This window comes from Xenopus laevis, chromosome 4S, assembly GCF_017654675.1.
Source record: "Xenopus laevis strain J_2021 chromosome 4S, Xenopus_laevis_v10.1, whole genome shotgun sequence".
Taxonomy (NCBI): domain Eukaryota; kingdom Metazoa; phylum Chordata; class Amphibia; order Anura; family Pipidae; genus Xenopus; species Xenopus laevis.
This window is the reverse complement of record NC_054378.1, coordinates 7,353,406-7,425,494: the sequence shown is the minus strand read 5'-3', so window position 1 is coordinate 7,425,494 and position 72,089 is coordinate 7,353,406. Positions and strand designations below refer to the sequence as shown.

General features: G+C 41.4%; 2 protein-coding genes across 4 annotated transcripts; both read right to left on the bottom strand.

Moving 5' to 3' along the window:
• Nucleotides 1-11,807: 11,807 nt before the first annotated feature.
• Nucleotides 11,808-16,259, bottom strand: ins.S (insulin S homeolog). Of its 2 annotated transcripts, XM_041591139.1 has the most exons (3): nucleotides 16,155-16,259; nucleotides 15,388-15,589; nucleotides 11,808-12,393 (listed from the first exon to the last, which is right to left on the bottom strand). In XM_041591139.1, the coding sequence occupies exons 2-3, from the start codon at nucleotides 15,569-15,571 to the stop codon at nucleotides 12,257-12,259; spliced, it is 321 nt and encodes a 106-aa protein (XP_041447073.1). In that variant the 5' UTR covers nucleotides 15,572-15,589; nucleotides 16,155-16,259; the 3' UTR covers nucleotides 11,808-12,256.
• Nucleotides 16,260-29,963: 13,704 nt separating this feature from the next.
• On the bottom strand, nucleotides 29,964-61,904 carry th.S (tyrosine hydroxylase S homeolog). Of its 2 annotated transcripts, NM_001097923.1 has the most exon segments (13): nucleotides 31,377-31,542; nucleotides 32,270-32,403; nucleotides 36,907-37,002; nucleotides 38,251-38,307; nucleotides 38,929-38,998; nucleotides 40,659-40,794; nucleotides 43,502-43,647; nucleotides 43,931-43,981; nucleotides 45,405-45,472; nucleotides 46,313-46,401; nucleotides 46,624-46,798; nucleotides 53,770-53,967; nucleotides 61,515-61,609. In NM_001097923.1, coding segments are annotated over 13 exon segments (1,470 nt in total). In that variant the 5' UTR covers nucleotides 61,605-61,609; the 3' UTR covers nucleotides 31,377-31,382.
• Between the last annotated feature and the right edge of the window lie 10,185 nt (nucleotides 61,905-72,089).

Here is a 72,089-nt window from a genome sequence, read left to right as displayed (position 1 = left end):
ACTCCATTGGTCTGTGGAAGAGTCTGATTTACTAAAGCTAATGGTGGATCACTGAGGAATAAATTTCCAGTTTTCATTGTCCTATAAAATAACATCTCATGTCCTAAATCAAGGGTCCCCAATCTTGTTTGCCCATGAGCAACATTCATAGGTAAAAAAGTTGAGGAGCAACAACACAAGCATGAAAAATGTTCCTGGGTGGAGCAAGATAAGTGCTGTGATTGGCCATTTGGTAGCCCTTATGCGGGATGGCAGGCTCTGTTTTTATACAACCAAAACTTGACTCCAAGCCCGGAAATTAAAAAATAAGCACCTGCTTTGGGACCACTGGAAGCAACATCCAAGGTGTTGGAGAGCAGCATGTTTCTCACGAGCCACTGGTTGGGGATCACTGGCCTAAATACTCATCCTTTCCTACATCAAGGAACAAATGACCTAATAGATCCCAACTGAATAAACTGCAAGGAAACCCCTACCCAGTTACAGTGTTTAAAACTAATACCAGCACTGCACTTGTCCATAAAAAAAGGAGGAAAATAAAGCTGACAGGAACTTCTTGGCAAATGGCCGCTGCCCAATTTCCAAGGACCAGAACCATTCCTGTGGGGGCCCACCATAAAATGCTCAAAATTCACCTCCCCTAAAACCACCTCCACACCACCGCCAAGAGTTACAGTATTTCTAAAGCTGGAGATACACAGGCTAATAAAGCGCCTGACCTGGCCTCTGCAGATTCATTTGCCAGTTTATTGGCCAAACATCAGGGCAAAGATTAGATCTGCTGATTGCCCCAGCACATAGATGACCATATTAGGCAACAATCCAATCTTTTGGCAACTTTGGCAAAATAGAGAAAAGTGTATGACCTTGTTAACCTCCCATGGTCCTTTTCCCTGAGATAAACCAGTTGTCCAAAGGCCATGTGCTGAGGACTACTTCTCAGTAGAGAGGGTATTCTATGGATCCTAATACTTCTTCAACAAGATAGTAACTCCAACCTATTGTCCTCCATCTACTGTTCAACAGGTCCCAGAATTCTTTCATAGACTTCTCTGGGATTTGTAGTTTACCAACATCTGGAGGACAGCAGATTTGACATTCCTAGTGTACAGATCACACAAATAGAGTATTCAAGTTCCTTGCCGGGAACATGAACAAAGGTGGTTTATATAGCCTTGCTCTCTGATGAAACAACACAAAAGACAGTACAGTTGCGATGCTCTGCAGGGGGTTCTGGTCTGGGTTCCCCTGGGTTCTACTCTTCCCGCTCGCTGACTCAGCTGCATTAACATTGTCGGAAGTAACAAAGCCTCAGCCGTGCCAAGCCTCAGTCTAGTGGACACACGGTTAAATGACTGAGCTGTAAATATGGGTAATTGTAAGCTGAAATGGAACCTCGTATTCTCTTACAAAGCTGTTTTTTTAGAGGCAACCATGATTCCTTGGCTTTGGAGGAATTGTTTAACCACTTCATGTCCAGGCAGTCTCTAGGCCATGGTGCAGATGGGCTGCGACGGCAAAGCAAGTAATCTCCCTATACCCAGAGCCTAGTTCCTGGCATGGCTTTACAGCCCACTTGTGGATGAATAAGATAACTGTGGGATATGAATGCACACAGGGGATCCAGCAGCTTTAGATGTGAGCGAGGAGGAGGGATTCGATAAAACAACTCCTTTCGCTTTTGGAAAACCTTTGTCAAGGAGAGAGGAGACTAGACTGTGAGAGTTCACTAATCAAGAGCATTAAGGTGGCCATACACGTAGAGATCTGCTCGTTTGGGGATGTCACCAAACAAGCAGATCTCTCCCACTATATGTCCACATTGAAGAGGGCGATATCGGGCTGATCCGATCATGAGCCCTCAGGCCCAACAATCGGCTCATAATGCATCCGATACGGGGGGTCGCGGGACGGAATTTTTTAACCTGCCCGATCGAGATCTAACCGTCATTCGGCCAGATATCAATCGGGAAAGACCGTCGGATGGCCCCACACACGGGCCAATAATCTGCCGACAGATCTGTCGGCAGCTTTTATTGGCCCATGTATGGGGGCCTTTAGAAGCAATGCCATGCCTGGGGAGTGGAGTCATGTAGAGAAATGCTTGAATCTGAGAAAATAAAGCTTACAGGGTGACTTTTATTCCATAGGAAACATAGCTATGTGAGGTCGGCTCTTAGGCAACAGGCACTTACTGTAAGAAGAAATGGTATAGCCATTGATGAGTTGGTTGCCATAACAAGGGTAAAGGCTGGTGCTTATCTGCCCAATGACTAAGGTTTAAAGAATTTTAAAGGAGAACTAAAACTTAACTAAAGCAGTAGGGCAAAATGTTGTGTATTATGATCTGGGCTTCTGTATCAGCCCAAGGCAACCACTGCCCTTTAGCAGAAAAGATCTGTGTCTCCAACGATGCCCCAGTAGATCCCCATCTTCTTTTCTGCTGATTCACTGCACATGCTCTGTGCTGCTGTCACTTACTGAGGTTAGGGATCGATGCACAAGATACTGATCAATATAATATAAAAGTCACGGTATAAGCCTGAAGCTGGTTAGTAAATATTTGTTGGTACATGGCAGAACAGAATCCAGCACAATTAGCATCAGAATTTAATAATCAGCCCTGTAGCATCAGCTTATATTACAGGCCAACCTCATTTTCTGCTTGATGTTTTGCAACGACCCCTAAGCTTAGCTTCTCCACAGCTGCTCAGAGACAACTGAGCGTGTGCGTGTCGCAGACACTCCTAACAAAATTCAGGATGGGAAACTCCAGTGACAATTTGATTACCTGGATCATTACTATAGATAGCAACTCTGAACCTTGAGGCTGGTTCAATCAGTTTATTATATAAAAGAAATCATTTCTAGCCATATTCAATTTCAGGGTTTAGTTCTCCTTTAATAATAACCTGGAGGCCAGCGGGCAAAGTGGTGTTTGAGGGCTACAATATCGTTGTAATAAGTTGGGGATATGCACATTTCTACTTGAGGTTGGAGAGAGGGGTTTCCAAATCCTTCACATTGTGATGATTCTTGGGGAAACCACTAGCCAGTATGTGAATGGAAATCATGTGCAACTGAATGCTTCACGAGGTGCCAAAAAACAACCAGAACACAGAGCTCACATGCCTCTTATTTCAGTAAATGCTTTTCCCCTGCCAAGCCATTTGTCATTATATGCTAATAAGAGGCATAGGGGGGGCAACTTGGGAAGAAATGTAACAGTTCCAAGCCAAAAGTAGCCCTGCAAGCCTTCTTGGGTACACACAAAGAACTAGGACTGGAACTAGGGGTAGGCAGAAGAGACTCAAGCCTCTGGAGCAAAGTTAAGGGGTGCTAGGCAAGTACCTCTTTCTTCGCCTACCCCTAGTCCTGACCTTATAGAATATTCTCATGCAAGATCTCATCAGGCCAGTGACAGAGCAATGTGGCTGCCATGTTTTTGATATCAGAGTTAGTAACAGGTCAGTATGTTTATCCATTATATTTGCCAACCAGTGACAGAGGAATATCGCTTGTATATAAGACATCAGAACTCCAACGACAGCATACCTCCCAACATTTCGGAAATAAAAAGAGGGACAGAATAAGGTTTTTTTTGACCACACCCATTTTTGTGGCCAAACCCCCAATTACATGTTCATTTTACAAAATTTGGCAGGTTTCTGTGTTTTTTTTTTCCAGTTATTACAGTTGTGAATTACCCTTTAAGCCAGGAATCCCCAACCTTTTGAACCAGTGAGCAACGTTCAGAAGATAAAGGAGTTGGGGAGCAACGGAAGCTTGAAAAATGTTCTTGGGGTGGCAAATAAGTGCTGTGATTGATTTTTCTGGATGTTCAGTGCAGAGAAAATCGGGACTTTCCAGTACAAACGAGGGACTGAGGTCGAGCTGTCAAAAGAGGGACTGACCCTTCGGAAAACGGGACAGTTGGGAGGTATGGAGACCTAGCAATATGGCTGTCATCTATCATGTTCAAAATAAACATGAAAGGTGAAGGCAAGGCCAGTATAGAAAGAAGGATATGGGCACATGAGTTTCTTGTAATACAACGGCTGACTGGGAATTTACCCCTATCAGGCTAGATTGCAAGCTCTTTTACCTCCTTTACCTCTTGTATTCGTTATTGGTGTTTTTTGGTTGTGCTTTTCTGTATGCTTAATGTATACACCCATTTCATAATGGCATTTTATAAATATCACTATTATTATTGTTGTTGTTGTTGTATAACAACAACAATAATAATAATAAGCTAGATGATAACCATGGTAATGCAGCACCAAGAAATTGTTTACCAGGAAATTAATGAGATGATGGCTTTTACCTAGCTTACTTTAAAAGAAAAAAAAGTATGGTTTCGAAAAACTTGGCTCTCGGACTGGCAAATGAAGTATTGTTATGATGAAACATATTAGGGCATTTAGTAAAAGAGCAGTTAGTACTAGTGCCCCACCTGCTGGCAGACTCAAAGCACAGACGGTTCTTCACATTTTCTTGAACATTCTTGCTCATTGATAAAAAATTGAATTATTTTTGGCTAAAGAAAAAGATCAGCAGTAATAGACTGGATTGAGAAAGTAAAAAGACCAGACAGGCTTTGTAGCCAAGGACCTTCATAAAAGAGAGTATGTGTTAAAGGAAGGTGCTTGAGTCTTGGATGGATCCTTCCCGTGTCCCCAGTGAAAGGGCAGGTCTGGTAACCCTAAACTACAGGAAACAGGGGAGCAAAAGTAACATGAGGTATGAGTTAACAAAAATGTGAAAGTCAATTATGGATGACATCAACTTCTATTTTGCTTAAATTAAGGTGACTCCCCCCCCCTACTAAGAGAAGGAATGGCAGGAAAATGATCCCACACATTCAGACTACTTATTGCAAGATAAATACAAATTCAACAGGGCGTGTATGAAACAGATGTCCCTGCACAGTGCATTAGTTTTAACACCCTCCATTAGGGCTCTGCTCTGCTTGACCAAAGGTTTGAAGTTCCCTTCAAACACCATCGAAGGGACAATGAAACGAACAAATGTCCAAGACAAAGATGGTTGCACAAGAGCAGCTTTTCAGTTTGTACCAGGTTTGATGTTCTATCGGAAGCAACAACAGAGACGATAGAACCAGTGGAAATCATACCAGAGGTTCCAGACCTATCAAGGTCCCCTGGATCTTCCTGACTGCTGAATTTAAAAATACATTTTACCCAAAATGAGGGGTCCTAATGATTTATATACCTGGCTGTGGTGGAGCTGAGATGTGGTCGGGGTAGGCTCATGGTGAGCCATTACTGCTAAGTGGCCAAAACATCCTTGAAAACACCTCCAGAAGGTTGAGAATGAGATATGGAATGTTATTCTCCATTGACTTTAACAGAATAAGTTAGAATATCTTTGTCAGCTTTCAAGAGTCTGAGTGACTAAATAATATGGCGCATTGTGATGAACATGCTAACTTCATATGTCTCATTTAGCAGAGCCTGAAGATCTTACACGATAGATTGCAGAATCAGAGAATTAAGAACATCAAGATCCAGAGGGCAACTCTCTGCTTTAATAGGTGATCCATCTCCATAAGTCAGTACTGCTCTCCCCCTATTACTGGCCTAGACTCCCATCCATCTTCATTGTCCAGAGAACAGCAGCCATCTTTGTAGCACTCAACGACCTATAATCTCATCTTTCAATAAGGCAACGGTGTGATGTGGGGCCTCTTCCTCTGCATCACCATTTCGTAATATTACTGATCATCAGATCCTTCCTGTTGGAAAAATAAAAGGGGGTTGTGGGACAATTATTAATATATAATGCTTGTAGAGGGACCAGCACTAGTGATGGACAATATCACCTGTTTCGCAATTTTGACGCCGGTTTTAAAATCAATGGTCATCCGAATAGTGTTGACGCGCATCCAAAAATTTTGGAGTTTCGCTAATTTATTCACCGACGGTGAAACGTGGAAATTCGAGCCAGGTGAATTTATTCGCCCATCACTAGCCAGCACACCAAAATCTTGTGTCTCAAAATTTTATTAAGCCATCACTTGTGCGTCCAACGTTTTAGCCCTCCTTGGATCCTTTATGAAGGATGATAAAGTCCCCAACGATGGCTGAAACGTTGGACGCGCAAGTGATGGCTTAATAAAATTTTGAGCCACAAGATTTTGGTGAGCTGGTCCCTTTTCAAGCATTATATATACTATATATATTTATAAGTCTATGCACAGACCTAGACCATAAAGTCTAGGACAATATATTATAAAAGTATAAGTTGAGGATTGTGTAACGGACCCCAAATATGTGCGCGGATCTCCATCTCACCAGTCGTTTTTTTTGCATAAAAAGCTGATATCTTCTGGAATAAAAATTAAATTTGTACAAAATGTAGTATTGTCCCTTACTCCAGTCTGCTGTCAGGAGATTATTATTGTTTCCAAAAAAAAAACCCATAGGTTTCCATGTTATAATGGAAAGAACATCAAACCCTACATGAATACAAAGACGGTGCTCTTGTGAGCTCGCAATCTAGAGGACGTCTAGGGGTCTAGCAGTAGTGCTAAGGGTGGGGTTATTTTTCTTGTGTACTGCAGAAACGTGAATGACTTGAAAGGACGCCAGTGTTTCTGACAGATAAGTTTACTTTTAGATTAAAGAGGCCTACCAACCCCCCCACCTTCCTCCCAACATGTGTTGTTTTGGTCTCACTGAACCTAACAGATGGGATGTGTCATGGTGGGGAGGGGTTGGAGAGTAACTTAAGTTTTTAGCTTTTTCAGTGAATCTCAGGATCCCCTTCCACGTGCCCGCTTTCAGTAACACTGCTAAAGAAAAAATAAAAGTGATTGGCCATCTTTTGCTTTTTTTAGCATGACCCAACCATGAGGAATGGGGTTGGAGGTCCATGCAGGGAGACTGAAGTCTCCAAACAAAGGGTATTCAAGAGATATCCAACCTACTGCCCTCCAGCTGTTGCACTATCCCCCACAGGTCATCTGCAGCCCAAACCTGCTCTACCTATATGGGTATTTTCTGGAGAAGGGCTCCCTGTCCCATCTCCCTGCCATAAAACCCTGGCTTTAGGTTAAAGGAATGTTTACAATATGTATATTTCTTAGAATTCTGGACATTCTTAGTATTATGGATACTTTGCTGTGCATGCCTGGGAGTTTCAACCCCATGTTCTGGGGGATCCTGAGTTAATGCCGCCATCTTGCCCTAATGTTGCAATGTAATGTTGCAACCTCCTTCCTTGTAGCTGCTGCCGCCGTAGGGGCCTCACAAGTGCAAAGTCAAAGGCAGTTTCCCTTTTATGAACCATTTCAGGACATAAATCCTTCCACTCTAGTGTTGCACCTTTTGAGGCCAGTTCAGAGCCACCATAGGGCCCAGTAAGAACATTTTCTGTGGTGCTCTGGGTGCTTTGCCGGAAGGTCATTGGGTGCTACCCAAGGCGACGCCATTCAGAGGTTTTGCATCCTGGTCACTTCTTCAGCAAGGGGTCTTTGGTGTCTGTCCGGTGGGGGAAATAGCATGAAACAATAAGAACAGTAGCTCTTCCTGCACTAACAAACCTGATCCGGGTTTAGCTATGTTAGGAATGAGGAATATTAATCTTGCTTCCCATGTATTTGACAGGAAGGGCTAATCATGTAGGTTTCTGGCAAGGTGATGATTAATGGAGCAATGTGCTACTGGTCTCTTATTATTATTAAAGGATTACTGCTTGCTTACATCTTTGGACTAATACAGCAATGCCCAACAGTTCTGCGTCAAAGCTTTGATCACATGTGATTTGAGCAAGAGGGTGAGGGGAGAGGGCCTGGGTCATGTATTATTCTCCTGGGTGCAAGTGTTACAGCACTAAGGGAAACAAGAGTTTGTCTCTTAATGTTAACTTATCAAGCATTTGCACCCAGAATGAAGAATGTTTTCTGCACTGAGTACTGGTTCCAAAATTTAGCATTCAATGCTGGAGGTAGGCTTGTCACCTATCTGGATTTGACCCGGACAGCCCGGTTTTCAGAGGGGCTGCCCGGGTCCAGAAAGTCTGCCCAGTTTTCCAAAAAAGGAAAACCCAGACAGACACTGAACAGAAGTAACAGCAGTGGTAAATTTTAATACTACAAGTCTCAGGGAACAAAAAAAAAGGAGCAAAAGTTTGGGGTGACTGTTTCTGGAAAGGGTTCATTAACATTTTAATATACTATTGGCCTGAAGAGTTGAGATGAAAGGGTAGCTAATACGCCAATATTTTGAGACGTAACATGTCATTAGCATATTCTCGGCAACCTATAACAACCAATCTTCAGTGAGATTTTGCATGACTAGTGTCTTGCACAGTTAGATTGTTAAACGGCATCTGAAATAGCGATGACACTAATTTGCAGGGAATTTCCAAGTTTCGCTGCAAGCGAATCCATTCGGGAAGCTGCAGCGACAATATTTTGACGCCCATTGACTTCAATGTGGTTTGCGAATTTTTCACCATTTCACGAATTTAACGGCAAAGATTCGCCCATCACTAATCGGAAATCTTCATTAGTAATATTAAAGAAATGTGGCTATTGGAGTGGGCACGTGCAAAGCATGAGGTTCGTTAAATAAAGCCGAAGGTTCAGGAGAGGCAACAGATGCACTTAATTGACCCATAACATCTGGTAAAAAAAAAACCAATACTATGATGGACTAGGATACGTATAGGGTTAATGTTCAGATGTGCATAAATAAAAAAGAACTGGCCGAGGAACAGGGTCCCATGTAGAGTAAGGGATAGTATCATGTAGCAATTCAGGGTCACTCTGTTTTTGGGCAGGAAAGACGTCTCTGGCAGGAGTCGGGGTTCTGCTCTACAATGTACTGCAGGTCTGTCTGTGGTCTCTCTGTGCCTGGGAGGGAAACAGATCTCATCTGTAAGTCAGAAGGAAAGGTCAAAATAAATATAAGGAGGCAAATTCCAGATACATTCTCGCCCCCTCTCCCATGGCTCTCCCCCTAAACTCAACGCTCCATCCCTCCCTCCTTACAACTAGCACAGGCACTTGACAAAAGTGAAGAAACTGAGACGAGAGTAACGTTTTCACAGAATCATATAACATGGAACTATTAATTAAGATTGATAAAATATTGAGGTTTGATAAAGGGTCCTGCAAGGCCTGAGGTTGATGTCTACATGCAACCATTAAATCACTTAAACTTTTGGACTCTATAGACAATAATAGGCCCCATGGTCTGACCAAGGAAATCAGTCAAATGTTTTCCTCTTTTTCTCTATTAAGGAAATCTATAGAATAATGTACCCCCCATTGTAAATTATTTATACATAATATTATGGGCCTCTTTTGCTTACCACAAGGGTGCAAGTGCAAGAGTGTTAAGGGGCCTTGATCGAGCACCGGTGGCCTATAACCTGCGCATCTGAATAATGGGCAAGTTAGAGGGCTGATAGAAGGAGGGTGAAGGGAACATTAAAAGGATATCATTTATATAATATTCATGACCCTTGTATATTATATAGTGAATAAAGTACCCCCTCTTGTAAAATATAAGGATATTATTAGTTACCGAGGAGTTTCATGACCATATAAAAACACGAGGCCTAAGGCCGAGTGTTTTTATATAGGTCATGGAACTCCGAGGTAACTTCTAATATCCTAATATTTTACAACTGGGGGTACTTTATTTATTATAATACACAAATTTTAGTGAGTCATGTGACAGAAATGACATCACTACTCACCGTTTATAACTGATGACATCACTACTCACCGTTTATAAGGATATAATTTACAGGATATTCATGGCTTTTGTGTATTATATAAAGAATAATGTAGCCACTATTGTGAAACAGAAGGATATTATAAGCCACAGAAGAGTCCCATGACCATTTAAAGGGACAAAGGCAAAGCCTTAGGTTTTTTTGGGGTTTTTTTGCAGGGCATTGAACTCTAATAATGCCTTCATTATAATATCTGTATATTTTATAACCGGAGGCAAATCATTCAATCTAAATCACAACTTTCAATGAGCCATGTGACACAAAATGACATCATTATAACTGTTGACATCACTAAGCACTGAACACTGTTACATAATACCATTTATAGAATATTCTTTGTGTATTATAGACAAGGAAACATTACTTCGAATTATACATTGTTTTTAAGGATCCTTACTAGTTGTCAGATTATCACGGACAAGGGTAGACTACTCATCAAACAATCTCTTTTGAAGTCTTTCTGAACATTCTGAACTCTTGTTTGGGCTAGCATAAACTCATAGAACGTTTCAGAATTCATCATTGACTAAATGAGCCTTTGTTGCATTTCTATATTCTAGACAACTATAGAAGATCCAAATGTATTGTTCACATTGTAAGTGGAACTGATCTTCCTATGATATATCAATAGAAGTTAGCAACCTTTAAGATGACCCCACCACTGTTTTCCACTAACTCTCTCTCTCTTCCTCTGCTTACAGTCTATCTTTACATTTGGAGGACAGATACCATCCATCTTTCTATCTATCCAAAGGCTGTGCATTACTATAACTTACTAAGCACTTAGAACATAGTGTCAACAACTTGGTTACCTAAATGAAGATTTAGGAAATGAAATGAAGATACCCAAACCCTACAAGAGACTACCCTTTAAAGTCGATCACCTAATGGAAATGAGGACATCTCTATTTTGCTGTGTCCCTATCAAGAACTGATGGTGAGTATTTCTATAAGCCAAGCTTGTTCTACATTCTTGAGCAACACTCTCTTCAATAACACCCCTTCTCCCTTCACCAAAGATGGCGGGACATTGGGTCCATTAATCTCCGCTTCCAAAGAAGTTGCAGAGGAGAGCTGACTAAACCAGTTTCTTCCCAAAGACCTGTTGAACACACACATCACTAATCTGCCAGAATCCTTAAGTACATCATGTTATTATCCATTCCCCTATGAGAAGCCATACATTCATTGTATTACCACGTTTTTTACTGTAAATCTGAAGAGCAATTCTCATGTATTTGATTCGCAGCAGAGCATTGCACCATAACCCCCTCCCACAGGGCTTTAGAGTGTTGCTCCCCTAACCTTTTCATCCCTCTCCCCCTCCTTCAGCACCAAAGACAAAGCACAGAGCTCCCAGCTGCCTCTAAGCAGGAAGCCCCCCGTCTCGCGGAGAGGGGGGCTGTCAGACTGGGGCGTTCAGTCTCAGGGCTTTCCGAGGGGGCTTGAGGATTTTTTATTTCTGGAAGGTAGCCAGTCAGGGGGTCAACCGAGGATAAGAGCATGCGGGGGGTGGAGGAGATGGATGGGGGCTTTGGGGGGCAGGGGTAGGCAATAGTGAGTGGCTTCCAGCCAATAATCAAGACACCCCCTCCCAACTATAACTTTTTCTTTAATAGAAAGCAGCTCTGCTTCGCTTACAATGGGATATAAGGTCTTTTGACTTTGTCTCCCCCTTGTCCCCTCATGCACCCATTCTAAAACCTCACAAGCCGCATGACCTCCATGACTGCAAACTTAACCTCTCATCTGCTGTGGAGGCCTGCCTTGCAAATGAGGTGTTTAGGCTCGAACATGTTTCACATAATTTCCTTTTCCCAGTTTCACAGCTCTGAAAAGCAAATGGCTTTATGCGATGAAGAAAATATTTTTCCCTCTCTTGCTTCCTGTTGGTTGGATGTTAAAAAGAGGCAGCTAATCGCAGCAGCCGAGAGCCTGTACACGGACCCACAATGAATACATCTCGAGTAACGGATATATAAATCACATGGATTATATGCCCAGTAGCGCAGTTAAAAACACCAGAAGACGTGCAATAGCATTTTAGCTTATATTTATTTGCATTGAGACAGAGAGGCAGTAGATACAGTAGGCCCAGGCACTTAAAAGCAAGATGGGACTAACAATTGGGGTGGCTCTTTTTCTTCCAGATTTTTTTTTTTTACATCTGAACTTAATAAATGTAACCTGCCCTGTCACCTAAAACCAGGTCTTTCCTGTAGCATTACAATAGCGAGTGGTGCTTTCAGAGCAAATGAAAATGGAAAAATAACAGATGTTTCTTCTCCTCTCACCTACAATTATTCCATATAACTCGTTCGAAGAAAAACAGAATATTTAGGATACAGATGTAATTTATAAGGAATAAATATACATGTGAAGAAAGAGATTTTATCCACAGTTAGACCATGCTCTCTGTCCTGGTGTTTTTGCATGATGGAATTGCCTTGAAGGTGCCTTGCTTGGAGATCATTAGCCTGGTCCCCTAGTTGCAGTAACTCTCCAGCTGGAAGAGAGAACATGTGCTGTGGCAACATTGCTCCACAATCCCCCTCTTCATTTTCTGATACTCCTGAGGCTGGAGCTGCATTCCATCCAACTCATTATCCTGGGGTCCACTGACTGCAAGAACAAGATAAGAAACAGGAGATAAGAAATTGGTCAAATCATATTTGATTGTATTGTCCAGAAATTCGTCAACTTGCTCACCTTGCTAACAGACCTGTAAACAGTCCCTGAAAATACAGTTTTCTAAGGAAGCTTCTAAGGCTGGGTTTCATTGGTTTTTCCACCCATGATGACCCATCTCTAGCTGACAAGTCTTTGAACTACCCATTGACTACATTCAATTGTCTTTCTCCCTATGTGAGACCTTTCATTTAGCATAGGTGCTGATACACCTTATAACCACAGCTTTTCTCTCCTCTGTCATTCTCGAAGTTGGCTTGGATGTCAACAGAACCGTATTTGAGTCAGCTTTAATGCCATGACTTCTTGTGGCCTGTCTCGTTTGCATTTGCTTCAATTAAGTTGACAAAACCATTGGAGGCTTATCTATACCTCCTGCTCTTTTCATTGTGGAATGCAACTTGAGCCCAGAATTGGGATATATCTATAAATAAAAGAAAGATATATAGTAGATAGATAGATAGATAGATAGATGATAGATAGATAGATAGATAGATAGATAGATAGATAGAAAACATTGGAAAAATAAAACCCCCCGAGGAAGATGGAGAAGAAATAAGAAAAAAGACATTAGAAAATATTTTTGTGAGTAGGGTCTAAGGTTTCCAGAGAGCGCCAAGAGCTCCAACCCAACACTGCTTCTCCATACACCCAAACACATTGAGTGTCTGGTCACAAAAACATTCAAGTCCTCGTCTACACCTCTATTGGTTTCATATGGCTGGAGTACCCTGCTGATTATATACTTGTTTCTATTGTATTTAATCTCAACCCCCAAGATTCCAAGATCAAAAACTCTACCACATGGGCTGCAATTATAATTCTAGCTATGTTTGGCTTCTCTTCACAGCTGCACAATATTGTGGATTTTTACAGATAAAATATAGCAATAATATTAATAGGAAATTCTGGCAAATATCATAAGATTGTAGTCTCCGCAAAAATGCAGTTTGCAGGGAAACATCCTATTTCAGTTAAAACTTATTATTGCTTAGCATGCATCCTTTGATTTTTTCCACATGGAGAATGTTACATAATGTATAAAATAAGCCTTTGCATACAATACCATCAGTACCTACTATATCCATTTCTTCTGCAGGTCATTTGTTACCTATTTAAATCCTTGCCACAATTCCTGTAAGCAGCCATCTTTGTTTTCAAGGCCAACCCACCCACAACCCAAGTCATTAAAATTATATAGCTCAAGTTTGTCGTGGTGCTTAAAATTAGGAATTCTAAGCAAATTATACACCCTACTCTCCATTGTTCCAAGCACCTATTACAGCATTTGAAATTATACTGCCAATTGTGTGTTGTGGTTCTACACTCTTGCACCAATAAATACATTAGCACAAAAATGTCACCTCTCAGCTTCCATGCACAGTTGCTTCATGCAGTGAAATTATAGCCACCATCTCCCCATTGTCCCCAACTGCAGTGGTGTTTGGACACCTTCAATCTCTTTGGATTGAGCCTGACATCTACTCAATGCAGTGTCATGCAATCTATATCTATATCCCAATGTACAAATGCAGGTGGTAGCTACAGCACCCAAGTATAGAGAAGACTCCAGAGAGGAGTAACTTTTGTAGCTTAGGACATCCATACATGGGAAGGAGTATAGAATCCCAATACACCAAGACAGGTATAAGGGCTAAAGTTATATGGAGCTTCAGGTCTTTACCATACACAATTGTGTTGCTCAAGTACAGACTCTTAGCAAACATCTTTATTTCTTCTTTAATGAACCCCTTGCATCTACACCTGTAGTACATTATCAAGGGATGTTGTAAAACCATCATGTGGGTGGTAGAACTACAGATGGAGCAGGCTTTACTTGTTCATTACAGTGAAACAAAGAGAAGCATATTTTGCAGGAACATTATCTGCTCCAGAAGTGTTAAATTGGACTACGTAAAATCAGATTAGCAGATCAGCAGATTAAGATGGCTCCATCTGCAATTAATAATATCCATTATGGTCTACAATGCCTACTAAGAGAAAAGGAAGCTATTCAGTATACCCCGCCATCACTACAATCATTAGTTCTTAGACAAAGCCAGCAAGTGGAATAGCCTGTTTTCTATTTTGGAATAAAAAGGGTCTAGAAATGGGTTAAATCAAGACTCATTGGTATCTAGTACAGTCTCTAGCTATACAATGTCTGTCAACGTGAATTCTATAATGTTAACATACAAGTACTGGCATTCACCCAATGTCCATCAAGAGTTATTTTGCAACATTTATAATTAGGGTAGGAACAGTCTAATGATGCATCCTTTGCAGGTTTGTTTTTGTCTTTGAGATAAATGAACTTCATTTTGCCAAGGATGAATAGCTTTGGTTAGAGGCCCAACAACGGCGCATGGTTTAGGGAATGTAGGTGGATCAAACTGCGGCTTAATAATTCTGACAGATGGCTGCATGCCAAAGAAAGCTTCTGCTATGCTTTAACAAGGATATCACTCTTCTAGGGCAGCACCGGACAATTAGATATTGCAACAAATAACACACAACTGCACTTCCTTTGACACCAAACTTTGATGAGAATGTTCTAGGTTCCCATAGCAATCCCATTTTATTAATGTGACAGCTATCAAATAAGGATCTAATTAAAGACATGGAGATAGTTATGCTAATCACGGCATTGGTGACTAGAGGTAAGAACTCCAAGCTTAAACATAGTTTCTTGGAAACATACAATTAGGAAGACTTCCAGAAGCAGCAAAATGGTTTCCTTAGAAGTTCTCCAACTTAACTGGTTGACATGGCATCTCTTTTTGAAATGACCCAGAAGCTCTGATTCAACATCATTTCAAAATTTACTAAACCTTTTCACTTGGCCCAAGTTTTAATTGTGGGTCATTTTCCAATGGATAAAAACTTATTTTTTAAATATCTAGCATAGTAGTAATATAATGTTCTCACCAAGTGCTTGTTCCATGTCCCGTTTGACCTTAGGGTAGTAGAAGAAGCCTCGATCCCCACATACTAAGTACAGGGCTTCTACCAGGTGAGACCCACACAAGTGCTGGTTAACTAGAGCTTCGGTGTTGGGTGTAGAGAAAAAGAGGACAAGAACCAGGGGCAGACACTGCATCCATAGAGCCATGGTGAAAGATAGTAGGAGCTGAGGAGGATACAAAAAAGTAGAAACTGAGAATGGAAAATAATACAGTAAATAATTAGTAAGCTATTAGAACAACAATGGAGGATAGTTCCAATAAAAGCAGGGGGATACTTTGTAGATCTGAAGTGTATCACCTGTAGGTTGAACCAACTTTACCTCTTGACTGTGCAGGTAGAGCCAGAAGAATACCAGACTGAGGACCAGTTTAGTTGCTCTGGGTTAGTAGACTTGCAGCACAGTCTATATTAAAGATACTCTACATCTAAACGGTGGCCCTTTGGCTAGTATTGAACTATAGCTTACACTATGCGCCATAAACTGAAGATAGTAGCAAAATTTACGCTGCAATAACATATTGTCCCTCCACATAGGGTGGTTTGCTTCCACAAATAGACTGGGCCTAGGGTAGTCTTCAAAACTGCCCAGTCCTCAACGCTTCTACCCAACAAAAAAAGAATATCTATTGTTCTATTTCTCCAATGATGTCCATTAAGTCGGACACCTGCCAATAGTAGTACAGCAGCTATTTACACACACGGGTCCACTACTGTGATGTTCATCTTACCTGGATAAGTGCTGGAAAGGTCAGAAGGAGGAAAGTGGCTCACAGAAGTTGTTGAAGGATACAGAGTGATCTCTCTGTGCCGTGCACCTGTTTTATACTCCTGTTCCATCAATTAAGCACCTTAGCTAAGCACCTTGTCCAAATCTGCTCCATTAGCTGCTCCTCCCGCTACTGTAAATGTTTAACACTTAACCATTTAGATGTCAGTTGACCAAGCAATTTTAACTATTCAGCAAACTCTGCAAATGTAAATTTTACCTTCCATTTGCCAGGTTCCTTTTTTTTTTTTTTAAAGGAAAACATTTGCTCTTCACGGGATAGATGATGGAAAGTCGGTTCTGCGGGACATGCCTGTAAAAGTGATTTTATATATTTATATATATACAGAGTAAAATAAATTGTATAACACTTACAAACGATGTAACATGGGTAAATTGTTTCTGTTGAAAGCTCAGTATTGATTAGACATATCATTATATCATGCATCAAATTAGCATTAGGGATGCACCGAATCTAGGATTCGGTTCAGGATTCGGCCAGGATTCGGCCTTTTTCAGCAGGATTCGGATTCGGTCGAATCCTTGGGCCCGGCCGAACCGAATCCGAATTTGCATATGTAAATTAGGGGTGGGGAGGGAAATCGAGTGACTTTTTGTCACAAAACAACGAAGTAAATTTTTTTTCCCCTCCCACCCCTAATTTGCATATGCAAATTAGGGTTCACATTCGGTTCGGTATTCGGCCGAATCTTTCACCACCGAATCCAAAATAGTGGATTCGGTGCATCCCTAATTAGCATATAAAAATTAAAACCCCTTAAAATGCAATTTTTGCTATGGAACATACAGCTGGTCACATACACAGATTTTCCACTTATTATATATATAATGGAACAATCCTCTGACCTTGGGTGGCTGCTGGTTGATCTGTGATATCAAAAATTAATGGTACAATTTGGCATGTGTTTCTGTTTATTTTAGTATCTTATTACAGGTATGGGATCCATTATCCAGGGACCTGATATCAAGAAAGCTCCAAATTACAGAAAGCTTGTCTCCCATAGACTCCATTTTAAGGATAAGTAAACCTTTAAAATAAGTGAATGTAAAATTGATGAGAGTGAACTTTTTCAATGTACATTCATTATTTCTTTTTTTCCAAGATATTAAGGGATACATGTGCTGTTAATATGAATGAATTTTGTTACAACAGCGCCACCTGCTGGTCAGTTTCCCACCAGTCTGACCACCAAGTAGTCAAGGAAGTTGTCAGGAGAAAGAAAGAGGCTGCTCTGATGTTCTTCTACTTAGAAATAAAATTAGAAACCTTTCTCAAACCTTTCCTAGTTTTTCTTGAAAATGTTTCATCTGAGCGGCTTCTTTAGTTCAGTTTCCAGTTGCCTTTGACTCAATTTTACTAGATACTGTATATTATAACCTGGATAAATGAGAATCTTCATAGATGATGTGACTTTTATTGCATTACATTAAATGAGGTTTTATATTTATTTGGTTAATTAATATATGGAATCTCAACAAAGGCAAAGTTATTTAACTTAATGGATATTATGGCTACACTACTGGACTCCATATTAAGTATGATTATACATATGTCTATATATTCTTTCTTTCTTTCTTTCTTTCTTTCTTTCTTTCTTTCTTTCTTTCTTTCTTTCTTTCTTTCTTTCATCCTTTCTTTCCGCTTTGCCCATTTTCTGGTGGCAATTCATCCGTGAGAGCATACAACTTATATCTCATCTGTCTTGTTTAACTAACATCTCCAGATTGGAGACAACCCCAGTTCATTCAATGAAGAGCTTTTCTGGGGGAGAAAACAGGTCTATTTGAACAATTAACTAGCTTGTTTTGCTTGTTTTTTGGCCTTTTCTGACAGCTGGAGAGATAGGGAACAAACAGATGCTTTGCTTGCCGATTTTCCACTTCTGATCATCTTGCTGACCTTGGTACACTTTGTATTTGGGGGAAGGTGAATCAGGATTATTAGGATGATGTTCCATGAAATATCATGACTCAGGACTGAAACTTTTCCAGAAGGGTGAGCACCACATTCAGTATGGATGACTTGGAACCAAATGTACACTAAAACAAAGTGAAGATTTATTGTGTCCTACGCCTTACACATTTCGTGTCTTCAACACTTAATCATAGGCTATGATTAAAGGTGGCCATAGACGTAACAATTACGATCTTTCTTGGAAAAGATCTTTCCAAGAAAGATCTTTTTTTTCAATACACACGTGTAGAGCTGAATCGTCAGATATACAGGTAGATATACAGGTAGAAACAATAGAATTCTACCTGTACCTGCCGATTCAGCACTAACAATGGGTGATGTTTGGGTCCCTTCAAAGGCACCCGATATTTTCCATCCAGCCCGATCGACGAGCCGACCGATATCCTAGTCTTCTGCCGATATCGGTCAGCTCTTTTTCCACCGTACACGCAATGAATATCGGACGAAAATTCGTTCCGTGCGATATTATCTGTGCGTCTACGGCCACCTTAAGTGTTTAAGACACGAAACGTGTAAGGGCGTAGGACACAATAAAGCTTCACTTTGTTTTGACTAATTGGTGGAAGACTGCCTTCATTTATGTGCCTGCTCCAGATTTATCCTTTTGGAACAAAATGTAGTCTATGACGTTCTTAATACTTTGTATAAGAAATATATTATATTGATTAAAATATTTGTACCCATAGGGCAAACACTTTATTCATCTGCCACTGTTCCAGAGCTCTCCATGTAGTTTCTGGAGCTACAATCACTGATAAGAAAAGTGTAACCCAAGTTGACCAGTAATATAGTGCTCTTTCCATAGTGGTTCACCTTCTCTCAGATGACTGACATCTGGAGGCCTGGTGCACACATAGGTGCTAAACCCACTGAGATCCTTGGAGGTTCCAGTTGGGTTGCTCCCAGTTCTCCCTCCTAAGGTGAACTATTAGAACAGCTGACTATTTAGCCTAGCCTCAACATTGAGATGAGATAGAGGAACTCAGCCCCTACTCCAACCTACAAGTTTGATTTTGGTGATCTCTGAATATTGGAAGGAATATGTTGCTCAAAACTGTACAGTATTCATAAGGGTGAGGACAATGTTGAAGGCTGAGAAAACAATACCATTGCAAACAGGATGAAACACATTTTATGAGTAGTAGAGGGTGGACGCCATTGTTGCACGTTGCAGAGAGACTGTATAACCTGATTGCCAGTCGATCCCTCTACCTCCACTCTGGCCGCGGAAACACTGCTTCAAACCAAACTTAATAGTAGGGATGCCATCAATGGATCAGAAACCAGGCTTGGATAAAATAGGTAAATCTTTATTGATCCATGTTTAAAATACAATAGTATGAGCGGGCAGGGGAACCAGCTTTACACGTTTCGTGACTGAGCGTCACTTCATCAGAAGCCTTCTGTCTGTGGAGAAAAAGAAAAGGCAACTGTATTTTTTAATGTGACCCCAGTGTTTTCAATGAGATGTGTGTTTAGTTGGATCCAGGGTAAAAAAAGACCATTGCTTGTATACAGTGGGACTACCCAACCTTTGGTTCCTCACTTTTTATCTCTCTGTCCATTCACGTCTTCTGTAAGAAATCTTAAAATAAATTGCACTAGCCCTACTTTCCTCCATTTATTACATAACATTCCTTATCCTTACATTAATACATTAGCATTAAGTTATTTCCCCCTGAGGCCCAACCTCACCAACTCTCTTCTGTGTCTTCTGCTCTTCTTCTAATATTCTTTTTTTCCCCACTTTGCTTAATTACTTTTAGCCTCATACATTACTTCTTGTTGTTGTCTTAAAGGAGAAGGAAATTCTTCATGCACTTGGGGTGCCAAATGTTAGGCACCCCCAAGTGATTGTATTGACTTACCTGAAACCCCAGGCCGGTGCTCCTATACCAGTGAGCACCACGGATCGATCTTCTTCCGTCTTCCTCTTTCTTTGCGCGGCTGCACATGGGCAGTAGAATGAAAATCCAAACTTTAACTAAAAAGAAGAGGCCGGAAGAGGATCGCTCCTTGGTGCTCGCTGGAATTACCCCAGACCGGCGGTGCAGTTTTCTGCTGATAGGAGCACCAGCCCCGGGTAAGTAAATACATTTGGCACCCCCAAGCGCAAGATGATTTTCCTTCTCCTTTAACTAAGGCAACATCCAATCATCCATCATCAGACCCTGCCAATCTTTCCTTATAGTCTTCCCCTCTATTCCCCTCTCTCCCTTTTCTTTATCCTTCTGGATATCCATCATCTCTATCATTTTCCTCATTCCATCTTTAGCTTTTTACTCACCCATTCTAACTTTTCCACTATTCCTGTTATATTAAAGTGGGAGTCTCCATTGTCCTGGCAGGTTTCCCAGAGATTTCGACATGTTATTATACGGTTTATGCAGAGTCATGATGCTGCAGCTTCACCCAAGTTCAGTAATCCGTAGAACCAGACATTATATATTTGACATCAACCTCAACAAGCTGAAATGGATGTGATCACAGAAGAATGCCCTAATTTAACCACTTCACCTTAGAGGAAGCTTGCCCTTAAAGGGTTCCTGTAATGAGAAAAAAACTTTTCAAAATGAATCAGTTAATAGTGCTGCTCCAGCAGAATTCTGCACTGAAATCCATTTCTCAAAAGAGCAAACAGATTTTTTTATATTCAATTTTGAAATCTGACATGGGGCTAGACATGTTGTCAATTTCCCAGCTGCCCCAAGTCACGTGACTTGTGCTCTGAAAAACTTCAGTCACTCTTTACTACTGTACTGCAAGTTGGAGTGATATCACCCCCTCCCTTCCCCCCCAGCAGCCAAACAAAAGAACAATGGGAAGGTAACCAGATAACAGCTCCCTAACACAAGATAACAGCTGCCTGTTAGATCTAAGAACAACACTCAATAGTAAAAACCCATGTCCCACTGAGACACATTCAGTTACATTGAGAAGGAAAAACAGCAGCCTGCCAGAAAGCATTTCTCTCCTAAAGTGCAGGCACAAGTCACATGACCAGGGGAATCTGGGAAACTGACAAAATGTCTAGCTCCATGTCAGATTTCAAAATTGAATATAAAAAAATCTGTTTGCTCTTTTGAGAAATGGATTTCAGTGCAGAATTCTGCTGGAGCAGCGCTATTAACTGATTCATTTTGAAAACATTTTTTTTTTCCCATGACAGTATCCTTTTAAACACACGGTCTATGAGAGGGGTAAGCGCACAATATAAATAAGTGTGGGCAGTTGGAGCACAAAGGCAGGTGTTGTTTTCATACTTTGTTCATTTTAATGATGATTTGGGCAACCTGTCCTGCTAACTAAGCATATATAAGCTGCACATTTTATAAAGATAAGTGTCTGTCTCCAAGAGTACACAGATTAATGTCATTTCACCAGCAGCACAGAGCAGAGCAAGCAAATCCTTTTCCATCACTCCCATCTAAAAGTCCCAGGTCACCGTCACATCCAGGCCTGATTAGGGCCCAGGGAAGGGTTGCTCTTATCTACTTTACGTGTTCATGTAGTTAATATCAAAATGCCCTGCCATGTTCGGAGATTGTCCAGAAAAGAATCACGTGCAAAATCTGAAGTGGGTGCCAATGTACACAAGGCACAAGCCTTAAAAATATTGTTGGTTTCCTAGGGATATTTATTAAACCATAACTGGTTGCTGAGTACCTGCTGGCAGAATTAGTGCACCTTTACTGTAAATACCTCTGGGCCACACTTCCCATCGCTAGAGGCATAATACGTTTCCACCTGTGATTTATTTGTGCCTAGTAAATATAGTGCCAGTTATTGTATTGGATGATCAGTGGTATTAAGGATAATGAAACAGACATTTAACAGCTTTTCTGTATTATGAAGGCTGGCACAACTGGTTGCTTGACAGCCAATAATAATTCATGGCAAAAAAAATGCTTTCAGGAACCCATGCCCTGATAGTAAACTTATAGGTGCTACAAATATTTTTTACTGCTAAAGAAGAACTCAGCCACCACTAGCCGCGGCTTTACTTCGTTATATCTTCTTTATAATGCTGTTTCTTATCATATTGTTCAATTTAGGTAGGGAGAAACCTGCATATCAGCAAGTATTGTAGACAGTGGTATATTTTTACAATATTGTTGGGATCGCAAAGCAAGTTTCTTTGCAGGTAACTGTTCAACTAGTTTCCCAAATGGATTAGCAAGCCTGGGTGAAGACATTAAGGAGGTAATCCCAGAGTTTACATGTATAGAGCAAGCTACTTCTCCTGCTACCCAGTGTGGTCTTCTGCCCTTGTTCTATAAGGAAGGCAAAAAAGGTTGCAGTGGTGCCACCATCTGCAGGTTAGACGGACGGGGCAACAGTTGCTTAGCAAGCTTGGGTAAAGACATTAGACAAGATTTTAGTGGTACCATCATCTGAAGTCCACACCTTTTACATTGGCTCTACTGCAGGAAGGCAGAAGGATTGTGGTAGAAGTGCCTATCCTCTCTCCATCTCAAGATGAAACTGTAATATTTAATTGTTGCTGGGGTTGCTAAAGGATCACAACCATTAAATTCATCTGTCCCTGAAAATGAGTGATGCTGGCAAGGCAGAAGTACTGATTCTGTAAAAGTAATTGCATGGAAAAGGGTTTCCTTTTAGTCATTTGACAATGTCTAATAATAAGAAGTATTTGTTGGCAGCAATGTGTTTTTATGGTGATCAGAGGCCAACCAACCTACAATCACCAGGTGCAATGCCTAGAATCATAAAGAGTATTGTATTGAGTCACCACCGTTGGTCCTCTGGAATGATAATGTCCTTTCACCATCTGGCAGTTGGATGTCAGGAGAAGACTGCCTACTTGAATGCATACTGCCAATAGTAAAGTTTGGTGGAGGAGGAGTAATGGTCTAGGACAGTGATGGGCAAAGTGCAGCTCTCCAGCTTGCAAAGACTGCCTACAGCTCTCAGGGCATGGTGGGAGTTGTAGAGTTGTGGGAGTTGTAGTCTTGTAACAGCTGGAGAGCCACACTTTGCCCATCACTGGTCTAGGACAATCCCCAACTAGTGGCTCACAAGCAATATGTTGCTCTCTGACCCCTTGGATGTTGCTCCCAGTGGCCTTAAAGCAGGGGCTTCTTTTTGAACTCCTGGCTTAAAGGCAAGATTTAGTTGCATAAAAACCAGGTGTACTGTCAAACAGAGCCTCCTGTTGGCTGCAAGTCCACATAGGAGCTATCAATGGTCAATCTCAGCCCATGTTTGGCACCCCCAGGAACTTTTTGCTTATGTTGCTCTCCAACTCTTTTTACAATTGAATGTGTCTCACAGGTAAAAAAAAAAAAAAAAGGCTGGGGATTCCTGGTCTAGGGCATGTCCTTAAGTCCTGTCCTTAAGAAGGATATAAATAAGTGCAGAGACTAAGTGCAACTAAACTGGTTAGAGGGAGGGAAGAGTTAAATTATGAGGGTAGACTGTGAAGGTTGGGGTTGTTTTCTCTGGAAATCAAGACGCTTGAAAGGGGACATGATTAGACTTTACAAGTACATTAGAGGACATTATAGACAAATAGCAGGGGACCTTCTTACCCACAAAGTGGATCACCGTACCAGAGGCCTCCCCTTTAGACTAGAAGAAAAGAACTTTCATTTGAAGCAACGTAGGGGGTTCTTTACGGTGAGGACAGTGAGGTTGTGGAATGCACTGCCGGGTGATGTTGTGATGCTGATTCAGTTAATGACTTTAAGAGGGACTTGGATGATTTCTTGGACAAGCACAATATATATGGGTATATAGTTTATTATAGTTTATGTGAATGTACGGAGGGGTCAGTGGGAGTGTTTGTACGTATGAATGCTGGGTTTCATTTGGAGGGGTTGAACTTGATGGACTTTGGTCTTTCAATTTAACTATGTAACTATGTGTCCCTATGAGCAGAAAAAAACTTGAATGGCCTGGACTGAGCCTTGACCTCCACCCAACTGAACTGTGAGATGGGTAAGAAGTCTGACTTGGAGCCATTCTGATCCCCAACATTAGTTCCCAACCTCACTAATGCTCTTGTGAATGGAAGCAAATCCCATCAACAATGTTTCAATGTAAGTGTAAAGCGTTCTCAGATGAGTAAAGGTTGATAAAGTAGCAAGGGTAGAAGCTACTTCATAGTATTTCTATTGGGGTAATTTTTTGGCAAGTCAGCAATCCAGATACTTTTGACCATATAATAATACAATAATAATATAATATACCTTAAATCGAACAATCAAATCCACAACACTTTATAAATATATAAAAAAGATCTTTCTGGTATTTCAACCTTCAGAAGAATCTAGTTTGTGTGTAAACAAGCTCCAAAAGTTCTACCAAGGACTTCTACCTAAATGGAGCTAATACACTTACTTTGGATTAACCCAAAATTAAATACAGTTGTATATTTTCTCTTTAAGCCAATGATTATTTGACACTCAATAAGGCAATTTATTAAAAGGGTCTACAATACTCCACTGTCTTCTAAACAAATGTTTGATGATAGAATGTCATTGATCCTGTCCTAAACAATGATAAATCTGCCATACGCATTCGAGAGAATGTGCGGGTCACTCCAAGGTGCTGTACAGATTAGAAGTGATTTAATGTTCAGACAAGACAAGCTTTCAAAGTTATTTTTTTTAAATAGTTGGAATTAGAGAGGGTCATTTGCTGGAAATGATCACCAGCATCTTATAATGGCAACAGCTTTTAGCAATCTCTTTACATTCAGATCAATATCAGGATTCTCACATATCAAAATAAAGTGTACAGTGGTTTATCTACTTTACTGGAATCACAACAAATATATCATTGGATTCTTTAACTTATTTAAATTGCGAGCCGGGACCCCCCATGAGTGAGGAGGCTTTTTGTTCTGAAAACCCCAAGCATCTGCTATGTCTGTTGCAACAAAGTTATCAATGCGAAGTACTGTAAGTCCAAGCAGCGGTTAGTACTCTCAGGCCAGATCTGGTAAGGCCTGGTATAGTAGGGAGAGATGGTGCCTATAGTAACAGTGGATAATAGTCTCTGGGAAGGGAGTGTGACTGTGGGATAGCAGGTATAGTAGGGAGAGATGGTGCCTATAGTAACAGTGGATAATAGTCTCTGGGAAGGGAGTGTGGCTGTGGGATAGCAGGTATAGTAGGGAGAGATGGTGTCTATAGTAACAGTGGATAATAGTCTCTGGGAAGGGAGTGTGACTGTGGGATAGCAGGTATAGTAGGGAGAGATGGTGACTATAGTAAAAGTGGGATAATAGTCTCTGGGAAGGGAGTGTGACTGTGGGGTAGCAGGTATAGTAGGGAGAGATGGTGCCTATAGTAACAGTGGATAATAGTCTCTGGGAAGGGAGTGTGACTGTGGGATAGCAGGTATAGTAGGGAGAGATGGTGTCTATAGTAACAGTGGATAATAGTCTCTGGGAAGGGAGTGTGACTGTGGGATAGCAGGTATAGTAGGGAGAGATGGTGCTATAGTAACAGTGGATAATAGTCTCTGGGAAGGGAGTGTGACTGTGGGATAGCAGGTATAGTAGGGAGAGATGGTGTCTATAGTAACAGTGGATAATAGTCTCTGGGAAGGGAGTGTGACTGTGGGATAGCAGGTATAGTAGGGAGAGATGGTGCCTATAGTAACAGTGGGATAATAGTCTCTGGGAAGGGAGTGTGACTGTGGGATAGCAGGTATAGTAGGGAGAGATGTGTCTATAGTAACAGTGGGATAATAGTCTCTGGGAAGGGAGTGTGACTGTGGGATAGCAGGTATAGTAGGGAGAGATGGTGCCTATAGTAACAGTGGGATAATAGTCTCTGGGAAGGGAGTGTGACTGTGGGATAGCAGGTATAGTAGGGAGAGATGGTGCCTATAGTAACAGTGGATAATAGTCTCTGGGAAGGGAGTGTGACTGTGGGATAGCAGGTATAGTAGGGAGAGATGGTGCCTATAGTAACAGTGGATAATAGTCTCTGGGAAGGGAGTGTTACTGTGGGATAGCAGGTATAGTAGGGAGAGATGGTGCCTATAGTAACAGTGGGATAATAGTCTCTGGGAAGGGAGTGTGACTGTGGGATAGCAGGTATAGTAGGGAGAGATGGTGCCTATAGTAACAGTGGATAATAGTCTCTGGGAAGGGAGTGTGACTGTGGGATAGCAGGTATAGTAGGGAGAGATGGTGCCTATAGTAACAGTGGATAATAGTCTCTGGGAAGGGAGTGTGTGGCTGTGGGATAGTAGGTACCTGCACCTGTAAGGAATATAAGAAGTTTGCATTTTGGTGCCTCTTACTATTTTGAGACTTGTAAATGAGCCTTCAAGCATTACTATTGTATTAATTATCTTATTAATCCCTATTCTGCCAACTGTATGTATGTGCTAGGTTGGTAGTTTTTTGGTAACTGGACTGTAACCTTAATGAGGAACACAGGCATTTAGAGGCTTTGCACACAGTTAAGAACACCCCTTGTATCAACCACTACATTTACTCAGTACAGTTTCCCTTTAACAGTAATTGCTAAAAGCTTTGAATCTGCTCGAAGTCCTGTCCCTCCAGCTGCGCTCCAGCAACAGCTACACGGCTGAAAGTCAGACATTCCTGCTGTAAATCACGATAACCACTTTAGCAACAAGTACAGAAATGACGACACAATAGGTGATAGTTCAGCAATGCTTAATTCAGTGCTGCCTATAAATCTGTAGATAAGGGCATTGCAGGATTATACTTTGTCATTAAACAAACCTTGTAGCAGTTCATAATAGTCATGTTTAAACAACACAAGAAATTAAGTAACTGCTATAAAAGGCACTGATATGTTAGCCTTGGCAAGTCCGCCATCATGTGGTCATTTCCTATGTATTTAAAAACCTTAAAATGTGATAGACCTGTGATTCAGGGCCCACAATAGAGCCCATATGATGTTATGGTGAATCTCTTAAAATCCCTTGAGCAAACTGTGGGCCATTAAATCCCTTGGAGGTCCATATCTGGCCCATGGGCACCCAGTTGGACAACTCTATTCTTATCGTTAGTCAGTGGCAAAATTATAGAGGAAGATGCAGATTTGAAGACAGGCACATGAGCACACAATCTAGCGTGCGGGGAGACTTCAAAGCAGAGGGACTGTAGGTTTCAACCAACCCACAAAGTTTCTGTAAGTAGAATCACTATAGAGAAAGTTGACCCCACGATCCAGGCCCCCTCCCGTGACTTCAGGGTTTGATTCCTCTATATTTACTGATTACATGTAACAAGCAATTCATTTTTATGGGTCTAGTGAAAGTTAAAGGATAAGTAAACCTTTAAAACAAGTGAATGTAAAATTGATGAGGGCGCTATTCTGAGAACGTTTGCAATGTACATTCATTATTTATTATTTTTTAATTCCAAGATATTAAGGGATACATGTACTGTTAATATGAATGAATTGTGTTACAACAGCTCCACCTGCTGGTCAGTTTCCCACCAGTCTGACCACCAAGTAGTCAAGGAAGTTGTCAGGAGAAAGAAAGAGGCTGCTCTGATGTTCTTCTGCTTAGGAAAAGTTTGAGAAAGGTTTCTAATTTTATTCCTAAGCAGAACATTAGAGCAGCCTCTTTCTTTCTCCTGACAACTTCCTTGACTACTTGCTGGTCAGACTGGTGGGAAACTGACCAGCAGGTGGCACTGTTGTAACAAAATCCATTCATCTGGATCAGTCGGGACAAAATCAAACCTGTCCGATCGATCTCCGCCCGACGAAAAATGTCGGGACTCTCCACACACGGTCCGAAAATCGTACAAATCCTCGATTCGTACAATAGGATCTTTGCGTCTATGACCACCTTTACTTTAAGGTTAGGTAGATTAGTAGTTTGGTTGTATGATTGGTGTAACTCATATGTATTAATCTCTTGAACAATCAAGATGGCTCCATCTACTGTTTTATAACTCAATGAGCTTCACTGTTCAGCCTTCATCTTTTGTCAAAGTTTGTGCTTGTTTGTAGTAGTGAGTTGCATATAAAAACCGCTTTTATTAAACTTTATTACAGTGCTGTTGCGCCTTTTGATCCACGTTGCTGTGTGAGCCCTGAAGCCTCTTCCACCACCTGCTGGAAGGGCTGCCCAGTTGATAAGTGCCTGTTCGGATTTCCAAATTAGGAAATTCGGACCGGACATTGAAGTGAATGACATGGCAATCAGCCAATCGCCATGTCATCAGTCCTGCCTCAGTCATCCAGTCCGCCCCCAATGTTAATGCCCCGCCCCCAACATCATCCGCCCCAAAGTCGCCAGGCTCACTGGTGTAATTCAGCACCATTTTAGCATCATCTAAGTTACAGTATATAATGCTAAATTAGCCCTAAAAAGCCAATGCCGTATGTTTCATATGCCACCTCACCTCTAAAATGTACCTCTGTCATAACTAGTGATGGGCGAATAAATTCACCAGGCGCAAATTTGCGGCGGATTTCCGAGTTTCCCCCGCCGGCGAATAAATTTGCAAAACTCCCGTGAAAGTTCGCATCCGGAAAGACGTTTGTGTCAAAACCGTTGTGTATCAACACTATTCGGACGCCCGTTGACTTTAATGCCGGTGTCAAAATTGATCAATTTTCGAGTTTCATGGGAAATTCGCAAATTTTCAGACGAAGGGAAACAGGAGAAATTCGCCGATCACTAGTCATAACAATGAGCTGAGAACGCTTGTAGTGAGGCAGGAGCCTGTGTTCTGTTTCCAAAAGGGATCCCAATGCAGATGTGAAAATGTTAAGGATGTTTCGGGTGGAGGGTAACTTGCCCCACAAATGTTTCAGTCTTGCCCTACTAACAAAAATCTGATGAGATCACATGACATTTATTTAGCGCAATGGCCATAAACAATGTATTTGAAATAATGACCATCAAACAGGGAAATTAATGAGAACATTGCGTATTTTGTACATGGAATATTTTCATTAAACCATAGCGGGAGCTGCCATTTTACTTGAGCCTGTTCAGATACTCTGCCTAGACAATAGCATTTATACATGAGCACTAGAGGTTCTGTTTTATGGCATTCTACAGAGAAGTCTTTATAAGAGTCCTGCAATGGGACTCCCATCCCGACATGATGTAAATATTCAGAAAATTGGTATTTGCTTTCTGGGAGACTGGAGCAATTAAATGCTAATAGTTGTAAAGGAGGGGCCTACTGTCCTTTGTTTGTTTGTGTCGGGATCTAGCCAGTAAAGATGGGTTGGTTAGCCTGCAAGACCTTTGTGATTACTCGTGGTGGAGGTGAAAATATAAGATACCCCTCCAGGGTTGTCCCCATGTAAACCCCATCTTCTTTGAAGGGGGTCAAGCCAGGTTCAGGAGGACCTCAGAGAAGAGTTGGGCAATGGTTACAAGGAGCAGTTTCCAGTGGAGTTTGAGCCTGAAATTTTGCAACCCATCCACCCCTAATAGGTGGCACTTTTCGCAATGGGTACAACGTACTGAGAGGCTCAGTTTGATGGGTTCCTCCATGTATTCTCTATGGGCGTGTACTTGACATCAAGATCCACTAACTAGAGCAGGGGTCTCCAACCTTTTTTTTACCAGTGGTCCACATTCAAATGTAAAAAGGTTAGAGAGCAACATAAGCATGCAAAAATGTTGGATGGCAAATATGGGCTGTAATTGGCTGTTGGTAGGTCCTATGTGGACTGGCAACCAAAACTTGCCTCCAAGTCAGGAATTAAGAAAATAAGCACCTACTTTGAGGACAACAGGAGCAACATCCGCGGAGTTAGAGAACATGTTGCTCATGAGCTACTGGTTGGAGGTCACTGAACTAGAGTGTGTCCTGATACCAGTGGTGATAGGTCACTAATAATTATATTCTATGTCTTTCTTCTGCCACAAACTGCTTTAAAAGTACAGTGGGAAGTCCTTAACCAAAGCATGTTTGCTTCCCCAAATGTTTAGGTTCTTGTTAACAACTAAGGTGACGGTGTAAATATACAGTTAACCCGAGACCATGAAGGCCATACCCACATCATTTACTCCATCAATATGGTTGTGGTGAGAGGTTATATTGCCGATTCCATCTTCATAAAGGAATTAACCCTGACACTTTTTTGGGGCAGAAAATCACATAGATGAATTAATTTTATTCTCATAGGGCAACATTTTTTTTTGTGGTTGCAGAGCAGCAGCTTATGTCTATTACACATGATACATACAGGCCAAGTATGTGCAGCTTGTAGATAAATGTTTGACGAAAACAGCATGTTTTTAATATTGTAATTAACATTTCTGCATTAAATAGATGCTAGAGACAAATTACACAAGTGAATAACTCCTTTTTCAACCTCGGCAACCATGTTACATTATGAGTTCCAATGAGTGTGATCATCTTAGTTCTGCCCATGAAATCATAGACTTTGACCGAATGACTCACCAATGATCATTTAGGCTTTTCAATATGAATCCATACCAAGAAAATTTGTTTTTTTGACCACAAAATGAATTTTGTCTGCACCAATTCAATTCTGTGAACACAAAAATAATTTTGTGGTCACAAATAAATGTTTTAGCACATTTCTGCATTAACTATATGATAGAGACAAATAACACAAGTGAATAACTCCCTTTTCAACCTCAGCAACCATGTTACATTGTGAGTTCCAAGGAGTGTGATGATCTTAGTTCTGCCCTTGAAATCATACAGGCAGGGGAGGTGGATGAATCTAAGCTTGCCTTGACCAGTCTTCAGCAGGTTTTTAATAACTGCCCTACTTCCAATCAGAATCCTGCAAGGCCAAGACTTTGACCCAATGACTCACCAATGATCAATTAGGCATTTCAAAATGAATCTATACCAAGAAAGTTTGTTTTCTGACCACAAAATTAATTTTGTCAACACAATTCACTTCTGTGAACACAAAAATAATTTTGTAGCACACATGTACTGCACTGCTCTAGGATTCATCCCTTATGCGGACTCTTTCTCTTTAATGCATCGGTTACAAAATACAAACACAGTTGTTCGGTAGGTTACGCTGTATCAGACCATTCAATATGAAAGGACACTGAATAAGTTGGAGATAAGAGGAGATGGGTTGCAAGAGGCGGATGATTTTGTTTTACATCACGCTATTAAGTAGCACAAAATAGGGGGTGCGCTGGGCAGAAGATGGAGTTTTGGGGTAGAATTTGGTGTTTCTGTTGGTGACAGAATAAGACGAGGGTTGTGTGTTATGACAATGTACTGAGAGCACTTGAAAGGGTCTGTAGCTCATCTCTTAGCTCCTCCAGAGTCGTTTGAATCCGGCCCGGTGAGTTCAGAACGTCAATGCTCACAGTGTATGGATCAAAACGGACTGCAAATGGGCGCTTTATATGGGAAGCGTAACTCCTTTCAGGAGGGAAAAATATGCATTAGTCTAGACAAAAAAGGCATGAACATAATACAGAGGTTACTAAGGTCAATGCAGTGAGTTATGGACAAAGATGGGTAGTGATGATGTCACTGTGATGTCATGCAATGACACATTAATCCTATGAAGTAAAAGCAGACATTTACTATGGCCCTTTACTCTCCTTTTGTACAGTGAACATACCATTATATGATAGCACACTGACAACATCTCAACCCTCTGGGGATTATAATGACTAAGCCTGAGAGTGTCCATTGGAGTTCATTGCATCTGTGCTACATTTTCTCTCAAGGACCACTAAGACTTATAGTGTTTGCTTATCCCCCATAGCCGTTCCCATGATAAAGGAATACAGTGGCAGATTTATTTTAACTTAAAGTTGTCAAACACCATTCTGTTCTAATGAGTGTAATGAGTGTAAGAGTGCAGCAGCAGAGCTCAGCTCTAACACCCATTTAAATCAATAAACCCATAAGGGGTGGGATTAAGGGTTCAAACAGCACTTTTCTGTGCTGCAATTCATGGTTCTAGTTCATGAAAAAGATTGTTAAATCTTGAAGTTATGGAATATTTTTCCAAAGGGTAACCATAATTACCAATTAGTAAAAATATTGATCCTTTGTAAATCCACCGTAGTTACAACCTATTATTAATCAGTATCATCAGCAATGAATGTCATCGTACTCCCCAGTTCTTCCCCCATACCTTAGCTTTTCTTTGGCATCATGGAAACTCTCTGATATAAAATATACAGGCTGGTAATTCTGGTCTTGGTATGGCTGCACCGCCGCCTCATTTGGGTTGAAGGGCCGAACCTCTGGTTCATCTGACAATGCGTGCTGTAAAGGGAGCAGAACTGATTCATATCATAATATATATATATTTATATATATATAAATGAAAGATGTGAAGAATGTATACATTATTGTATGTGTCCCCTGCACAGTAGAATGGGGATGTCATCACATTGATGTCATTGGTGCCATCATCTATAGGAGAACTAAGTTTTCGTAGGACAGATTTACAATCGCAAAGTGCAAAACTGCACCCTTCTAAATCAGTGGTTCCCAAACTGGGGGAACAATAACAGGAGGGGCCCAGACTGACAGCCAGTGAACATGAGATTTGGGGAGAAACCGTATTTGCAGTGGTGTATTTGATATTATAGGGCCCCACAGCAATTTATTTTTCAGGCTTCAAAATGTCTAGAGGCTGACCTGTTTTACCAATATGTATTTAAATTGTATGTGAAGGAGGGCCTTATGGGGCCCGTATACCTCCTGGGCCCCCTGCAGCCACAGGGTCTGCTTCCTCTGTAGTTATACCCCTGCATATTTGCTGTCCAAGATGCACCAGAAAGCCCATCTTGAAGATCAATTAGGGGGAAATTTGGGGGGAAAACATGTTGCCCTAGATATACTTGAAATTATGGCTGAATGACCAGTGTCGGACTGGGACACCAGGGGCCCACCCAAAAACCTTACACCAGGGGCCCACCAAGAAAATTTTTGACCAGTCGCCCACTCTTAATACTAATATTCTTCCTCTCCTCACTCAACCTCTATTCTCCTAGTCTCTTTAGTTATACATTCTATAACCTATCATTCCATCTATTTAGCCTCTTTATTCTCATAGAAATAGGGAATGGCCATGAAATAGGTCACTGTTTAGCAGCACAAGGGCCCACTGGCACCTGGGCCCACCGGGAGTTTTCCTGGTATCCCGATGGGCCAGTCCGACACTGTGAATGACTGATGCACCTACATTGTTCTTTGTCTACTCTACAACTCATTGTATCCAGTATCCCCCGTATTCATGCCAGGATTTGGCCCCAGACATACTAGCTTGCCATACCTCCAGTTCTTCTCCCTATCTCAAATACTGGGATTGCCGGGGCCTACATTGTGCAGAATACTCTCCCATGGATGCTGGTTCTTTTTTGTGAGCCCGAGACCTTCTGTGTTTGGCTTCTCTCACCACCTAAAGACTTTAGTAGCCACCAGGCTGCTCCCATGAAGGCCCGGACTGGCCATCTGAGGGGCTGCCATAAGATTCCATAGAAAGTCACTATTTAGTGGGCTGGTGGGGAGATGATTGGGCCTCTGTGTACCTGAAATGCCAGGGCCTATTTTGACTCCCAATCCAGACCTGCTTCCATGTCTTCTGCCGAGTGCAGCTGCACATTAGTGAGGCCTGGGATTAAACATGCACCACTCGGACAGCCTAGGAAGTTGATAATTGTATCTCAAGAGGCCGAGAAGTCTATGCAATGGGGCATGAGAAAAAAACTGCACTTTCCATTTAATCCTTTCCCTGCCAAATGCAGCAAATGTGATGAGCCACATCGCTGTACTTGGTTTGGGAGCCCCCAGCATTAATAGGGAATTTTCTTTCCCACCAATAAGTGGTTGTTATTCTAACAACCCCCTAAGCAAACCATCCACAGGTCTATTTGTTCACAGCAGGTCAAGTTATAAAAACACTCGAGGCAGTCCCTGTAGGGGTGGCAGGGGGGCGCTGTCCCAAGCTGTTTCCCAGTATGTCATGTTGCATTAGGCTCAGACACTGAAGTATATCCAGCAGCTCTGACTTGGGAGACAAATATAAATGACTTTCTAAGAATCTCCAGCAGGAAATTGCCTTCCTGGAAAGGACTCGGTATAATCTGAGCAGGATATTATGGAAAGAAGGATTTCTGGCACAGAGAGCAGTGCAGCTTGATCGTGGGAGTGCGGTACAGGTGGCCTCCAAGCAAAGAGAAAATAAAATGCTCTAAATAGATACAGATTCTCTCTGTCTTGCATCTGGATCTATATAAGTTTAGAAAGGCGGTTGGTACAGTCTCCCCCCCCCCCTCCAGGGAGAATAACATATGGTAATAATATGGAGATTCTGAACATTTTGCCACCAGCATGATTCTCAACTTGGCAGGCAGATAGCAAAATAGTCACTTGAATAGTAATGGGTAGAACCTGTATAGAACTCAGCATTGGACTTGGGTCTGGGAGGCCCACCGGGGCTACAACCCCAGGGGCCCACCCACCACCCAACCATTTCCAGCCCATTCCACCCGACATTCACCTTACATTTGCAGGTGGGGTTGCTCTGGTTCAGTGGGGGCTGGGGACCACCAGGTTTTTTCCCAGTCTCCCATCAGTCCAGTCCAACCCTGATGGTGAAACTCTTATATTACATCCCCAAGGAGTTCCATGACCATAAAAAGGCACAAGGGCTCATGGTTCTGATACAGGTCATGGGACAAGTTGCCTTCTAATATCTGCCTATTTTGCAACTAGGGGGACACAAGTTTCAGTGAGCTGTGTGACATCACAAAGCACCGATTCTAACTGATGACATCCTCAAGTATGGTTTATATAGTGAATAAAGTACCCCCTATTGTAAATTATAAGGATATTATAAGTCACTGAGGAGTTCCATGACCATATAAAGTGGTCAGGTGGTGGAACTCAGAGGTTACTTCTAATATCCTAATTTATTTATTTTCTTTATTATAATACATACGTTTTAGTAAATCATGTGACAAAAATTACATCACTAAGCTCCGTTTATAACTGTCATCACTAAGAGCCGTTTGTAAGGATACAATTAACAGGATCTTCATGGCTTGTGGGTATTATAATGTAATTAATATATAATATATACATACATGCAAGAGCCACAAATATCCTGTAAATTATAGCCTTATAATAAACAAATGAATATCTTGTAAATTATATCCTTATAAACGGTGAGTTCTGATGTCATCAGTTATAAACGGTGAGTTCTGATGTCATTTCTGTCACATGACTCACTGAAATTTGTGTATTATAATAAATAAAGTACCCCCAGTTGCAAAATATGAGGATATTAGAAGTTACCTCGGAGTTCCATGACCTGTATAAAAACACTCGACCTTCGGCCTCGTACTTTTATATGGTCATGAAACTCCTCGGTAACTTATAATATCCTTATATTTTACAAGAGGGGCTACTTTATTCACTATAAATTCTATATATTAATATACAGTGTCAGACTGGCCTCTCTGGGCTACCAGGAAAACTCCCAGTGGGCCCAGGTATCAGTGGCCCCTCATGCTGTTAAACATTTGGCCTATTTCATGGCCATTCCCTATTTCTATAAGAACAAAGAGGCTAAATAGATGTAATAATAGATTATAGTATGTAAAGAAAAGAGACTAGGAGAATAGATGTTGAGTGAGGAGAGGAAGGATAATAGTACTGAGAGTGGGCCCCTGGTCTAAGGATTTTTGTTGGGCCCCTGGTGGCCCAGTCCAACACTGTTAAAGGAAAACTAAACCTAAAAATTAATATGGCTAAAAATGCCTCATTTTATATAGTGAACTTATTGCACGAGGCTAAAGTTTGAGCTTGTCAATAGCAGCAATGATCCAGGACTTCAAACTTGTCACAGGGGGTCACCATCTTGGAAAGTGTCTGTGACACTCACATGCTCAGTGGGCTCTGATTGGCTGTTGAGAAGCTAAGCTTAGGGCTCGTCACTAATTATCCAGCAGAAAATGAGCTTCCCTGGCTGTAATATAAGCTGATGCAACAGGTTTGCTGATTATTAAATTCTGATGCTAATTGCACTGGTTTCTGTGCTGCCATGTAGTAATTATCTGTATTAATTACTAATCAGCCTTATATTGTGACATTTCTATTCTATGTGTACTGTATATTGTGAGTGGCTCCCTAAGCTCAGTAAGTGACAGCAGCACAGAGCATGTGAATCAGTGAATCAGCAGAAAAGAAGATGGGGAGCTACTGGGGCATCTTTGGAGACACAGATCTTTACTGCTAAAGGGCTGTGGTTGCCTTGGGCTGGTACAGAAGCACAAAAAAATCATGTACAACATTTCTAGCTACTTCTTTAGTTAGGCTTTAGTTCTACTTTAATATATATATATATATGGTGGCTTATCAATTTTATGATCATAACTTTGTAACAAAATAACCCCTGTTTTGGGTACATATGCAATAGCATTTATTATACTTATATATATATACTTTAAAGCCTTTAGAGTGCTCCCACAACCCCCCTGTTTTGATTTTATATATATATATATATATATATATATATATATATATATATATATATATATATATATATATAGATATATATATATATATATAGATATAGATATAGATATATATATATATATATATATATATATATATATATAGATATATATAGATATATATATATATATATATATATATATACATAGAAGTTGCCCTCATTCCGTGTTCTTGTCACACCCACTCCCATGACTGACAGCTTTTCTTGGATTCATATGAGCAAATGAAAATGCAGCTACATACCAGCAGTTCCCCAAATGAGGAGAGCAGGCCGGCGCCGTAGGCTTTTACTTGCCCCTCCTGCTTGCACAGGCCGAATTCCACCGTGAACCAGTAAAGCTGCGGAAAATGCCAACAGATCTCAGTTTAACGAAACCTTTTGAAAATAAGCGGCACTAGAGCACGTGAAACAAGCGCATTTAATCATGGGACACACTAATAAAGAGCAGCGTGGGAAATTCTATACAGAAACTACATGTAGGGAGTCATTTTGGGACTGCTGTAAAATCTGATTTAACAACACTCCGAGGGCCCTGGTGAATTTAAGGCCTGTGGGAGGTCGGAATAGTGGCCATTTTATATTTATACAAGCAAAGACTTCTGGGAAACAATTTAATATGTATAGTCGCACACTACTCGCTAGGGATTATTTCCAATTGTAAAATCCTTGATTATTCCCCACAATGCAATATTTTTCTCTTCTATTAGGCACTCCTCTCCAAAATATTTTATAATATATATATATATATATATATATATATATTTTTTTTTTTTTATATTATAAAATATTATAAAATATTGTGGAGAGGAGTGCCTAATGCAAGAGAAAAATATTACATTGCAGGGAATAAAAAAGTATTTTACAATTGGAAATGAGCCCTAGCGAGTTGTGTGCGACTATACATATTAAATTGTTTCCCAGAAGTTTCCTAGAAGTTTTTGCTTGTATAGTTACAGTATATATAATATATTTATAGGAACTCTTCAGGTCAGACTGGAATACATGAGAGGAGATTAAAGGGGTTGTTCGCCCTGTGCATTAACGTTTAGTATGATGTAGAGAGGGATATTTTGAGACAATTTGCAATTGGTTTTCATTTTTTATTATTTGTGGTTTTTAAATTATTTAGCTTTTTATTCAGCAGCTCTCCCATTGGCAATATCATCTGGTTGCTAGAGTCCAAATTATCCTAGCAACCGTGGATAGATTAGACTAAGAGACTGGGATATAAATAGGAGAGGCCTGAATAGAAAGATGAGTAATACATAGTAGCAATAACAATACATTTGTAGCCTTACAGAGCATTTGCTTTTTTTTAATATGGGGTCAGTGACCCCCATTTGAAAGTTGAGAGAGAGAGAGATTCAGAAGAAAAATGCAAGTCATTAAATAACGCAAAATTTAAATAATAAAGACCAATTGAAAAGATGCTTACATTCTATAACATACTGAAATTTAACAGAAGGTTGAACCATCCCTTTAACAACTAGGCAACCCCCAGTCATTTTACCTGAAGCCCCTGTGTTTGAGATTTATTATATTGGACAAAAATACAAAGAAACACTTAGGCAGCCAAAGACTCTTACCGTAGCCAACTTCTCTATTTCTTCATCTGTGGCCCCCAAAGATGCTAAACCGATATCCTGCAGAGAACACGAGGTCTGTTGTGAGTAATTGATGGAGGTGAAAGCTGCTATAGTCTGTCTGTGTATTTGTGTGTGTGTGTCTGTAAGTGTGTGTAGGTGTGCGTAGGTTTGTGTAAGTGTGTATAAGTGTGTGTAGGTTTGTGTAGGTGTTTGGAGGTTTGTGTAGGTTTGTGAAAGTGTGTGTACGGAAAGTGTGTGGAGGTTTGTGTAGATGTGTGGAGGTCTGTGTTGGTGTGTTTAGGTGTATGTAAGTGTGTGTAGGTGTGTGTAGGTGTGTGTAAGTGTGTGTAGGTTTGTGTAGATATGTGTAGGTGTGTAGGTTTGTGTAGATGTGTGTAAGTGTGTGTAGGTGTGTGTAAGTGTGTGTAGGTTTGTGTAGATATGTGTAGGTGTGTAGGTTTGTGTAGATGTGTGTAAGTGTGTGTAGATGTGTGTAAGTGTGTATAGGTGTGTGTAGGTGTGTGTAAGTGTGTGTAAGTGTGTGTAAGTGTGTTTAAGTGTGTGTAGGTGTGTGTAGGTGTGTGTAAGTGTGTGTAGGTGTGTGTAGGTGTGTGTAGGTGTGTGTAAGTGTATGTAGGTGTGTGTAGGTGTGTGTAAGAGTTGTAGCTTGTGTCTTACCTGAGAAAACTGTGCAAAGGTTTTATCTGCCAACATAGGAATGTGTCCAAGCAACTCATGGCAACAATCCCTGGGCAGCCGGAAAAGGAAAAGCAGATTAGAAAGTCATTTTCTTTGTGTTTTCCTTTCCCTTATTCCCCACCCACAGTAGCAGGACCATTAGATTTAAAACAGACATTTGAAGGAATAAGCCTTAACTGGGAAAATATTGAATTACCCTTTACATTTATTGTTGATCTGCAGCTTCCTGCCATTGTTAAACCACAACTCCCAGTATCCAGAACACCCCAAACCTCTGCAACCCCCGAACACATACTGTACCTGATGGGCTTTGGGCCTGATGCTACAATGTGGGACGTGTTGGGGAGGGACAGGGATTCCTAATGTAGGGGGTGTAGGACACAGGCGTGATACTAGTGTGACATAGGGGGGTCTGGCGCTTCTTCTCAAACCCACTTGGTACCCAAGGTTGTCATGGGGGGGTGCAGTTCAGCCCAAGCAGGGGTCCCATATCTGCAGCACAAAAGGGTGGGGATTTACAGTAAGGGCAGAGACACACGCTGTGATTCGGGGAGATTAGTTGCCCGTCGACAAAACTCCTCTTCTTCGGGCGACTAATCTCTCCTCTGCCTTCCTGCCGGCTAGAATGTAAATCACTGGCGGGATGGCGTTTGGAGCACTTCATTTTCCGAAGTCGTCTGAAGTTTCCTCATGAGGCAATTACGGGCGACTTCAGAAAACAAAGCGATCCGAGTGCCATCCCTCCGGCGATTTTCATTCTAGCCGGCAGGAAGGCAGTTCGGAGAGATTAGTCGCCCCGAAGAAGAGGAGATTTGTCGCCGGGCAACTAATCTCCCCGAATCACAGCGTGTGTCTCTGCCATTAAAGGTGTTTGGACTGATTAAAGGAGTAATTGGACTGATTAAGGGCTCTTACTCACGGCGTTTGTTTGTGTGCTCACCTGTGTTGCGCTTTCTTCTGTTCAGCCGCAGGGGAGCGCAGGAGTAAACGCACTCAATTATTGTCAATGGAGCTGTACTCACACAGACGCATGTATGCGCCAAACACAGGTAAAATGCAACATGCTGCGTCCCACCTGCGTTTGGCGCTTACATGCGTCTGTGTGAGTACAGCCGCATTGAAAATTCTGTGCGTCTACTCCTGCGCTCCCCTGCGGCTGAATGGAAGAAAGCGCAATGCAGGGGAGCACACAAACACCCATGTGTAAGAGCACTAAAGGAGTGATTGGACTGATTAAGGGCTCTTGCACACGGGCGTTTTTTCCTGCGCTCCCCTGCGTTGTGATTTCTTCCGTTCAGCCGCAGGGGGGCACAGGTTAGACGCACTCAATTATTGTGAAGGGGGCTGTACTCACACTGATGCATGTAAGTGGCAAACTCAGGTGGGACGCAGCATGTTGCATTTCACCTGCATTTGGTGCATACATGCGTCTGTGTGAGTACAGCCCCCTTCACAATAATTGAGTGCGTCTAACCTGCAGCTAAAAGGAAGAAATCGCAACACAGGGGAGCGCAGGAAAAAACGCCCGTGTGTAAGAGCACTAAAGGAGTGATTGGAATGTTTGGGGTTGGGACCAGGAAGGCATATAGTTTCCTATAACACTGGTGGGACCTTTGTGTCTTACGCAAGTAGGAAATGAGGGTTCCCTGGAATACGAAACATCATGACCCCAAGATTTATGGGTTAATGGCTCAGACCATGTGACTTACGGCTCCGGGGAGTGCATTGGGGAGGACGCATGTCGGATGTACTGGGTGCACTGGAAAACTCGGAACGCCAAACTCGCAAGGAAATCCCGGGCAGATAAAAGTCCGGCTACAGGTCGCACCGTGAACCCACTCTTCTCTGTGAGAGATAAATGTTCTGATTATTGATGGCCAATGCCCAAGCCTACAGATGTAACTAGAACTACAACTCCCATCATCCCCGGTCTGCCTTCACCTGTGTAATGCTGGGATTTGTAGTCAACAACATGAAGTGATCCACTAGTTCCACAGCAGCAATTGTCATATTCAGTCTTTCAGAAAGACGCCATATATAGTATTATTTTAATAGGGTTATTCTTTGAAATGCGGCCAAATACCCAATCCTCCAATATTTTGGGCTATTACCAGAAAATGATACACCGTATCTGAAGTGAGCTCTGATGCAGATTAAAGTCTTGCACATCGTGCACAGTTTGCACTTTGAACACTAGATGGCGACAAATCCAAGACACTAGTACAGGTGTAGGACTTGTTATCCAAAATGCTCGGGACCTGGGGTTTCCCGGATAACGGATCTTTCCGTAATTTGGATCTACTAGAAAATCATGTAAACATTAAATAAACCCAATAGGCTGGTTTTGCTTCCAATAAGGATTAATTATATCTTAGTTGGGATCAAGTACAAGCGACTGTTTTATTATTACACAGAAAAAGGAAATCATTTTGAAACCATTTAATTATTATTTCGAAGCTTTCTGGATAACGGGTTTCTGGATAACGGATCCCATACCTGTACAGAAGTCCACAGGAATAATAAAATGATTGAAGGGGTGGTTCACCTTTACGTTAACTTTTAGCATGTTACAGAATGGCTGATTCTAAGCAACTTTTCAGTTGTTCTTCATTGTTTATTTTTTATAGTTTTGGAATTATTTGCCTTCTTCCTCTGACTCTTTCCAGCTTTTCAATGGGGGTCAGCGACAAGTGCTCTGAAAGGCTACAAGTGTATTGTTATTGCAACTTTTTATTCCTTATCTTTCTATTTAGTCCCTCTTCTATTCATATTCCAGTCTCTTATTCAAATCAAGGCATGGTTGCTAGGGTAATTTGGACTCTAGCAACCAGATGGCTGAAATAAAAAGCTAAATAACTCAAAAGCCACAAATCATAAAAAATGAAAACCAATTGCAAATTGTCTCAGAATATAACTCTCTACATCATACTAAACGTTCATTTAAAGGGGTGGTTCACCTTCAAACAACAAGTTGGTATCAGATAGATCACCAGAAATAACGACTTTTTCCAATCACTTTCTATTTTCTATGTGTCACCGTTTTTCTAATGTTGAAGTGTAAAGTGTAATTTCACCTTCTAAAGCAGCTCTGGGAGGGGGGGTCGCCGACCCTATGAACTCTAAATTGATACATTTAGTTGATACATTTCTTATCTTTGTCCCTGCTGAGCAGAATCTCTGGGTTTCATTACAGGGAGCTGTTAGACTTGATACAATAGTTACTAATACTCCAGAGATGCGGCTGAGAAATGGATCAACTAATTGTTGCAAAATTGTAACAGTTTAGAGTCTGCGCCTGAATTACTGAGCGTAGGGATGGGTGAATTTCTTCGCCTTGTTTCGCCGTGGAAATGACACCCATATACTTGTAGGGCATCGTGCGCCCAAAAAAAAGGGACGCGTCAAACAAAAACTTTGCCGCGGGTCAAATTTTTTTGGACGTCTATACACTTTAATGGGCATCAGCAACCTTTCGACAATGGCAAATTTTTGGCGAAACAAAACAGGTCAAATTCACCCATCCCTATCTGTGTGTGGTTTACCTGTTAGCCCGGTTTATTTCTAAACCCATTTGCTACTGAAAGCAGACGTAATCTGCTCCGTTCTGCACTGCTGGTTGTGTCTCGTGCAACATTGTAGTAGAAGTGCTTCCACAGGTCTGCTCATCAGCCGGCTTCTGCTACATGTTTTCAAAGGTACATTACGAATAGTGATGGGCGTATAAATACCCCTGGCACAAATTCCCGGCGAATTCCCGGCGTCAATTTCCGATTTTCACTATTTTTCCGTGAAAATGTCAGATTTTCATGATTTTGTAGTGAAAACCTTCAAATTTCACGATTTTTGAGTGAAATCCTTCAAATGAGGGAGTGACAGCGAAGGCAGAGGTACCCAGGGGTGAGCTAATCAGGGTCCCATATACCCCTATATATCTTTATATACTATTACTTTACATTTTTGTATTTCTTTTTTCTCTTCTTTTTTCTTTTCTCTTTTTTTTGTTTATCTGTTTATGTTTGTGGTAGTGTAATGCACTGTAATGTATTTGAAAAATTTGTTAAAATAAAAACTTTAAAAAAAAAAAAAATTCCGATTTTCACTATTTTTCTGTGAAAATGTCCGATTTTCATGATTTTGTAGTGAAAACCTTCAAATTTCACGATTTTTGAGTGAAATCCTTCAAATTTCAAGATTTTTTTGTGAAAACCTTCTAATTTCATGATTTTGAGTGAAATCCTTTAAATTTCACGATTTTTTTGTGAAAACCTTCAAATTTTTTATGAAAACCTTTACATTTCCTGTTTTTTTTAGTGAAAACGTTTGAATTTCAAGATTTTTTTGGGAACTTTCCAATTTCACGATTTTTCGTCATTTGTTCGAATTTTTCGGTGAAACGGGACAAATTCACCCATCACTAATTACGAATCACTTTACAAACCATTAAAACTACATTGGGAACTACATTTTCTTTCATTGGGCAATATTTTATTCTTTAAAGCCACAACCACCGCATCGCATGAATACTTTAGGGTCCCTCCTTTCCCACCGTTACCTTTTAGGAAGTTGGATACATCCTGAAGCTGTGGGATATTGTCTTCACTATAACCACAATGTGCCTCCAGCAGCTGGAAGGCCTCCAGGTATTCCTTACAAGCATGAGTTGGGTACAGGCTCTTGAGGGTGGAATATACCTCCTTCCTGTGAAGAGGAGAACAGGGATTTGTTAATTAACATTAAAGGTTGTACAATGGTCTGTGCTATAATCAGGGGAATATATATATATATATTTACACACAGTATATAAATATATATAGGAGTTTGACTGCTAGGGGGACGTAGGAAGTATAGGGGTTACACTATATAGTAGACTATATAGCCTTATGCCCCTCAAGTTCAGGGGGACCCTAATATGATTTTTATGCTGGGGTTCAGAAATATCTAGTTACGCTATACAGAATGTGGCTGGTGTGGGGGCACTCACCATGTTGCAATTTCTTCAGGCAGATATTCCACTCGCTGGATGGGGTCACCACTGCAATAAAGAAATCCCAGTTATTCAGAGAAAACTGAACTGAAAGGGGAAGTAAAGTCTAAAATAGAACAAGGCTAGAAATACTATATTTTGTATACTAAACATAAACATGAACTGACTGCACCACAAGCCTAATCAAACAAATGATTTATGCTTTCAATGTTGGCCACAGGGGGTCACCATCTTGTAACTTTGTTATACATCTTTGCAAGACCAAGACTGTGCACATGCTCAGTGTGGTCTGGGCTGCTTAGGGATCGTCATAAATGATCAAAACAAGTCAAATAATATCTGCCAGAAGCCGATACAGCAAGACTGATTAATAATCAGAATATACAGACTGCACTGGCTCCTGTGTTGTCATGTAATCTAATGTGGATTTTACAGTTTTTGTATTGTTTAATACAAACTTTCTCCGACTCTGCAGAACCAGTGGCTGCAGCAAAATAATCCTCCAAATAGAATCCCAGTTTATCTGTTTAAATCTGGCTCCATGATCTTTGTCCCTGCAGCTGGAGTTGAAACATTAAAGAGTATCTAAAGGCAAAAATAAAATATTATTTTTACTTTATTAACTGAAAAATAAATCTATCCCCAATATACTTCAATTAAAAAATCAGTACAGTTTTTACAAGAAACCGAACTGTATGCAGTGAAATTACGTGTTCATTTATTTGCTCTGACTGCTGCAGATATGAATCTCTACACAGTCCCCGGCTGCTCTACAGGGAAACAAACAAAGCTGCTTGAGTTATGAGTCCCTCCCCCCTGCAGTTTGAAAGTATGATCGTTTCCCTGCAGAGCAGTTAGGGACTGTCTGAAGAAGTTTCCTGTCTGCAGCAGTCAGAGCAAGTAAATGAAGGGAGAATTTCACTGCATACAGTCAGGTTTCTTATAAAAACTGTAGACATTTTATAATTAAAGTATATTGGAGATAGGTTTCTTTTTCATTAAAGAAAGTAAAAATAGTATTTGGCTATCGGGGTCAGTGGCCCAAATTTGAAAGCTTGAAAAAGGCAAATAACTGTAAAAGTACAAAAAATGAAGACCAATTGAATTACTAAGGACAGGACAGTCTATAACCTACTAAAATTTAACTTAAAGGTGCATTATCCCTTTAAAGTACTGGATTTCTTGCGTTAAACAGGAATTCTATTTCTTCAATTGTCAGAAATAAGCAATAAATGCTGAAGCATAAATAGCTCCACTTGAAACCCACAAATAAGAGCAATACATTTGTAGCCTTACAGAGCATTTGTTTTAAGATGGGGTCAGCGACCCCTCACTTGAAAGCTGTAAAGAATCAAATTATTAAAAAGAAAACAAATAAATAATGACAACCAATTGAAAAGTTGCTTGCTCCCTCTATAACAAACCTACTCCTTTAAGCTATAGTTTTCCTTTAAATATTTCTTTGCCTTACTGGGTGTAGTTGAATGCTATGTCTGCTATCATCTTCCTCCTCTTGCGATATTCTTGGTCTGAAAAGCCCTGCAGTGAAAGAATAAGGTGTTAAATTAACTGGTTGCCTTAATAGTAAAGGAGTCTCAAAATAGGGCTCCATTGGTTTTATTTTCACCCGCATTTGTTATACTAACCTTAGCTACCCACCCTGAGGGAAACCCTATCATTAGGATTGTATCCTTTATATATCAGGATGATATGAGGATGGCTACAAAAGTATAGCTGAATTTCTTTAATAAACAGAGACTAGTGACGTCACAATATACAGTAACCTCTGGGGGAGATGCACATTCAACTGCAGATGTGATTTTATCCTTTATATATCAGGATGAAATGAGGATGGCTACAAAACTATAGCTGAATTTCTTTCCTAAACAGAGACTAGTGACGTCACAATATAGCCACTGGGTGAGATGCACATTCAACTGCAGATGTGATTTTATCCTTTATATATCAGGATGAAATGAGGATGGCTACAAAACTATAGCTGAATTTCTTTAATAAACAGAGACTAGTGACGTCACAATGTAGCCTCTGGGGGAGATGCACATTCAACTGCTGGCTGGTGCAATACTTTCAAGGCCTTGAGATTTTTTCTGTAAATACTAATTTACTAGTGATGGGCGAATCTGGCCCGTTTCCGCATTAAAGTCAATCGGTGTCCGAATAATTTTGACGCGCGACAATGTTTCTGTGCGCGACTATTCTTATCATTTTTTCGAGGCGGCGGATTTTTTGCAGGCAAATTTTTGCGGCAATTTCTGCAATGTATTTGCCAGCGAAGTGCTGTGAATTTGTGCCTGGCGAATTTATTCGCCTATCCCTATACTTTACCCAATATAGGGTCTTCCGATGTCTCTCACTTACCGGGTGCTCCAAATCCAGGTCCGGGTCAAATTTTGTTACTAAGTGGTGACATTTGTCCAATTCAGCAATTTTGGTTGGAAACCAGTGAACTGCAAAGAAAGAATTCTCTTAGTTACAATTGGGTCTATCAGGCAAAGGGTTCATGGAGATATGACTATTCTTCTGTCCACATCCAACTGAAACTCCATAGAGTCTCCAAGTGTAGGGAATGTGAGTAGTGGGAATGTGAGGCATCTGGGTAGCTGTGCCTTGGGGCTGGGATTTGTTCCCATATATATTTGGAAAGGAAGATAATTTAATTGCCGGCTTACCTTTATCCTCCCGAGTGCTCCTCACATCTTCACAAACTCTCCTGACGGAGCTCATTAGGGTGCTCAGGTCTGAACGATGCACCTCACAGCGCACAAAGTATTCCAGCTCCTCAGCCGTCCCCACTGATTTTCTCCCGGGTCGTGTCTCCAGGTGTTGGATTTTGGCTTCAAATGTCTGGAGGAGGGGGGTGACAAACGAAAAAGTAAAATTCAGAATTGTGTGAGTACAAGTTTGATATATGGCTCTGAGCTATTAGGCTGTATCTCTGCTATAAAATATAAGCGGTTCTGGATGCAGAGTTGGCCAAAGGGACACAGAGGAGTGATGTCTCCGACCCATAATCCCTTATGTGAGAGTTAAAATCTCATTTTTGGTATTAAAGGAGAACGAAAGACAAATTACACTTGGGGGTGCCAAAAGTTAGGCACCCCCAAGTGATTAGATTTACTTACCTGACACCCCGAGCCAGTGCTCCTATCAGCAAAAAACTGCACCGGCCCAGGGTTCCTCCAGCGAGCACCACGGAGTGATCCTCTTCCGCCTTCCTCAGTTTTGTTGCGGCTGTGCATGCGCAGTAGAACGAAAAGACGAACTTCAATGAAAAAGCCGCTATTTCATTTTACTGAGCATGTGTCTGCAGGGCCGCCATTAGAAATCAGGGGGGCCCGCACAACAAAATGTTGCCATGGCCCCCCTAACAAGTTAAAAAAAATTGGGGCCCAAGAGAATATTTTTTTTAAAAAAAAACATCGGTGGCAGGGGCCTATAGAGTATTAAAATAATAAATTGGTGGCCAGGGGATTAAAAAAAAATAAAAAAACACACATTGGTGTTCAGTAGAATTTAACTTGTGGCTTCAGGACATCAACTTCCTTTTGTGATTTGGGCGTTTGGGACTTTTCGCCGATTTGGAACTTCGGAAGGGCGGGACAGTTTCGGCACTGTCAAGGGGGGCCCGGATGTGCTGCACTTTTCAAAAGAGCAGGGTCCCCCTTGACAGTGCCGAAACCGTCCCGCCCTTCCGAAGTTCTGAATCGGCAAAAAACCAAGTCCGGAAGTGGCGAAATGACCCAAAGTGCACCACAGCCAGGCCCCCCTTCAGGCCCGGCCCGGTACAGGAGTACCCCCTGTGCCCCCCTGATGGCGGCCCTGTGTGTCTGCCCTCGGGAGATTTGAAAACTGAAAAAGTTTTTTCTCAACAGTTTCACGAATTTATTCGCCGGTGGCGAAACGCAGGAATTCCCCATGAATTCACGCCTGCTGAATTTATTCGCCCATCACTGGTTGTCCGAGATGAAGTGCAAAGGAGACCTGGAATATTTTTTTCTTGGAGGGGTGGGATTATGCCCCTGTGAGCTTTCCCTAATTTGGAGCTTTCTGGGTAACAAGTTTCCAGATAACAGAACCCATACCTGTATTTCCAAATGACTATTGTATATCTGACAATTTAGCTCTACACGTCTGTATTGAAATTAAAGATTTTTCTTGGAAATATCTTTTCCAGGAAAGATCGTAATTGAAGTTTCCCAAATTTTTCGGCGTTTAGCGAATTTCACGGGAGATTTGCAAATTTTCCGGTGAAACGGGAGACATTCGCCCATCACTACTATATATCTGACAATTCATCTCTACACGTCTGTATTGAAACAAAAGATTTTACTTGGAAACACCTTTTCCAGGAATTATATTATTTGTAGCGTGTATGGCCACCTTTAGGGTCCAGAATCAGTTCAGGATTCGGACAAATCCCCGAGAAAAGAATTAGGCTTCATCTGAATCCCCAAATAGTGGATTAAATAGTATAAGAAAAAAAGAATAGAATTCACAATAATTAGGGATGCACCAAATCCACTATTTGAGATTCGGCCGAATCCTCGGTGAAAGACTCGGCCGAATGCCGAACAAAATCCTAATCCTAATGTGCATATGCAAATTAGGGCCAGGAAAGGAAAAAGTGGAAATTTTTTTCTTTTGTGACAAAAAGTCACGTGATTTCCCTACTCGCCCCTAATATGCAAATTAGGATTTGGATTCAGTTCGGCCAGGCCCAAGGATTCGGGCGAATCCGAATCCTGCTGAAAAAGGCCGAATCCCGAACTGAATTCTGGATTCTGTGCATCCCTAACAATAATTAAATTGTTAAAGTTGCAGCATCATAAAGCAACAGTTTTTGGTTGCTGGGGTCAGTGACCCTGCCAACCGGTTAGCATGTTAAATTGGCAGCTGGAAAGAGGAAGGCAAATCATTTATAAAACAAAATGATTGTAGCCTTTAGTTGCAGTACTGGTTGGAGAAGAGTTAATGTAGGTAGTTAGGTGGCTGCCCTGTGTATGTGGCAGGTATCTCCATATTAATTCATTAGCCCTAATGTGACAGCACTGATGAGATTATGGGAGTGGGGGAAGCAGCAAAGAGCTGGCACAAACACAGGGAAATTATATTATAGCTGTCTGACTCCCTAGGAAAGCCAGAGGGCACAGAACATCTCCCAGACAGGGAATAGACACAGCCCAGAGCTTCTCAGAACTCACAGCGGCTCCTGCACAGGGACCCATCTATCCACCACTGAGGCAGGTGCGGGCGGCACCGGCTCCTCTAGCTGCAGAGGCTTCTGGGACAAAGGGAATTTACAGAATAAAGGAGGGTGTAGTAAGATGGATATGCAGAGCACAGGCAAGGGTTAATTATTAACAAAATATCAGCTGGTTTATGTGATATATTTTCATAGAGTTTTTATTAACCCCTTAAGCTTCTTTTATCAACCGAAACTGCTGATATTAATATCAATTATGAATAAATGGTATTATGAATTATTTCCAATGTATCCGTCTATCATCAATTGAATTATTGCCCCTAATATCAGTTATCAATTTATTTTATATTATCAATGAATGTGCCAATAATGAATTTATTGGTATCGTTGTTGCCCAGTTACAGTTACTAAAATCGGTGGTTCCCCCAAAAGTTAACTTTGAGTATGTTACAGAATGGCCAATTCTAAGCGACTTTTCAATTGGTCTTCATTTTTTTCTTTTTTATGGTTTTTGAATTATTTGCCTTCTTCTTTTGTCACTTTCCAGCTTTGAAATGGGGGTCACTGACCCCATCTAAAAAAAACAAATCTTCTGTAAGGCTACAAATGTGTTGTGATTCCTACTTTTTATTCCTCCTCTTTCTATTCAGGCCTCTCCCATTCATATTTCAGTCTCTTGTTCAAACTGAGGCATGGTTGCTAGGGGAATTTGGACCTTAGCAACCAGATTGCCCCTAAACCCCTAAAGGGGTTGTTCACCTTTAAATTAACAGTTAGTATGATGGAGAGAGTGATATTCTGAGACAATTTGCAATTGGGTTTTAATTTTTTATGATTTGTGTTTTTTGAGTTATTTAGCTTTTAATTCTGCTGCTCTATGGTTTGCAATTTCAGCAGTCTGGTTGCTAGTGTCCAAATTCCCCTAGCAACCATGCCTTGATTAGAATAAGAGACTGGAATATGAATAGGAGAGGGTCTCAATAGAAAGACCAGTATTAAAAAGTACCAATAAAAATAAATGTTTAGCCTTACAGAGCATTTGTTTTCATATGGGGTCAGTGACCCCATTTGAAAGCTGGAAAGAGTCGGAAGAATTCTGTAATTCTGTGTAATTCATTACACTTTTTATTCAGCAGCTCTCCACTTTGCAATTTCAGCAATCTGGTTGCTAGGGTCCAAATTACCCTAGCAACCATGCATTTATTTGAATAAGAGACTGGAATATGGAGAGGCCTGAATAGAAAGATGAGTAATAAAAAGTAGCAATAACAATAGGGGGCAGATTTATGAAGGGTCGAAGTGAATTCGAGGGAATTTTCTAAGTAAAAAAATTCGAAATTCAAAGTAATTTTTTGGATACTTCGACCATCGAATAGGATACTACGACTTTGAATTCGTTTAGAAGTAAAATAGTTTGAATATTCGACCATTCGATAATCGAAGTACTGTCTCTTTAAAAAAACTTTGAATTCAATACTTTGCCAAATTAAACCTGCCGAAGTGCTATGTTAGCGTATGCGGACCTTTTAGAGCAGTTTTCTACATTTTTTTAAGTTGATCGCTGAAATCCTTCGAATCATTCAATTTTACTTCGACCGCAGGTTACCCAAATTCACTGAAAAAACTTTGAATTCGATATTCAAAGTATTTTAATTCGATGGTCGAATTTTGAACTATTTTTATCTTCGAAATTCGACCCTTGATAAATCTGCCTCTAAATGTGTAGCCTTACAGAGGATTTGTTTTGGGTTTTTTTAGAAGGGGCAGCAGCTAGTGATGGGTGAATTTGGGGCATTTCGCTTTGCCGTACAATTCACAAATTTTTCATGAAATTCGCGAAACAGCGAAAAATTCAAGAAATGAGGCCGGCGTCCCCTTTTCTGACGCTGGCTTCCATTTTTTTTGACGCAGGGGAATTTTCACAGCGGTTTTTGCAAACCGTGGGAATTTGCAGCGAATTCACTCCTGGCGAATAAATTCGCCCATCACTAGCAGCGACCCTATGTCATTGTCATTGCCCCCCTCTTGTCTGACTGCAGCCATTTAACTGAAAATAAATAATGACCGGGGGCCACAAGGAATTCTCCAAATAAATATCAGGTCTTGAACCCTCTGTCTTATGGCGGCAGCGTCGAAATCTTGGCTTTAATGAAAAGCAACATGACATTCTGTAACGTTATATGACCCCTGACAATGTCCCTTCTAATGACTCCCTGGGGGGCTTCTAGTTAGGGATGCACTGAATCCAGGATTCGGTTTGGGATTGGGCCAGGATTCGCCCATTTTCAGCTGGATTCTTATTCGGCCGAATCCTTCTGCCCGGCTGAACCGAATCTGAACCCTAATTTGCATATGCAAATTACGGCTGGGGAAGGAGATCGCGTGACTTTTCGTCACAAGACGAAGTAAAAAATGTTTCCCCTTCCCACCCCTAATTTGCATATGGTTCGGATTTTGTTCGGGATTTGGCCAAATCTTTCACAAAGGATTCGGTGGTTTGGCCGAATCCAAAATAGTGGATTCAGTGCATCCCTACTTCTAGCTAATCCTTTCCCTATGTCTGTCCTCCTTAGGGCTCTTACACACGGGCGGTTTTTCCTGCGCTCCCCTGCGTTGCGATTTCTTCCGTTCAGCCGCAGGGGAGCGCAGGAGTAGACGCACTCAATTATTGTGAAAGGGGCTGTACTCACACAGACGCATGTATGCAATGAACGCAGATGAAATGCAACAAGCTGTGTCCCACCTGCGTTCCACGCTTACATGCGTCTGTGTGAGTACAGCCCCTTTCACAATAATTGAGTGCGTCTACTCCTGCGCTCCCCTGCGGCTGAACGGAAGAAATCGCAACGCAGGGGAGCGCAGGAAAAACCGCCCGTGTGTAAGAGCCCTTAAAATTCTAGAGGTAAGTGAATGCTCAGATAACCACCCATCATCTGTTTGAGCTTTAGATCTGAAATGCATTCAAAGGCGGCGTTCATTAACCCTTTACATGCTGCAGAATGTTTAATCAACGAGGAAGCACGAGAAACAGACTGGCACACACAGGGTTAAAGGGAAAAGAATCACCAAAAGGGCTTTTTTTAAAAAAAATAGCTCAAAGTTGGAATGCGAAAATACCCACAATGCAGTGCTCTTTGTCTTTCCTAGAATTCCGGCGTAATGGAGGGCATCTGCAAAAAACACCGCAACTTGCCCCCGATTTACAAATGCGAGATGCAACTTGTCACCGGTAATTCCAACGAGTCTTTTATATCGATGATTGTCGGACTTGGATGCCAGGGGCTCACCAGAAAACCTTAGAACGAAGGTTCTTTATTCTCCCAATCTCTTTACATATTTCAGGTATGGGAACTAGTGATGGGTGAATTTGGGGTATTTCCCTTCACCGAAAAATTTACAAATTTCCCGTGAAATTTGCGAAACAGCGAAAAATTGGCAAAACAGCGCCGGTGTCCGTTTTTGACACTGGCGTCCGTTTTTGACTCCGGTGACCGTTTTTTTTGATGCCGGGAATTTTCACAGCCGGTTTCGCAAATTTATCACCGGAATTCGCATTGAATTCCCGTGAAATCCTTCGTTCGATTCGAAGGATTTAATCGTTCGATCGATGGATTATTCCTTCGACCGTTCGATCAAACTTTTTGCGCAAAATCCTTTTCATTCCCCAGTCGAATATCGAGGGTTAATTAACCCTCGATATTTGACCCTTGATGCATCGGCCCCTTAGTATAATGCAGAGAGTGAGATTCTGAGACAATTTGGGGCAGATTTACTAAGCTCGAGTGAATAGTTCAAATCAAAAAACATATTCGAATTTCGAGGTAATTATTTGAGTACTTCGACCATCGAATTGGTCAAATTCGATCGAATCGAATTATTTGAACGGTTCGAAGTAAAAATCATTCGACCATTTGATAATCAAAGTACTGTCTCTTTAAAAAAATCACCAAATTAAAGCTACCTAAGTCCAATGTTAGCCTATGGGGACCTTCCCCAGCACTTTTCTACGTTTTTTTTGGTAGAATAAAAATCCTTCGATCAATCGCTTAAAATCGATCAAAGCTTTTGCGTTAAAATCTTCGAGGGTCGAATTTCGAGGGCTTTTTAACCCTCGAAATTCGACCCTTGATAAATCTGCCCCATAGGTTTTCATTTTTTATTATGTGGGGTTTTTGAGTTATTTTGGCTTTTTATTCAGCAGCTCTCCAGTTCGTAATTTCAGCCGTCTGGTTGCTAGGGTCCAAATTCCCCTAGCAACCATGCATTGATTTGAATGAGAGACTGGAATATGAATAGGAGAGGCCTGAATAGAAAGATGAGTAAATAAAAGTATCAATAACAATAAATGTGTAGCCTTACAGAGCATTTGTTTTTAGATGGGGTCAGTGACCCCCATTTGAAAGCTGGAAAGAGTCAGAAGAAGAAGGCAAATGTTTAAAAAACTGTAAAAAATAAATAATGAAGACCAATTGAATAGTCGCTTAGAACTGGCTATTCTATAACATACTAACAGTTAATTTAAAGGTGACCCAGCCTTTAATATTATATCTAGGTAAAATAATATCGGCACCATTTTTCATCCCCGTCTTTTATGGAAATCAAAAACCTGTACCTCAAACACTTTAAGTGTGCGGGATAAAGAGGAAGGTTTGCTGCCCTTGAGGGAGAAGAGGAGACTGACGATGGCTTTGCCGTCCTTCTCCTCGAAAACCAGCGAATCGGCGCACTCAGCAGCCCCTGCAGCTGCCACTTCCCTGTCCTTGCGAGCGTCTTCTATCAGACTTTGCCTCCGGCCCAGGAACCGAGGCGACTACGGAAAGGGAAAAATGCAGCAGGTGAAGACGCAGGAAAGGAATCGCTAATAATGCAATTAGCGTTTGTCATTCACGTGTAATTAAAGGGGATGTAAACCCCAAACAGTATGAAAAGAAAAGCAACTTTCCAATATACATTAAAAAAATTTTTTTATTTGTTTGTAGATGCAATCATAATTAAAAGTAGTAAACGCATGGGACCTATTCTCCAGAATGCTCGGGACCTGGAGTTTTCCGTAATTTGGATCTTCATACCTTAAGGGTCTAGCCACACGAGCAGATTCAGGGAGATTAGTCGCCCCAGAGAAAAAACTCCTCTTCTTCGGCCGACTAATCTCCCCCGAACTGGGCAACAGCTAGAATGTAAATCGCCGGCGTGATGGCACTCGGAGCGTTTTGTTTTCCGAAGTTGCTTTGCGAGGAAACTTCGGGCGACTTCGGAAAAAGAAGCGACCCGAGTGCCATCCCACCGGGGATTTACATTTTAGCTGCTGGGAAGGCAGTTCGGGGAGATTAGTCGCCCCCCGAAGAAGAGGAGATTTGACGCTGGGTGACTAATCTCCTCGAATCTGTCGGCTAGAAAGTCATTTAAACATGAAATAAACCCAATAGGCTGGTTTTGCCTCCAATAAGGATTAATTATATCTTAGTTGGGATCAAGTATAAAGATACTGTTTTATTACAGGTATGGGACCTGTTATCCAGAAAGCTCTGGACCTGGGGTTTTCCAGATAACGTATCTTTCTGTAATTTGGATCTTCATACCTTAGACCTTAGAGGGATACTGTCATGGGAAAAACTTTTTTTTCCAAAATGAATCAGTTAATAATGCTGCTCCATCAGAATTCTGCACTGAAATCCATTTCTCAAAAGAGCAAACAGATTTTTTTATATTCAATTTTGAAATCTGACATGGGGCTAGACATATTGTCAATTTCCCAGCTGCCCCAAGTCATGTGACTTGTGCTCTGATAAACTTCAATCACTCTTTACTACTGTACTGCAAGTTGGAGTGATATCACCCCCTCCCTTTCCCCCCCCAGCAGCCAAACAAAAGAACAATGGGAAGGTAACCAGATAGCAGCTCCCTAACACAAGATAACAGCTGCCTGGTAGATCTAAGAACAACACTCAATAGTAAAAACCCATGTCCCACTGAGACACATTCAGTTACATTGAGAAGGAAAAACAGCAGCCTGCCAGAAAGCATTTCTCTCCTAAAGTGCAGGCACAAGTCACATGACTTGGGGCAGCTGGGAAATTGACAAAATGTCTAGCCCCATGTCAGATTTCAAAATTGAATATAAAAAAAATCTGATTCATTTTGAAAAAAATTTTTTTCGCCATGACAGTATCCCTTTAAGGCTACTAGAAAATCATATAAACATTAAACAAACCCAATAGGCTGGTTTTGCCTCCAATAAGGATTAATTATATTTTAGTTTGGATCAAGTACAAGCGACTGTTTTATTATTACAGAGAAAAGGGAAAATCATTTGGTTTAGTTGGATAAAAAGGAGTCTATGGGAGACGGCATTCTGAATAACGGGTTTCCGGATAACGGATCCCAAACCTGTAGAAATTCATTGCCTCTACACTCTGGCTGATCAGGCTTGAACATTATTGCGGCAGCTAAACTGGATTCATTATTGCAACTGAGATTTAATTGTATTATTATAAAAAAAGAGCTTAACCCTTTCTATCTTCCTTCTTTATAACAATGGGTTTTGTCTCTCATTTATCAGACCAAATCAGACTTATCCAGTTCCCATCAATGAATCTTCACAGCATTCTAAATCCCCTGATCACATAAAGTGGGTAGTGATGGGCGAATTTGTTCCATTCCGCTTTCGCCGGAGAATTTTCTGCAAAATTGGCCAAACGGCAAAAAATTCACGAGATGCAAATTTTGATGCTGGCGACTATTTTGACGCAAGCCTATTTTGTTTGATTGCATTGAAGTCAATGGGTGCGAAATTAAATTGTCGCCGGCGGCAAATTTGCGGCGGACTAAATTCACTAAAAGTGGGGTTTTAAAATACAAAAGTTGATTTTTATTTAGCTCTGTGCTCACAAAGAGCTGCACAATCATCCATATATAGTGCTATGGAGTAGCTAAAACCTAGGGGAGCAGAGTGCTTTTACTGCTAAAACTATGGGGCAGATGTATCAAGGGTCGAATTTCGAGAGGTTAAATCCCTCGAAATTCAACTGGGGAATAGAATCGAATAGGCAATTCCGGTGAATTTATGCGCTGGCGAATAGTCGAATGGGCGAATATTCGCCCGGCAAATAGTCGCACGATCGAATATTCGATCGAAGGATTTTCATTCGATCGAATGCCTTTTTATTCGATCAAAAACGTAGAAAACAAGCCTATGGGACTTTAAAGCAATTCGGTAGGTTTTACTGTAGGTGATGAAGTAGGCAGTCAAAGTATTTTTAAAAGAGACAGTACTTCGACTATCGAATGGGCGAATAGTCGCAGCGTTTTTGCGCTCGATCTATTCTAATCATTCTACTCAGGTGAATTTACGCCAATTCGATAGTCGAGGAGCACAAAAAACTACTCGAAATTCGAGTTTTTTTCCCTCTATTCATTCACCCGAGCTTGGTGAATGTGCCCCTTAAAATTATATAACATATAGGGGCACATTCACCAAGCTCGGGTGAATGAATAGAGGGAAAAAAACTTGAATTTCGAGTAGTTTTTTGTGCTCCTTGACTATCGAATTGGCGTAAATTCGCCTGAGGCGAATATTCGCCCATTTGACTATTCGCCAGCGAGTAAATTCCCCGAATTGCCTATTCGATTCTATTTCCCAGTCGAATTTCGAGCGATTTAACCCCTCAAAATTCGACCCTTGATACATCTGCCCCTTAATGTACCTCCTGTTGACATATACAGGTTTGGGATCTGTTATCTGGAAACCCGTTATCCAGAAAGCCCGTTATCCAAATAATCCAAATTAAAATTATATAACATATAGGGGCACATTCACCAAGCTTGGGTGAATGAATAGAGGGAAAAAAACTTGAATTTCGAGTAGTTTTTTGTGCTCCTCGACTATCGAATTGGCGTAAATTCGCCTGAGGCGAATATTCGCCCATTAGACTATATGCCAGCACGTAAATTCGCCCAAATTGCCTATTCGATTCTATTTCCCAGTCGAATTTCGAGCGATTTAACCCCTCGAAATTCGACCCTTGATACATCTGCCCCTTAATGTACCTCCTGTTGACATATACAGGTATGGGATCTGTTATCTGGAAACCCGTTATCCAGAAAGCCCGTTATCCAAATAATCCAAATTTTTAAAGATTATTTCCTTTTTCACTGTAATAATTAAACAGTAAATTGTACTTGATCCCAACCAAGATATAATTAATCCTTATTGGAAGCAAAACCAGCCTATTGAGTTTATTTAATGTTTAAATGATTTTCTAGTAGATTTAAGGTATGAAGATCCAAATTACAGATTGATCTGTTATCCGGAAAGCCCCATTTAAAGAGTTTATTTAATATTTACATGATTTTCTAGTAGACGTAAGGTATGAAGATCGAAATTACAGATTGATCCGTTACCCGGAAAGCCCCATCCAAAGAGTTTATTTAATATTTACATGATTTTCTAGTAGACTTAAGGTATGAAGATCCAAATAACGGAAAGATCCATTATCCGGAAAGCCTCAGGTCCCAAGCATTCTGGATAAAAGGTCCCAGACCTGTACCAAGTGGGACAAGAAAATAGCAGCCAGCCACTTTATTATCTCAGTCTATCCTGACTCCTTTTTATTTCTAACCATTGAATTCAAATGTATTGGTTTATTTAACGACAAATATTCTTTTCCCCCCTGGGAATTATTTGCATGGAGAGAAACTGCCGTCATTCAACACTTGGAATTGTAACTGATAGTTTCATACTCTTGTTAGTGACAATTACAGGTGGACAGTCTATTAAAAAGAAAATCGTTTTTTATAATAATTTTTTATTTGCTTAAATGGACCCTATGGGAGATTGCCTTCCCATCATTTGGAGCTTTCTGGATAACAGGTTTGCAGGAGATGCAAATGAAAATGTGGCCACAGAAATACAGGCGTGGAATTCCTTTTCCGCCAACCCAATATTCCTAATTAAACTAAGCTCCATTGTAAGCAAATTATTCTAATAAATGTATTTAAATGATTTTTTTTCTGTATAATAATAATAATAATAATAATAATAATATTAAAACAGAACAAAACTACATGAATCCATATTGGTGGCAAAAACAATCCTATCGAGTTTATTGTTATTATTTAAATTCTTTTAGGAATCTAAATTATGGAAAGATCCATTATTCAGAACCCCAAGCATTTGGCATAATAGTTCCCACACCTGTCATTGTCCCGACAGATGTTAAATTCTATATTTACACAATGCATTATAGTTCAACCATGCAACACCACTGGGGTAACTCATTTCTTTGTGCCCTGTGAGTCAGTACCCAAGGGATTAATATTATTCCCTTCTTCCTTATATAAGTCTGAAGGTGATATACCGTATATACTCGAGTATAAGCCGTCCCGAGTATAAGCCGAGGTACCTAATTTTACCTCCAAAAACTGGGAAAGCTTATTGACTCGAGTATAAGCCGAGGGTGAGAAATACAGCAGCTCCTGGTAAGTTTCAATCAAAAAATTGAGGGTTTCTGTTCCCATTGGAGGTGCCGGCATCTCATTTTTGGATGCCGTGACCATTCTTGGACGCCGGCGAATATTCTTGGAGACTATTCTTGGACGCCGGCGACTATTCTTAGGCTCCGGCGACCGTTTTTACGCTTGACCCGAGTATAAGCTGAGGTAGAGTTTTTCAGCATATTTTGGGGGCTGAAAAACTCAGCTTATACTCGAGTATATACGGTAGTCAGGAAATCTATTACAGGTATGGGATCTGTTATCCAGAAAGCTCAGAATTGCGGGAAGGCTGTCTTCCGTAGATTCAATTTACAAACTAATTTTAAAAATGATTTAATGATGGCATGGGGTACATGGGGTCTGGGCATGAAAAGCACAACCCAGTTTAGTTTAGCCATTCAGGGGGGAATTAAAGGCTGCCAGAAGGTTTAATGTTTCCTATTTGTGCTGCATATTTATTACCATTCATTTTTACGATCATGTAAATATTTGTTATATTTTTTAATACAGTTTGACCTCTCCATCACAAGCAAAAACGGCTTATAAAAAGGGGTGTTGGGAAGGGATTACATGATTAAAACGGGTCATTTGGGTACTGCCTCGCTTCTGGACGCAGAAGAAAAGTAATTCACCGGCACAACTTGGTTAATGCTGGCAGGGAAAACCCTCGCTAGTTTATTGCGGGATACAACGTTTGCGCTTGAGAAAGTGGTTACTAGGGATGGCGAAATGGCGCCGACGCCCATTAAAATTAAAGAAATTCTTTTGATGCTCGTCTTTTTATTGTGACGCACGACACCATACAAGTCTATGGCCGTCATTTTTTCGGCGAAACAAGACGAAAAAATTCGCCCGGAAACGTTGCAACCCGCAATAAACTAGCAAGGCAAGTTGTGCCGGTGAATTACTTTTCTTAGACATTGACTATGAGGCCGCCGATTCCTCTTTCACCGGGCACCGGGGATTCGCATTCCTTAGTCTTAATTAATAAACTTGTAATCTTCTATTTTCTAATTATACACTGGCTTAAACAGGTATTAGATCCGTTATCCAGAAGGCTCCAAATTACGGAAAGACCATCTCCCATAGGCTCCATTATAATCAAATAATCCAAATTTTTTAAAAAATTTTCTCTGTAATAATAAAACAGTCGCTTGTACTTGATCCCAACTAAGATATAATTAATCCTTATTGGAAGCAAAACCAGCCTATTGGGTTTATTTAATGTTTATATGATTTTCTAGTAGACTTAGGGGCAGAGACACACAGGCAGATTCGGGGAGATTAGTCGCACAGTGACAAATCTCCTCTTCTTTGGGGGCAACTAATCTCCCCAAACTGCCTCCCGGCAGCTAGAATGTAAATTGATGGTGGGATGGCATACGGTGCGATTCGTTTTCCAAAGTCGCCCGAAGTTGCCTCACTAGGAAATTTCGGGCAACTTCGGAAAACAAAGTGCTCCGAGTTCCATAGTGCCACCGATTTTCATTCTAGCCGGCTTGAAGGCAGGGGGAGATTAGACGCCGGGCGACTAATCTCCCCGAATCTGCCCATGTGTCTCTGCCCTTATGAAGATGCAAATTATGGAAAGATCTGTTATCCGGAAACACCCAGGTCACAAGCTTTCTGGGTAACAGTTTCCGTAATTGTATTATTATACTGTAGTGACTGACCCAAGTGCTTAAACTTCAGTTTTTTTAAAAAAAAACTCCTTTTTCTGTGTAATAATAAAACAGTAGATTGTACTTGATCCCAACTAAGATATAATTAATCCCTATTGGAAGACGAACATTTATTTATTTTTAGTAGACTTAGGGGCACATTTACTTAGGGTCGAATATCGAGGGTTAATTAACCCTCGATATTCGACTGTCGAGGTTAAATCCTTCAACTTCGAACATCGAAGTCGAAGGATTTACCGCTATTCGCTCGATCATTATATATATAATCGTTCGGTCGAACGATTAAATCCTTCGAACCGAACGATTCGAAGGATTTTAATCCATCGATCGAACGAAATTCCTTCGATGAAAAAAAGCTTAGAAAGCCTATGGGGACCTTCCCCGTAGGCTAACATTGAGGTTCGGTAGGTTTTACTTGGCGAAGTAGGGGGGTCGAAGTTTTTTTTAAAGAGACAGTACTTCGAATAGTCGAACGATTTTTAGTTCAAATCGTTCGATTCGAAGTAGCCCAAAAAAACCGTTCAAAATTCGAAGTACTTTTTTCTTCTATTCCTTCACTCGAGCTAAGTAAATGTGCCCCTTACGGTATGAAGATCTAAATTATGCAGAGAACTTTTATCCAGAAAACCCCACATCCGGAGCATTCTGGATAACAGGTCCCATACCTGTATTAATAGTTTGTAACAACACACCCACTACCTTTCCAGCCTATTACTAACCTGTACAGAGCACATTCAGCCAATCACTGTATAAAGCCCCAATGACACTTTAGGATAATTAGACTCATTAGGGATCTACTCATTACATTTGGCTTTTGTGTGACTTATTGCTCTGTAATTGACACACACACAAGTCTTTGTCTATTTAACTACAACTCGTAATTCCCTCCGTGCCATTTTGTTCACTAATAAAACATGTTTTTTACTGTATAGCCTTATCCGGTGTTCCCATAAAGTGCAAATAATCAGCTTGTTGTTAATTGCAATAACCCAGCAGCCAAGTGTCTCGATGCATTAGCAACAACACCGTAAGTCTCTGACGACGTTCTTAGTGTGTATCCCCGGGGGCTGCGCAATACAGTTTGATTTCTACATCTGGTTAAATGTAACCCTATGTGCCCAGGCGAATGAATGGAAATAACTAATGAATGAAAAAGTCAGAAGTGGATTCACTTTGGACTCACCAGAATGGCTTCAGCTTGTTTAGGGTCCAGTTCAGACACAGCCCTCCTGAAGCTCTTCCCTGCAGATCCAGAGATGTTTGGGGTCGGCATGACTTCTCTTTAGTCTTCTATGTACCTGCTCCCGTCTCAGGGCTTTTATAAGGCAGGTCCCACGTCACAACTCCCACCCACCCTACGCACTGAGCCTGAGGGAGGGGGTTGGACACTGGTAACACATCTCACAGTTTCACCCTCGGACCCCGAGTAGTTGTCTGAGCATCTCATCCTTGTTCTCTCGTCCTCACTGTTCAACCACATCTCCTCGACATATCTGTAACCTAGAACCAACCTGCAGAGCAACCCAGAACTTCTCCTGCGCAGAACTGCAGAGCATTTCTTCTTGCTTGGTTTTATTAATACAAGTATGGGATCCGTTATCCGGAAACCCATTATCCAGACAGCTCCGAATTTACCGAAAGGCTCCATTTTATCCAAATAATCCCCATTTTAAAAAATTATAATAGATGGAACGGACAATACAGGTATGGGATCTGTTATACGGAAACCCATTATCCAGAAAGCTTAGAATTTACCGAAAGGCTCCATTTTATCCAAATAATCCTAAATTAAAAAAATGATAATAGATGGAACGGACTATACAGGTATGGGATCTGTTATCCGAAAACCGTTTATCCAGAAAGCTCAGAATTTACAGAAAGGCTCCATTTTATCCAAATAATCCGAATTTTAATACATTCTAATAGATGGAACAGACAATACAGGTATGGGATCCGTTATCCCGAAACCCATTATCCTGAAAGCTCCGAATTTGCCGAAAGGCTCCATTTTATCCAAATAATCCGAATTTTAAAAAATTATAATAGATGGAACGGACTATACAGGTATGGGATCTGTTATACGGAAACCCATTATCCCGAAAGCTCCGAATTTACCGAAAGGCTCCATTTTATCCAAATAATCCCCATTTTAAAAAATTATAATAGATGGAACAGACAATACAGGTATGGGATCTGTTATACGGAAACCCATTATCCTGAAAGCTCCGAATTTACCGAAAGACTCAATTTTATCCAAATAATCAGCATTTTTAAAAATTATAGTGGATGGATGAAACCGACTATATAGGCATGGGATCCGTTATCCGGAAACCCATTATCCAGACAGCTCCGAATTAACCAAAAGGCTCCATTTTTAGGGATGTAGCGAACCGCCAATAATGTGTTTGCGAACGCCGTTCGCGAACACCGGCAAAAAATGCGAACAGTTCGCGAACAGTTTGCGAACTTCGAACATCCGAAAATCGTTCGATTCGAACGATCGAAGGATTTTAATCGTTCGATCGAACGATTTTCGTTCGAATCGAACGATCGAAGCCATTCGACCGAATGATTTCATTCAATCCAATGGCTTCGATCGTTCGATTCGAACGAAAATCCTTCGATTTTAGCGATCGAATGGTCGAATGGTCGAACGATTTTGACGCGAACGCCTATTGGCGAACGTCGCGCGACGTTCGCGAACTTGCGGCGGACGCGAACAGCCGATGTTCGCGCGAACAAGTTCGCCGGCGAACAGTCCGCGACATCCCTATCCATTTTATCCTAAATAATCCGAATTTTAATACATTCTAATAGGTGGAACAGACTTTACAGGTATGGGATCCGTTATCCGGAAACCCATTATCCTGAAAGCTCAGAATTTACCGAAAGGCTCCATTTTATCCAAATAATCAGAGTTTTAAAAAATTATAATAGATGGAACGGACTATACAGGTATGGGATCCGTTATCCGGAAACCCATTATCCAGACAGCTCCAAATTTACCGAAAGGCTCCATTTTATCCAAATAATCCCCATTTTAAAAAATTCTATTAGATGGAACAGACTATACAGGTATGGGATCCGTTATCTGGAAACCCATTATCCTGAAAGATCAGAATTTACCGAAAGGCTCCATTTTATCCAAATAATCCTAATTTTAAAAAATTGTTATAGATGGAACAGACTATACAGGAATGGGATCCGTTATCCGAAAACCCATTATCCAGAAAGCTCAGAATTTACCGAAAGGCTCCATTTTATTCAAATAATCCGAATTTTAATACATTCTAATAGATGGAACAGACTAAACAGTAGGGATGCACCGAATCCACTTTTTAGGATTCCACCTTCGTGAAAGATTTGGACGACTACCGAATTGAAGCTCTGAATCAAATAATGAAATTTTTTTAAAACGATTTCCTTTTTCTCTGGATAAAAAATAAATAAAACAGTCGCTTGTACTTGATCCAAACTAAGATATAATGAATCCTTATTGCAAACAAAACCAGCCTATTTATTTAATGTTTTTTAGCAGATCCATTATCCGGAAACCCCCAGGTAGCCGAGCATTCTGGATAATAGGTCCCATACCTGTATATCATGCTCCATATAGAATAGAGTTAGGGACACACACTGATATATATACTAAGCACTGACATATAAATAGGAAGCTAAATTGCTCTAGGGCAGTTGTCATGGCATCCGACGTTTGCCTTCATTTACTAATTTGCAATAGTCTGATCAAAACGGATCAATAAGCGGTTGTTATTGTTAACTGCTCGGGTGTAATTTAGCTCTCATGTTAGCAAACGAGCCGTAGTGTGTGGGAAATGAATAGTAATAACTTCCAGAATAAATGGGGAAGCCAATTTTAGGGCAATGACACACGCATGCAATTTGATGCAGCTACAAAATTACATTTGTATTCATTTTTGAACGATAACGTGATTTGAGTGTTTTAGCAGAGACAATTTTCAGCATTGTCTATGGTGTGTATGGTATTTCCTGGTTTATTGCAGTCTTGACAAATTGCGTATATTTGCCATGAATTTGCCTTAATCACATTTATTTGCAGAAATTCAAATTACAGGCTTTTCGGGGAACAACCCCTTTGCACCTGAGGAAGGGGTTGTTCCCCGAAAGTCTGTGCTTGGAATTTCTGCAAATAAATGTGATTAAGGCAAATTTGCCGGAACAAAACTGATGTGCTTCATCCCTACACGCATCTATGAAACTTTGAACACATTTCTGTGGTTTTTATTTGTTGTTACAGTTTTGCTAATGAAGGTGAATTGCCCTTAAGGGTCGGTCCACATGGGCAGATTCGGGAAGATTAATCGCCACCCAGCGACAAATCGCCTCTTCTTTGGGGCGACAATCTCCCCAAACTGCCTTCCCCCTGCCCTCCGCCGGCTAAAATTAAAATGCACTTCATTTTCCGAAGTGAAACTTCGGGCGACTTTGGAAAATGAATTGCCGCAAGCGATTTTCATTTTAGCCGGTGGAGGGCAGGGGGAAGGCAGTTCGGGGAGATTGTCGCCCCAAAGAAGAGGCGATTTGTCACTGGGGCGACTAATCATTCCTGAATCTGTGTGTCGCCCGTAAGCTGCAAGTCACAGTTTCCCCAAGAGACCTGCCTATCTTAAATTGTCACAATTGTTTCTTTGCTTATCTTAAATTGTAACAAATGTATCTAAGTGCAGCTGCCATGTATTCTGGGCTCTCTGCCAAAAGCCAATTACGTTTGAAAAACGTCGTATCTTATTCTGTCTGTTCACTGCAGGAGATTAAAGAGAAAGTCGGGACATTTCAGTAACAATCCAGGACTGAGGGTTGAGCTGTCAAAATCGGGATTGTCCCGCAAAAAAAAAAGGACAGTTGGGAGGTATGGTTTATATATGGTCTGAATGAGTTCTAGGAAAGTTTTATTGAGTCAATATAAAGCCATGCAGTCTCTTCACTGTAACAGAGAGGGGTACAGCAATTTAAAATGTCCAAGTACACCCCCCTAGGGGTGATTCAGGCCCTGAGGCGGGTCCTGTGCCCCCGCTAGTAACCCTCAGCAACCAATCAGATAGTTCCTTTCAAAACCACTTTGCAGACAGGTGGGACTTATAAATGACCCCTTTGGACTTTTATACTCATGTAGATAATGATCTATCACCTGCCTCTGCCAGAGATAACATTTAAGTCTATTCTCTACTGTCTTCTTATTAAAGAGAAAAAGGAGATCATTAATCATTAATCATTTGATTTTAATGGAGGCTATGGGAGACGGCCTTTGTGTAATTCAGAGCTTTCTGGATAGCGGGTTTCCAGATAAAGGATCCCATAACCTGAGTGATGGAAGGAGGGGACAATAAATGGCAAGGGAACTAGAGAATGTGAGTGACTACGCTGTGTAGGTCGGATATAATACTAGTCAAATAGTTGTAGGGAACAGTAAACAGTGAGGGAGGTAGAGATTGTGACTGTACAATGGAAGATTTAACACTCGGAGGAAGAATAGCACGGGAGACTAAAACGTATAGGAGTTAGATTGTGATTTTATAGTGTTGCCTACAACACTAGGAGGAATTAAAGTAGGAGAGACTTCATGGTAAGGGAGTTAAAGGAGAGATAAATCCTAAAAATGAATATGGTTAAAAATGTCCTATTTTATATAGTGAACTTATTGCACGAGGCTAAAGTTTGAGCTTGTCAATAGCAGCAATGATCCAGGACTTCAAACTTGTCACAGGGGGTCACCATCTTGGAAAGTGTCTGTGACACTCACATGCTCAGTGGGCTCTGATTGGCTGTTGAGAAGCTAAGCTTAGGGCTCGTCACTAATTATCCAGCAGAAAATCAGATACAGGTAGAATTCTATTGTTTCTCCTTGGATATCTGACGATTCAGCTCTACACGTGTGTATTGAAACTAAAGATCTTACTTGGTCACCTTAATGGCTCGATAAAAGCTGATAGACCGAGTCGGCAGCTTATCGGCCATCCGATGGGCTTCCCAATCAATATGTGGCCAAAAGTCAGCCAAATGTGGATCGTGCAGTGTAAAGTCTTGGCGGATCGCAGCCGCATTTGTTCGTTGATGCGGTCCTGCGATCTGACCGCCGGTATGGCCTCCATTCTGATCCGATCGTTGGGCCCACAATCGGATAAGCCCGATATCGGCCACCTCAATGTGGGCATATCGGGGAGAGATCCGCTCGTTTTTCGACATTGCCAAACGAGTGGTTCTCCCTATGTATGGCCACCTTAAGAATGTGACTATGTGTCAATGTTAGATAACATTAAGAGGGATAGTAGCAAGGACTAGCGATGGGCAGTGGCGTAACTAGATATTACTGGGCCCCACAGCAAATTATTTTTCAGGCCCCCAAAATGTTTAGAGATTGACTTGTTTCTCCAATATTTATTGAAATTGTATATGAATTAGGGCCTCATGGGGCCCCTATACCTCCTGGGCCCCCCCCCCCGCAGCCGCAGGGTCTGCTTCCTCTATAGTTACGCCCCTGCCGATGGGCAAATAAATTCAGCTGTAGCGTATTCGCTGCGCATTCCCGCGTTTCGCTGCCATCTAATAAATCCACGAAACTCCAGTGAAAATTCGCCAGTATCAAAAAATTTTGTACGCCCATTGACTTTAACGGGGGAGTCAAAATTCACACAAGCGACTTTTCGGACACGCGTCCAAAATTGACGTGGGCGTCAACTTTCGAGTTTCACAAACTTCTCGCCACTTCACAAATTTCGTAGGAAATTTTTCGGCGAAGAGAACGGGAGAAATTCGCCCATCACTAGCAAGGAGAGGAGAATAAAAAAAAATGATATCTATCTTTGTAGTAGATTTTTGTAGGTCTCTCCTGCCTTGCTAAATGGAGCTTAAACTTCCTCCAACACCCTCATTCTCCCCTTCCTCTCGCCCCTGCCTCCCTGCTGCCTTTCGGTAATTAGTTTGCCAAACACAGTAATTAGAGTTGCTTTGCCTTGTTGGCTTTGTGCCGTCGTGACTCTTTTTCATTCACAAAAAAAGACTTTTAATAACCCATAATGACAGAGCACAACCGCTGCCGATCTCGGAACGTTAGCAGAGCAGCCGGTCTCTTTGTACCGACAGAGCAGTCTCCCTGCTGGTGCTCACAAAGGTTACGTATGGGCCACGCGTTTCATTCCTTACATTAAGCTGCAGCAATTGACACAGGGTATTCTCACAAGCAAACACTACCGCCATACTTCATTAGATTAAAGCATTTGTATTTGAGTTGCTTTGGTCATGTTGGGTTGCCGTCTTAGTAAGCGTAAGGAAGAGTAAAATAAAAAAATAAAAACACTTGCAGCCCATTTCCCCTTTGCACAGGATAATGATGCCAGAGAGCTTACTGAGTCATGTTATGAAAATAAATTAAGCGTGGCCAATTAAATCATTTGCATATGAAAGCAAGTCAGACACTAATGTAGCGTAATGGTATTTAATGTTGTAGTTGATGTAGTCATGTACAGTATAATTATTCAGTCAGCATTATATTATTCTCCATGTTGGTAGTAGTCTTGTAGCGACTGCCAGTTCTCCCTTGGCACCACCTTATAAAAATTCTTATTAGAATTCCTACTAATCCCCAATGATTACTCATATGACGGAAAATGCAAACTCAAAAAACATTGATGTGCGTTCCATAGCCCCGTGTTTCACTAATAATTAATTCTCTACAAGGCCATGCATTTCCACGAAAGGTTTTTTAATCATATATAATTCACACATTAAGGTATGGCCTTACTCAAGGGCGCTGTGGTTGTTCATTCTCTGATTTTACACCAAGTATTCCTCCTGTTGTGATATGTGATATGCTGTCCCTTGTCTGCCCAGTTTTTCAGTCTACATAAGTGAAGTCATTACCAGAAGTATCTGCACACTGGTCTCTTCAAAATTGTATTCTGACACCAAGGACATTATTAATATGTTTTTTTACTAGATGTTGGAACATTGTAGGGATTTGCTTCCATTCAGCCACAAGATCACTAGTGAGGTTGGTCAATGGGGAGCAGGCCTGGCTCACATCAGTGTTCTAATTCATCCCATGGGTGCTTAGTTGTGTTGAGGACAGGGATCTATGTAGGCCAGTCAAGTTCTTCCATGCCTCATTTCTCATCCATTCTATTTGCCACTTACTTTGTGCATGGGGGCATCAATGATTACTCATATGACGGAAAATGCAAACTCAAAAAACATTGATGTGCGTTCCATAGCCCCGTGTTTCACTAATAATTAATTCTCTACAAGGCCATGCATTTCCACGAAAGGTTTTTTAATCATATATAATTCACACATTAAGGTATGGCCTTACTCAAGGGCGCTGTGGTTGTTCATTCTCTGATTTTACACCAAGTATTCCTCCTGTTGTGATATGTGATATGCTGTCCCTTGTCTGCCCAGTTTTTCAGTCTACATAAGTGAAGTCATTACCAGAAGTATCTGCACACTGGTCTCTTCAAAATTGTATTCTGACACCAAGGACATTATTAATATGTTTTTTTACTAGATGTTGGAACATTGTAGGGATTTGCTTCCATTCAGCCACAAGATCACTAGTGAGGTTGGTCAATGGGGAGCAGGCCTGGCTCACATCAGTGTTCTAATTCATCCCATGGGTGCTTAGTTGTGTTGAGGACAGGGATCTATGTAGGCCAGTCAAGTTCTTCCATGCCTCATTTCTCATCCATTCTATTTGCCACTTACTTTGTGCATGGGGGCATCATTGTGCTTAAACAGGGACTGGCCTTCCCAAAACTGTTTCCATAATACAGGAAACAGGGAATTGTCTTAATTCTCATTAAGCTCTAGCCCAGTGATCCCCAATCAGTAGCTCACGAGCAGCATGTTGCTCTCCAATCCATTGGATGTTGCTCCCAGTGGCCTCAAAGCAGGTGCTTATTTTTGAATTCCAGGCTTGGAGGCAGGTTTACTGCCAAACGGAGCCTCGATGTAGCTTGTGTAATGGAAACTATGACACTCACCCAAGATGGCGTCCAAGATGGCGACCTTCTGCTCCACCGCATGGCTCCTGCTGGGCGCTGTCCTGTGACATCGGCGTCTTCTCGATCTGGGATTGGTTGCCGGCGACGGAACGGACGCCGGCGTCAGAATCGGGCGCCGGTGTCAGGGCGTCAGCGTGGGGACGCTGGCGTCTGCGTCTGACGCCAGCGCGTCAACATTTCGGCGCCAAGCCATGGACTATTTAAACCCCATTGCCCTTTTCTTCCTTGCCCAATTATAGGTTCCATTGACTTGTGTTCCTGGGTGTGATTTCTAATACTGATTTTCTGTGTACCAATCTTTGCCTGTTTCCTTGACTCCGTTGTTTGCCTCCTGAACTGATATTTTGCCTGTACCCTGACGATTCTTCTGGATAAACCCTTTTGTACTTCGAACCTGGTTTTTGTCTCCTCTTTGGTCCACAACTATTACTGCTGCGCCTTCGGGCCCTTACAGTATAATTGGGCCATGGACCCTTCGGAGGAGGCCCAAGCACCTCTCGATGTAGGAGGGGCCATTCGTGGATTGGCTTCGCGGATGAAAACCTATGAAGCCCAGCAATCCCATTTTGGCCAGGCCCTTGAGGCGATTCTGGAGAAGTTGATTGCTCTGTCTCCTGCGGCTCCTGCGGTAGTGCCTGCTCCGGCCATTCCTATTCCGCTCCAGGTTTCTGAACCTCGTCTCCCTGCTCCACCTCTTTTTAGCGGTGATCCGGAAGCGTGCAGGGGCTTTATCAACCAGTGCGAGATTCAGTTCGCCCTGCTGCCAGGTCAGTTCGTTTCTGAACGTGCCAAAGTGGGTTATATAATCACCCGTCTACAGGGAAAGGCTTTGGAGTGGGCATCACCCTTTTGGGAAAAGGAGGATCCACTGATTGACAACGCCAGGGCATTTGTCCAAGAACTCCGTACGGTGTTTGATGCTCCAGGTCGTGCCACTGCATCTTCCGCTAGGCTTTTCCAACTACAGCAAGGCGTCCGCTCGGTCTCCGAGTATGCCATCTGCTCCGGAACTTTCTGAACTCTTCATCAAACATATTTTTCGTCTCCATGGCTTTCCTGCTGAAATCGTGTCTGATCGTGGTCCTCAGTTTGTGTCTAAGTTTTGGAGGTCACTGTGCAAAGCCTTGAATATTTCTCTTCAATTTTCTTCCGCCTACCATCCTCAGTCCAACGGAGCCGCTGAACGTGTCAATCAAGCATTAGAGCAGTTTCTGCGTTGTCATGTGTCCTTGTGTCAGGATGACTGGTCGGACTTTCTTCCATGGGCGGAATTTGCCCACAACAATTCCCTTCATTCTTCTTCCCAGAAATCTCCATTTTTCTGTGTTTATGGTTTAAACCCTTTGGCATTTCCTCAGGACCTCCTACTTACCAACGTGCCTGCCGCCAATGATCAAGCAGCCCATATGATGGCCATCTGGCATGCTACGGCCGCTAATTTGGAAAAAAGTGCTTCTTCCCAGAAAAAATTTGCAGACAAAAAGAGAATTGTTTCACCAACTTACTCTCCTGGTGATAAGGTTTGGTTGTCCACTCGTAATATTCGCCTCAAGATTCCCTCTCCTAAACTTGGTCCCAAGTTCATCGGTCCCTTTCCCATCATCGAGGTCATCAATCCTGTGGCTGTCCGTCTTCTTCTTCCGCCTGAGATGAGAATCCCGAATGTATTTCATGTGTCCCTCCTTAAACCCGCAGTCTCTTCTCCCTCTTCTTCTTCCACAGCTCCTGTTGTCGTCAATGATCTTTCGGAGTTTGAAGTTAGCAGAATCTTGGACTCTCGCCTTTCCAGAGGTGCTCTCCAATATCTCATTGAGTGGAAGGGTTTCGGTCCTGAGGAATGCTCCTGGGTGAGGAAGTCTGACGTTCATGCTCCCATCCTTGTCCGCAGGTTCCACAAACAGTTTCCTTCTCGTCCTGGTCCCGGTGGTCCTGAGGCCCCCCCTAGGGAAGGGGGTACTGTAATGGAAACTATGACACTCACCCAAGATGGCGTCCAAGATGGCGACCTTCTGCTCCACCGCATGGCTCCTGCTGGGCGCTGTCGGACGCCGGCGTCAGAATCGGGCGCCGGCGTCAGCGTGGGGACGCTGGCGTCTGTGTCTGCGTCTGACGCCAGCGCGTCAACATTTCAGCGCCAAGCCATGGACTATTTAAACCCCATTGCCCTTTTCTTCCTTGCCCAATTATAGGTTCCATTGACTTGTGTTCCTGGGTGTGATTTCTAATACTGATTTTCTGTGTACCGATCTTTGCCTGTTTCCTTGACTCCGTTGTTTGCCTCCTGAACTGATATTTTGCCTGTACCCTGACGATTCTTTTGGATAAACCCTTTTGTACTTCGAACCTGGTTTTTGTCTCCTCTTTGGTCCACAACTATTACTGCTGCGCCTTCGGGCCCTTACAGCTTGAGAATCCACATCGGGGCTAGAAATGTCAAATCACAGCCCTTATTTGGCACCCCAGGAACATTTTTCATGCTAGTGTTGCTCCCCAACTCCTTTAACTTGTGAATGTTGCTCACGGGTTGGGGATCCCTGCTCTAGCCTTAAGGTTGACTTTAGAACCACGGGCCATAGACCAAAACATGGAAAACAACCACTGACCCGCAACGTGTCGGGTACCCGCGGAATTCCTGAAAGGTGTCGGGTTTTGGGCAGAAATTTCTGAGCGCCTGATTGTGTGGGTAGTCAGTCGGTAACCCTTCTGGGTACCCTGGCTGTGTT

Coding starts and splice junctions, on each gene's coding strand:
- th.S (XM_041591108.1), bottom strand. CDS start 61,604: ATGCCGACCCCAAACATCTCTGGATCTGCAGGGAAGAGCTTCAGGAGG. Junction 38,308..38,928: donor CCTTTGCACAGTTTTCTCAG/GTAAGACACAAG, acceptor TGTTCTCTGCAG/GATATCGGTTTAGCATCTTT. Junction 37,003..38,250: donor AAATAGAGAAGTTGGCTACG/GTAAGAGTCTTT, acceptor CATTTTCCGCAG/CTTTACTGGTTCACGGTGGA.
- ins.S (XM_041591139.1), bottom strand. CDS start 15,571: ATGGCTCTATGGATGCAGTGTCTGCCCCTGGTTCTTGTCCTCTTTTTC. Junction 12,394..15,387: donor GGACATGGAACAAGCACTTG/GTGAGAACATTA, acceptor TTGTTCTTGCAG/TCAGTGGACCCCAGGATAAT.